General features: G+C 35.1%; 1 long non-coding RNA gene across 1 annotated transcript; it reads left to right on the top strand.

Annotated features, from left to right (window-relative positions):
• Positions 1 to 28,572: 28,572 nt before the first annotated feature.
• On the top strand, positions 28,573 to 29,316 carry LOC124371036. The gene is made up of 3 exons (XR_006923226.1): positions 28,573 to 28,811; positions 29,016 to 29,063; positions 29,269 to 29,316. It is a non-coding gene; the product is annotated as an uncharacterized LOC124371036 (long non-coding RNA).
• The last annotated feature ends 42,773 nt before the right edge of the window (positions 29,317 to 72,089 follow it).

Genomic DNA, 72,089 nt, shown 5'->3' with positions numbered 1-72,089 from the left:
GAAGGAAACTACAACCAGACATTTCCAGTATTTTAATAAACTTCCGCTCTCACGCTATAGTGTTTTCATGTGATATAAAACAAATGTATCGACAGATCTTAGTGCATCCTGAAGATCAAAACTTTGTGGCGAGATACTCCGGAACAGGAGATATCTACTTTTAAGCTAACAACAGTGACATATGGGATGAACAGTTCTCCATATTTAGCAATCAAGACACTCTCGCGGCTAGCAGAGGACGAAGGACACGCCTTCCCGGACGCAGCCTACGCATTGAAAGCATCACACCTACATAGATGACATTGTGACAGGAAGTGCTTCACTAGAATCAGCTATCCAACTACAAGACCAACTCATCCAGCTACTGGCGAAGGGAGGATTCGAGTTGAGAAAATGGGCTTCGAACGAACCCCGACTTCTGGACAGAATACCAGCTACTCATCGTGAGACGCCTCGCTTTCTGCAGGACTCACAATCTACGCAGTTCTCTATTTTAGGACTCCATTGGGATCCAGTTGAAGATTGCTTTCGCTACAATTTCAAACATCAGAGAGGTAGCTTAACTAAGAGACATGTGTTAAGTTTAATAGCCAGATTGTATGACCCGTGCGGCTTCTTATCACCACTGATAATGGTAGCGAAAAGTTTTATACAGCTCCTTTGGACACGAGGGCTCCAATGGGACGAACAATTGCCACCTGAACTAGCTGAAAAATGGCTATTGTTTGTGAACGACACACGGGATCATCTGGGTGACATCAAAATCGATCGCGTATTTCCCCTCCACGCCGCCAGCAGCGTAGAACTTCATGGGTTTTGTGACGCGTCTGAAAAAGGCGTCGCAGCCGTCATTTCTATCAAGTGTAACCAAATGAATGAGGCCCCAGTGATAAGACAAGTCATGTCGAAAACTAGAGTATCTCCATTAAAGAAGATCACAATACCACGCCTTGAACTCTGCGCAGCACATCTGCTGTCAAAATTAGCTACTTATTGCATTCAACAATTCAGCAATATTACTTTCAATCATGTCATGTTATGGAGTGACTCAACCGTAGCTCTACACTGGATAAAAAACACCACCGTATCAGTTGAAAACATATGTAGCAAATAGAGTGGCAGAAATTCAGAACACATTTCCGTCACGGTTTTTGGAATTATGTTACATCAAGCGACAATCCGAGTGACGTCGGATCACGTGGCCTATTAGCATCACAATTGAAAAACCATACACTATAGTTCGAAGGTCCCCAGTGGCTAAAACTGGACCGACAAACTTGGCCTCATTTCACCTTCTTTGAAGATAAAAGGGAAATCGAGAGAGAAACTAAAGAGACTCCTCTGAGCGTATTACAAAGCTCTATTGTTGAACATTGGGAAATATTCACCAAATTTTCCTCTTGGAATAAATTGGTCAGAATTATGGCCTATATTTTAAGATTCATCAACAATTGTAAAAATGGATCTTCAACTGACAAATCAAAACTATTGTCTGTTATTAAATTGAAAACAGCTAAACAAAAAATCTTTAAGCTTGTACAGCAAACAGCTTTTTCTTCAGAATATTTGTTGTTAAAAAAGAATGAGCAGTGTAACAACGCAATCCGGAAATTGCAGCCTTTCATCGATGAGGCGGATGTTATTCGCGTAGGCGGCCGGCTAAAAAATAGCCATCTAAACTATGAGTCGCGACACCCCGTGCTACTACCAAAACAACACCCAGTAGTAAACTTGATTATCGATTACTACCACCGGATACACCTGCATTCCGGACCACAGCTGACTCAGGCTCTTCTCTCACAAGAGATATGGATCATCTCTGCTCGCAAGTGCCATACGTTCACGTATTTTCAAATGTACTACGTGCTTTCGTCACAAGCCTAGAAATAGAACACCACTGATGGGTGACCTACCTGCCTCTCGGGTTACACCCTCAAGGCCACTTCAGTCTACAGGAGTAGACTACGCCGGATCCTTTTGTGCGCGAGTGCATCATCTTAAAGCTCTTAGACAAATAAAAGTCTATTTGTGTACTTTTATATGCATGGTAACCAAGGCTGTGCACATTGAGTTAGTGACAGATTTAACCACCGAAGGTTTTTTAGCAGCATTAACCCGTTTTGTATCACGACGCGGTCTGTGCTCAACAATCTATTCAGACTGCGGAACTAACTTCATTGGTGCAGAATCATCTTTGAAAAAAAATATTAAGTGAAACCGTGAAAAGCCTCAACGGCTATGGACAAAATTTCACATTTTGCTAGTTTAAAGGGCATAGACTTTCGTTTTTTATCCTCCAGCTGCCCCTCATCAAGGCGGACTCTGGGAAAGTGCCGTAAAAAGTGCTAAACACCATCTCCGAAGAGTAATGGGAGAAACAATCTTAACTCTTCCTGAATTCATGATGTTAACGGTTCAGGTTGAAGCCATGCTTAACTCAAAGCCGTTAAACTCCACTCAGCGCTGATCCATCAGACCTATCAGCCTTGACTCCAGGTCATTTTTTGATTGGGACTCCGCTTGCCGCTCTACCGGAAGCTGACCACCACAACACTCCGACCAACAGACTACGCCATTGGCACTTGGTACAGGCCTTCCATCAGAGGATTTGGAAGCGATGGCATCTAGAATATCTTCATTCGCTGCAGCAGCGCTCCAAGTAGACATCACCACAGCCTAACATACAAGTGGGCGACCTAGTGCTCATCCAAGCTCCGTCACCACCTTTAACCTGGCCAATGGGACGTGTCATCAAAAACGCATCCTGGTGCAGATGGAATAGTAAGAGTGATCACCTTAAAAACAATTAATGGTGTTCTCACTAGACCAGTTGTCTTTCCACTTCCTATGGAATGACAAATGTAAATAAACAGTTTTGTTTTCAAGAGTTTTGTTTGTAACTTTGTGTTAACTATGTTTTATATATTTGGTTTTATCAACTTTAGACTAAGTGTGTTATTACCATATGTATCTTATTCCATAGCCAAGATTATATTTTTATTTTTTTTCTCATGAAACCTTATAATGTTTCAAGGAGGCGGGAAATGTTAGGTTTTTCATATTTAGTCATATCGATTAATCAAATTTTATGCTTTAATATACTTTTTACTAATAATTAGAATTGTATGTTATTTAGAACTGCTCTTTGCCCACCATCGTCCGATACCATTTTTATTATAAGCCATCTATTTCCACTTATCTTTGTACACACACACACACACACACACACACACACACACACACACACACACACACACACACACCTGCTTTCCAAATCTATAGTGGTCCGATCGTCACGTGGTATGAGGTGACTTCTGCCGACCAATCAGGCGTCCTGGACGCGGACAAGAAAAGCTCCCCAAGGCATCTCTCCAGTTCTTCCAAAGACTCCGTTTCGCTAGGTTGTACGTCAACACCAGCTCTAACCAAGTTCGGGGCCGTGTCCCTTTGTCTTGTCTCTTGTGAACCGCAAGCCGTTCTATGGCAGTTAACAGTCCCTTCGAGCCGGACATTATTTGGTTAACGAGCCAAAAGTAACTTTGTCGCAACGTTCGTGAGTGAACCGAAAACAGTGTCAAGTGAAGGTGGAATCTTCATGGTGGAATCTTCATCCCTCAGCAAGGACTCCACCAGCGCAACGTTCCTTGGAATCAACCCAGGTCGAACTACAATCAACCCAACTTCATGTGTGTCGAGGTATCAGACAATGGACGGTGCAAGGTAACAGTGTTTCATCATTCTTATTATGGTCCTTCGCAACTAAAGACAATCTTCTTTTCAACCAAGACTTAAAAATCCTCAACTAATTCGGACATTTTTGGACAATTTAACAGAAGAAGAAAATCATTTTAACACTTGTATTTTGCTCTAATTGTGTGCCCTTTTTTCTAATATTATGTTTTGTGATCTCATTCGTATTTTTATTTTTCTCAAACGACTAAGAGTTATTCCTTAGAAAATCAATGTACAGTATGGGCTCCACCTGCTCAGCTATCGAAGTATGAGTTTTAAATATTAGACATTTTATTGGTCCTTCGAATAATTGCGGTCCGCCAAGCCGGATCTAACATATCTTTGGGTCTTTCTGACCGGATATTATACAAAGATACATTAAAGAAACTTAGTGATGATAAAGTAATTCACTTTAAAAAGCATATTGTTTGTACAAACTAAAAAGACTTTCTGAAAAACAAGCTTAATATACTAGTATTGGGGCAGTATCTCTTACGATAAAAAACGATGTTTACTTCAGCTGGCGAAAAGTTGTACATGGTTGTACAGCTGTTCCTTTCTTAAATGTGGAATACGAATACTATTAAACAAATGTATCCTAATACTTGTTGGTTAAGTTAAATATGTTAAATGTAAGAATGTGAAGAAGATTATAAGCACTCTCAGGGATGTACACGTGCATGTATTTCTTCCAAACGAGGTTAATACTTGCCTCATTATAATGATATTTACATGATTTTCAGTAACGGTAAGTGATGTTTAACCTATTATCAAAAGTAATAACATGAGTTATACTGTTGTCTAACATGTGTCGTACACAATCAATGAAATCCAAGTAACAATCCAATAACAGAATCCTATAACTACAAAAATGCCCAATCCCTATTTTCATTACATAAAGCTGAGGACGTTAGAAACATTAAGTGTAAAAACAAACCACTAATACTGTCTTGCTTTTCCAAAATTACACTTTCACATTTTAAACTATGTGTTGTTACAAATATTCGAAATAAATATTCTCAGTACTGTATTTGAAGCAAAGAACCATTGTGGTCAAAAAAATGCTGGCACATCTTGGTTTAAAAAACAACATAACCTGTCTATAATTGAAATATGTGCCCTCCACAGTGCTTAATTACATTTTGATACGAAGAAGAACCATACGATTGCTTGTAGTGAAATTAAATATATAAAAGTGATAATATAATCTAATAAGGTGTTCCTATAAGTATATCATTTTAATTATTCATTCGTTTTATCTTTTAAGGTGAAAGACAGCTCTGGTGATAATCTCATTAACTAATTTAATGACGTAAAACTTACAGACCATATTTCTTCTTAAACGTATACTATTCCGTTTTCAGACATTATTGGGTTTCAACAATTAATCGTCATTAAGTTTTCAGAATTGTAATCCTGTTAAGTAGCATTCACTAATTTCAAATTATTGCCAATATTTACCCTGCTATAAAATGCCAGAACAATATCTGTTAGACCTCTATAAAACAATAATTATCTTAGGAATCTTAACGCTTGTTATCAAACATGTATGGACTAGTGAAAAAGATTTGAGCAAGTATTTTAAAAAAAGAAATTTTTAACTGATTCTTTTTGTAAACTTGTGGTACAAAAGGATTAATAAAGTCCAAAATCACACGTATTTCTGTTGAAAAAAAACAAACATGCGTTATTTGACATCTGATTATTTTCATGAAATGAGAACTAAACTTGTTACGGAATTCTCTAAAGGATTCAAATTTATTTAATTTTAAACGCAATATCATTCATTCCATATGAACTGTTCTACTGATTTGTGCTGTTTTAATGTCAAGAAAATGTAACTGACTAAAACTATAGATAGCAGAAACTAAAATTACTTCTAAATAATAAAATAACTCATTTAGAAATCCTAGTCCTGGGACTGGTTATGGTAATCCTGGTGGAGATTCTCGGACCTCCTGGGTGTTGAATATAAAACTGAAATATGAAAAAAAACCCTGATCCATGTCAAACTTCAGGCCACTACTTATTGTCTTTCGTGATGCTTCACTGATATTTTGAGAGTTAGCAACTTTCATGAACAAAATTTTGGAAATTATAAAAAACTTAATAAATGTCCTTTGTTGTTTTCCTGGATAATCAATATCGTTAATCTATACACTGCTGTGTATTTTTCAACATTTTTTATTTCGGTTTTGACCTTCCATTGATTACGTTATGACCACCACTGACATTAAACCAAGTCTTATTGTCTGATTACCTCTTCATACATACTAGAGGGAAATTGAATGTTGCCCGACTTTGATTTTGGTGTATTTGATAAAGTATTATTGTTTGGAGACAATACCCCGGACAACTATTCCATATGAGATGTAATTGCTAACTAGTATACTATCTGCAACAAAAGGACCTTCGTAGATTTTGGTTTCAATTTGATCACTCTAATTGAAGAACATTACATCACAATAAGATTCCACAGAAATTTTATAGTGGTTTAATGAAAACAAGCTTATGTAATAATAAGCCATTAAAATTTTTTATTTTTAATTGACTAGAGCTTGAGGTTAAAATTTCAGTGTAACTAATTTTCAAATAGTTTGCGGTTATTTGACTGTACATAATATATAAAATCCATTGGACTAGAACATTTACTCACATCTTTACTACGGTGTGATTTTGTGGGGAGCTTGTTCAAACAATCAAATTTTGAGAGTTTTCAGGCTTCTAAAGAAAGCGATCAGAACAATCGCCAACATGAACTTCAGAGAGTCGTGCAGACCAGCTTTCAAAAGATTGCAGCTGTTGACTCTGCCATGTCTCTATATCTTGGAGGCAGTTTTATTCTGTAAGTCAAAATGTGCCCTGATTAGGGGCCGTGACGTGCATGAATATGAAACGAGAGGCAGAGACAACTACCGTACTGGGCGACGCAGAACGGTGGTTTATGAACACCTGACCTCGCAGGCAGGTGTCCGTTTCATCAAAAGTTTTGCCTGATTCCATGAAAAACGTACAAACGTTTAAGGCGTTAAAAAACTCGTCTGAAGCGCTTTTTAGCATAGAGATAACAGGCTTCATTGAGGTAACAAGTTTAATATAGATAACAGGCTTCATTAAGGAAAACAGGCCTCATTGAGGTAACAAGCTTAATAGAGATAAACAGGCCTTATTAAGGAAACAGGTTTCATTTAGGTAACAAGCTTCATAGATATAACAGGCTTCATTAAGGAAACAGGCTTAATTTAGGTAACTAGCTTCATAGAGATAACAGGCTTCATTGAGGTAACAAGCTTAATAGAGATAACATGCTTCAATTAGGTAACAGGTTTAATAGAGAATACAGGCTTCATTAAGGGAAACAGGCTTCATTGAGGTCACAAGCTTCATAGAGATGACAGGCTTCATTAAGGAAACAGGCTTCACTTAGGTAAATAGCTTCATAGAGATAACAGGCTTCATTGAGGGTAACAAGCTTACTAGAAATAACAGGCTTCATTATGGAAACAGGCTTCATTGAGGTAACAACCTTTTTAGAGATAACAAGCTTCATTGATGTAACAAGTTTAATAGAGATAACAGGCTTCATTAAGGAAACAGGTTTAATTTAGGTAACTAGCTTCATAGAGATAACAGGCTTCATTGAGGTAACAAGCTTAATAGAGATAACATGCTTCAATTAGGTAACAAGTTTAATAGAGAATACAGGCTTCATTAGGGAAACAGGCTTCATTGAGGTAACAAGCTTCATAGAGATGACAGGCTTCATTAAGGAAACAGGCTTCACTTAGGTAACAACCTTTTTAGAGATAACAAGCTTCATTGATGTAACAAGTTTAATAGAGATAACAGGCTTCATTAAGGAAACCAGGGCTTCATTGAGGTAACAAGCTTAATAGAGATAACAGGCTTCATTAAAGAAAACAGGCTTCATTAAGGTATCAATCTTAATAGAGATAAGAGGCTTTATTAAGGAAACACATCATTAAGGGAACAGGCTTCATTATTTAAACAGGCTTCACTTAGGTAACTAGCTTCATAGAGATAACAAGCTTCTTTGAGGTAACAGGCTTCATTAAGGAAACAGACTTCATTGAGGTAACAAGCTTAATAGAGATAACAGACTTCATTAAGGAAACAGGCTTCATTGAGGTAACAACCTCCATAGAGATGACAAGCCTCATTGAGGTAACAAGCTTAATAGAGATAACAGGCTTCATTAAGGAAACAGGCTTCATTGAGGTAACAAGCTTAATAGAGATAACAGGCTTCATTGAGGTAACAAGCTTACTAGAAATAACAGGCTTCATTTAGGAAACAAGCTTCATTGAAGTAACAAGCTTCATAGAGATAATAAGCTTCATTGAGGTGACAAGCTTATTAGTGATAAACCGGCTTCATTAAGGAAACAGGCTTCATTGAGGTAATAAGCTTCATAGAGATAACAGGCTTCATTAAGGAAACATACTTCATTGAGGTAACAAGCTTAATAGAGATAACAAGCTTCATTGAAGAAACAGGCTTCATTGAGATAACAAACTTCATAGAGATAGGCTTCATTGAGGTAACAAGCTTAATAGAGATAACAGGCTTCATTAAGGAAACAGGCTTCATTTAGGTAACAAGCTTCATAGAGATAACAGGCTTCATTGAGTTATCAATCTTATTAGAGATAACAGGCTTCATTAATTACACAGGCTTCATTGAGGTAACAGCCTTAAATAGACAGACGGACAATTAATACCTATAATTAACTCTTACATCCTTCCCGAAGATAAAGAAAGTAGGACAGTCTACTGAATGAGCCCCAACATAATCCACCCGATACCCATAGTTTCCCAACAAACTATGGGTATCTGCATTCTTGTCTATGCAGATATTAAGTTTTATTCTCATTATATAGTCTGCAATGAAACCTTTTTCCAAATATCTTGCGAATAGTTTGCACATATTTACATTTTAACCTATCTTATTTGTGTGCTCAGCACTCTACAAATTTATTTATTTCTGTGATTACGTCGTTGTTATTATAGTTACCTACAAATAAAATGGGGCAAAACTTGTTCGCTGACGCTAAACCAAATCCCATTGAGTGAAATGAACAATCACAAACTCCATGTGCCTATATAGAAATTAAACTTCATGAAGTATATGAAGTGTACGTGTCTTTACGTGCGGACAGACAGACAGTCAGAAATACATTTTTTGTCTATTCCCCCGAGTTATAGGCTTTACTAACTCTAATCCGAATGTAATGAATTTATTTATACGGATCACAAACAATTCAATAGGTGTATATTTCTAAACCTGTAGATGTTTGTGACTCTGCGATTAATTATTGATGCATTGTGTAATATTGATCAGAACACTAATACTGTAACTAACGAGCAATATTGATAATAACCCATTTTTTTCTTTGTTTAAAGTTTGTTACTGACGATGGAAGGTTTCACAGAATAACACGATTTCGGACATTTGCCATCATTATAGATTATATAAGGTATAACACGCAAAGTTTCAAGTAATGGAATCTATACTTTTCATCTGGTGGGGGAGGTATTAATGCGTAAAAACATAGATTTAACAGAAAGACGTACAGAAGGGAAGGAAAAGTGATGAAACATAGCCAAAAGGCCCTTAGAGTCCAGTCCAGGCGTTGTCACTGCACAGGATGCAAGTCCCTACCACAAAACACAAGTACAAGGATTACAATGACACATCACAAAATCAGAGGCTTCAGTGGGATATAAAAAAACTAATACTGTAACTAACGAAGTGAAGTTCTAATATTATAAGGTTTACTTAATATTCAATGATTTGTTTATGTGATATACACCTTGATTATCTTCTACAAATAATCAATACCTCCTAGTTTAATCTATACCAAAATAGTTGCACAATAATATCAGGTATTTTGAATATAGTACTATTCATAATAACACAATATAATAAATATTATGATAACAAAATAATAAGATAGGCTTTGTAATTAGGCGGAGTTAAATCACTGCAAACTAACATATTTTTATTTAAGATCAGAACTAAGAGTGTGTACGCAGTACAACTATCTGAGGGGATTAGCTGTTGTCTATAATTTATTTATGGCCACTATAAGCTTCCCACACAGTGGGCATCGTTTGTTCAAATTGGATTGCTTTTCCATGAGGCAAAAAATGTTTACATTACAGTGTGACATCGAAGTTTGGGTTATATGTATGCAAGTTGAAAAACACATTTGTAAAATTTAAAAGCATTAATTATGTAACGACGACGTCCCGAAATTTTTTGTTGAAAATAAAAATCTTTATACATAAAGTTTACATTTTACTCCCATTTATTTCAAGAATAATCTAACATGGTTGACATAGACTAAATTTGATATTATTATTGTTTCACAATAGTATCATTGCGTAAATATGTTTCTTTTTGTATATATCCTAGTTTCAGATTTGGTACAAACCAACTTTGGCTACACGCTTTGCTGTCACGTAGTGTTTCCATATCATAGAATTTTATAATATTTAGATTCTTTTTTAAATTAGGGCTTTTTAAAGTTTAAAACATTCGATTTTGGAGTTAAACGTTCTCAAACCGTCATACTTTATCTTTTTGTAACTCAAGTGTTGGTTTCACAAAGAGGTTTCATGTAATAATTTTGTAAATAAACAATAATTAATTCCTACAATATTTAAAATTTCCAAAAGGAATATTGTACAAATTCAATCTTATTGCTCGAAAGTCTACAGTGTAAAGTGTTTCTCGTGCGACCTAAGATGAAGTTTTGGATGTCAATTGGATACATGCAATGTTATACGCACACCAAAAAAATATTACGTTCTTTAAGGCACTCACGAATAATATTGGTTATTAAATGAATAGCAATTCCTCCACTTCAAAATAAAAGAACGATTTGTTACAACTTTCATAAGTCTTTTTAATAATACAAGTTAAATATTTCTGTAAATAATCGAATTATTTTCAAATATTATTCAAGTACCCCAACGATGTTGAGAATCAACGCTACTAGTAACAATGTCTGACGGCCAATCTTTAATAGTTTAAGTACCTCATGATATCAATAATAGTGCATAAGTAATACAATTTGGTTAATGTTATTTCTTCCAATATCCGCTAAATATTAATTATCCTCATATACTCTACATATGACCTATCCTCATGTCTGCTAAATATTATTTATCCTCATATCCGCTACAACTTTGTAAGAGCTTCCTGTTTACTTAAAAAACCCCAATGATGATGAGTTTTATAAAGACATTATTTATAAACCAGGCAACCAATGAAGAATTTTTTTAAGATTTTCTAATCTCATAATTATGCGGAGCAAGTACTTTATATAATTCAATATAAACAAAGTTAAATAAGGCTAATGCAGTTTAAAAAAATTAATAGAGCAAAACCTAAGACAGGAGTCCATTACAGTGGCCATAAATATACATTTCTTGACAAATTTTATTGATCGTTTAAACCATTTAAACAAAACACAGAGTTGGCGTCGGAAATATAATTCCCTCAAACCTGCGCTCATACCCGTTAAAAACCCAAGTCAATTGTGTGCGAAGCCTCGGGTAACGGCTAGTTTATTTATCATAATTTTGGGTTATATTATTTCTAGTTGTTGTGGACTTGACTACAGTTGTTAACCTGACAGCAGTTACTCTAAGTTACTTTACAATAGCAGTTTGAGGTTCTGTTATGGTATGTTGTTTAGTCAACGATGGATAGGAAGGTAAGTACAGTACAGCTTGTATTTGTGTTAAAATCATGGTGGAAATATGATCGTAATTACATTGGTGTGTGTGATTCGTTTGTGGATCGTTTTCAAAACGTTAGATCTCCATATCGACAAAGTATTCGGAAATTAAATGTAAGGTTCGCAGAAACTGGGTCAGTGGCGGAGCTTTTCTCGTTCAGGTAGGCCAGTGTCTGTAACTAAAGAAGAGAATCTTAATGTTTTTGCGCAATTGTTTGTGCAATCGCCTACTAAATCTCAAAGGAAAGCGTCCAAGGAATATGGATTACCAAGAAAAAGTCTACAAAGTATCCAGAAAACTTTGAAATTGAGAGCATGTAGGCCTACTTTACTTCAAGGCCTAAATGAAGATGATCCCGACAGGCGTTTGGAATTCAGCGAATGGTACACAATCCGAGCTGAAGCTGATCCAATGTTTTCAAAATGCATTCTTTGGAGCGATTAAGCTACTTTTAAAGTGAATGGCAGAGTGAATCCACATTGCTGTGTTTATTGGGATTCTACTAATCCACATGTGGTGATGGAGACAAAACTGAACGCTCCTGGCGTGAGTGTATGGGCAGGGATATTCAGCGGTGGGCTAATCGGGTCGTATTTTTTAATGGGACTGTCAATGCTCAAAATTACCGAGAAATTCTTTATGAAGTGCTTATTGAACTAGAAAACAATCCACTATTTGAAAATGTCCACCCGGTTAAGTAAAGTTTCATATGGCAACAAGATGAAGTTATTGTGAGACTTTCTGGATGAAAACTTCAATGAATCGATTGGCAGACGGGGCAATATTGAATGGCCTCCAAGATCCCAGATTTTACGCCCATGGATTTTTAAGTCTAGGGTATTCTCAAAAATGATGTTTATTCCGTCAAGAATTGTGACGTTGATCATTTGAAGGAACGTATAGAATCAGAATTTGAAAACCTACAGTCCCTGAACATTAGTGAACGGATTGGTAATTCAGTGTTGAAAAGATGTTTATATAGAACAACGTGGAAGCCACTTTGAGCACCTATTGTAGGTTAGATACTCTTTAAAATAATAATTAAAAATAACTAATAATAATTAAATTATTAATACTGTACTTTGTACAAATAAAGTATTTTTACTTTTCTGGCAACTTTGTATTTTCATTTCTGACAACTGACTTATGGGCCACCCTAAATATAATAGAGTGGTAACAGATAGAACAAGTAGTCATTGCGAATCAGTCTTTATACAGGCTAGTGGCATGTAAATCTTAATTAATACTTAATCATTTATAAGGACATAAAATATATTAAATCTAAAAAATAAGATATGTCGGTTTGCAAGAAAAAATTTTGGATAAGCGATTAATTTTTGTTGGAGAATGTAAGAATATAAAAATAGGTTTAAACAGGTCCCTATTCTAGCCCGCCATAAAACTATACCAATATATGGGGGTTTGGATGAATAGGGTAACTTATATATTTGGTTCATTTAGCTATCGACTACTCGATTTAGTGTGGAATTTAGTGAAATTTTCTCTTGTATTTTTACTAGGGAGAATAATACAGGCTCTGTTATCCTTACGAAAGTACGTTGAATAGATACTATAAAACTTATTCAATTTCAAAGTATTACATTTTAAATTTAATGTAACCTTGACTATTAAAAATATATGTGGACCTGTTTCAGTAATAAATGTTTACACGTATGATTAATTTAATCCTCACATTAAGCGTTCTGCCTACATGAACATCGTTATAATTTTAATATTATAAATATCGACAAGGCGCAATGTAATTTATCACAAAACTATTAATCACATGATCGCAATTGAAAAACAAAAAACTTAACGATCTGGAACAACTTTTAGTAGTAATTATTCTTTCAATAGCTTTTTAGTAGTAAGATATTTAAATAGAGAATAAATGATGATAAACTGAAAAAAATGGGACATAGATAATTATGAACTAAACAAACAGGTGCAATCTGTGTATATAAAGCAGAGAAAAATCGTTCTATCGTTCATTATCAAATACAGTTCCAGACTTTGGGTAAGTTAATATTTATATATAATATTTATAAATTTACCACTTTACTTTTATTACTTGTTACTGTAAACAGGGTTTAAATTAATTAGAACTACCAGTTTACCAGAAAACTTTGGAGGGCTTATATTAAAAAAAGACATCCTTTCAGAATTAGAGATTCCTGTACATGCTTATAAAGGGTAGTAGATGGTTTTAGTGTTGAGGCGTAAGCCTAAAGTGCCTTAAACTATATGATTAATTATATTTGTTAGCTTGATGCCTAAATTTGCAACTAATCACATTATTAAGTTGTTAAAAATATTGTTTGAATAAATACAAGACTCCATTAAAAAAAGTATATATATATATATATATATATATATATATATATATATATATATATATATATATATATGTGTGTGTGTGTGTGTGTGTGTGTGTGTGTTTCAAACATCACTTAATAAGAAAAAGCTAAACACATCATTTTTTTCGATATATCTCGAAGTGAGTGAATGCAAAAGTTAAAGTGAAATGTTAGATATGTTACACACATAAAAATATTTTCATGATTATCCAACACCATGCCTATTTTCAATTTTGTATTGGTAATTTCTAGAGTAAACAATATTTCTGGTCTGGCATTTGTAGCATGGTACAGGTCATCTGATGCCATTCAACTTTTAAATTGGCACACCAGAGCTTCTGATAGTTCTGAAGGGTACATAAATACAGCTTTTGAAATTGAACCAGAATGATTGGTGTTAGAAAAATATAAATTATACACTATTGATTCCTTGTATATTTTTTCAGTTTATAGTAAGAATGTTAGAAGATATTTACAAAAACGGCCCACTTATTGCACCATTATTATTGCAAAAGAAAGATTTTTCATAATTTTAAATTAAAGTTATTTTTATGGAGTGATATGAGAGCGTTAACAAGCTGAGAGCATTTTCCAGCTCCAACTTCTCCCATTTTCCCATTTTGAAATTATTGACGTATATCTCTGTGTCGCAATGAAACCATGATGTGGTATACTGTGTTAGTAATAAGCCTCATCAACCGCAGACCTGTTTCCTCTGTTTCTACTCCCGTTATGTTACTTACGACATACATCTGTATGTTGCAGTGAAACAAAAATGTGGTCTATATTGCCATTCGTGAGTCTCGGCATGGTCCTGATAGAGGTTATCCCATCCTCTCAAACTACCAGCTGAGGATAATGAAATGTTCGCCTTCCAAGATGGGCAATCAGGAGACGGGCCGCCTGGTAAAAGAGATGTGAGGTTTGGTAGGTATTCAAATTAGTTATATTACTACAGACTAAGTACTTTATAATATGATATCATAATTCCAACTATCATATACACAGGGTAGAGCTAAATATCTCTTTAAAAATGTCTAGTTAAAAGAACTGAACAAAATTTTACGAAAAGGAGCTGTTAGAGTGTTACATTTTCAGTTTCTGAGGATAATGATATTTTCGCTTTTCCAGATGGGCAATCAGGAGACGGGCCGCCTGCTAAAAGAGATGTAAGTTTTGGTAGGTATTCAAGTTAGTAATATTACTAGAGACTAAGAACTTTATAATATGATAGCATAATTTCAACAATAACATACACAGTGCAGAGCTAAATATCTCTTTAAAAAATGTCTTGTTAAAAGAACTGAACAAAAATTTACGAAAGGGCGCTGTAAGGATATTAAATTTACAGTTTCTGAGGATAATGAAACGTTCGCTGTTCCAGATGTACAATCAGGAGACGGCCCGTCTGGTAAACGAGATGTGAGTATTTTTAGATATTCAAATTAGTAATATTAATACAGAATAAGTACTTTATAATATAATAGCATAACTTAAACAATAATATACACAGTGCTGAGCTAAATATATCCTTAAAAATTGACTTGTTAACAGAAATGTACTAATTTTACGAAAAGGCGCTGTATGAATATTAAATTTAAAGTTTCTGAGGATAATGAAATTTTCGCTTTTTCAGATGGGCAATCAGGAGACGGGCCGCCTGGTAAACGAGATGTGAGTTTTGGTAGGTATTGAAATTAGTAGTATTAATACAGAATAAGTACTTTATAATATGATAGCATAACTTAAACAATAATATACACAGTGCTGAGCTAAATATCTCGTTGTAAATTGACTCGGTAACAGAACTGTACTAATTTTACGAAAAGGCACTGTAAGTATATTAAATTTACAGTTTCTGAAGATAATGAAACGTTCGCTGTTCCAGATGTACAATCAGGAGACGGCCCGCCTGGTAAACGAGATGTGAGTATTTTTAGATATTCAAATTAGTAATATTAATACAGAATAAGTACTTTATAATATGATAGCATAACTTAGACAATAATATACACAGTGCTGAGCTAAACATCTCGTTATAAATTGACTCGGTAAACAGAACTGAACATAATTTTGCGAAAAGGCACTGTAAGAAAATTATATTTTCAGTTTCTGAGGATAATGAAATGTTTGCTTTTCCAGATAGGCAATCAGGAGACGGCCCGCCTGGTAAACGAGATGTGAGTATTTTTAGATATTCAAATTAGTAATATTAATACAGAATAAGTACTTTATAATATGATAGCATAACTTAGACAATAATATACACAGTGCTGAGCTAAACATCTCGTTATAAATTGACTCGGTAACAGAACTGAACATAATTTTGCGAAAAGGCACTGTAAGAAAATTATATTTTCAGTTTCTGAGGATAATGAAATGTTTGCTTTTCCAGATAGGCAATCAGGAGACGGGCCGCATGGTAAACGAGATGTGAGTTTTGGTAGGTATTCAAATTATTAATATTAATACAGAACAAGTACTTTATAATATATGATAGCATATCCTAAAACCATAATATACTCAGAGCAGATCGTAATATGTCCTTAAAAATTGACTAGTTAAAAGAACTGAACAAAATTTTACGAAAAGGAGCTGTTAGAGTGTTACATTTTCAGTTTCTGAGGATAATGATATTTTCGCTTTTCCAGATGGGCAATCAGGAGACGGCCCGCCTGGTAAACGAGATGTGAGTATTTTTAGATATTCAAATTAGTAAAGTTAATACAGAATAAGTACTTTATAATATAATAGCATAACTTAAACAATAATATACACAGTGCAGAGCTAAATATCTCGTTATAAATTGACTTGTTAAAAAAACTCTACTAATTTAACGAAAAGGCACTGTAGGAATATTAAATTGTCAGTTTCTGAGGATAATGAAACGTTCGCGGTTCCAGATGTACAATCAGGAGACGGGCCACCTGGTAAACGAGATGTGAGTTTTCGTAGGTATTCAAATTAGTAATATTACTACAGGTTATGTACTTGTAATATGATAGCATAATTTCAACAATAACATATACAGTGCAGAGCTAAATATCTCGTTGTAAATTGACTCGGTAACAGAAATGTACTAATTTTACGAAAAGGCGCTGTATGAATATTAAATTTAAAGTTTCTGAGGATAATGAAATTTTCGCTTTTTCAGATGGGCAATCAGGAGACGGGCCGCCTGGTAAACGAGATGTGAGTTTTTGGTAGGTATTGAAATTAGTAGTATTAATACAGAATAAGTACTTTATAATATGATAGCATAACTTAAACAATAATATACACAGTGCTGAGCTAAATATCTCGTTGTAAATTGACTCGGTAACAGAACTGTACTAATTTTACGAAAAGGCACTGTAAGTATATTAAATTTACAGTTTCTGAAGATAATGAAACGTTCGCTGTTCCAGATGTACAATCAGGAGACGGCCCGCCTGGTAAACGAGATGTGAGTATTTTTAGATATTCAAATTAGTAATATTAATACAGAATAAGTACTTTATAATATGATAGCATAACTTAGACAATAATATACACAGTGCTGAGCTAAACATCTCGTTATAAATTGACTCGGTAACAGAACTGAACATAATTTTGCGAAAAGGCACTGTAAGAAAATTATATTTTCAGTTTCTGAGGATAATGAAATGTTTGCTTTTCCAGATAGGCAATCAGGAGACGGGCCGCATGGTAAACGAGATGTGAGTTTTGGTAGGTATTCAAATTATTAATATTAATACAGAACAAGTACTTTATAATATATGATAGCATATCCTAAACCATAATATACTCAGAGCAGATCGTAATATGTCCTTAAAAATTGACTAGTTAAAAGAACTGAACAAAATTTTACGAAAAGGAGCTGTTAGAGTGTTACATTTTCAGTTTCTGAGGATAATGATATTTTCGCTTTTCCAGATGGGCAATCAGGAGACGGCCCGCCTGGTAAACGAGATGTGAGTATTTTTAGATATTCAAATTAGTAAAGTTAATACAGAATAAGTACTTTATAATATAATAGCATAACTTAAACAATAATATACACAGTGCAGAGCTAAATATCTCGTTATAAATTGACTTGTTAAAAAAAACTCTACTAATTTAACGAAAAGGCACTGTAGGAATATTAAATTGTCAGTTTCTGAGGATAATGAAACGTTCGCGGTTCCAGATGTACAATCAGGAGACGGGCCACCTGGTAAACGAGATGTGAGTTTTCGTAGGTATTCAAATTAGTAATATTACTACAGGTTATGTACTTGTAATATGATAGCATAATTTCAACAATAACATATACAGTGCAGAGCTAAATATCTCGTTGTAAATTGACTCGGTAACAGAACTGTACTAATTTTAACGAAAAGGCACTGTATGAATATTTAATTTTCAGTTTCTGAGGATAATGAAATTTTCGCTTTTTCAGATGGGCAATCAGGAGACGGGCCGCCTGGTAAACGAGATGTGAGTTTTGGTAGGTATTGATATTAGTAATATTAATACAGAATAAGTACTTTATAATATGATAGCATAACTTAAACAATAATATACACAGTGCTGAGCTAAATATCTCGTTATAAATTGACTCGGTAACAGAACTGTACTAATTTTACGAAAAGGCACTGTAAGAATATTAAATTTTCAGTTTCTAAGGATAATGAAACGTTCGCTGTTCCAGATGTAAAATCAGGAGACGGGCCGCCTGGTAAACGAGATCTGAGTATTGTGGCGTTTGCCACTTTATTTTGTTGGCCGTTGGACGGACCGGGAGCTGTTTCCCTACAGCTGGTCGAGTCGTCTGTTTTTCCTGATGGTTTATCTCTTCCTAGATGTTTCTGTGGAATTCTGCCTGTTTGATTGGTTCTAGTTTTTCAGGTTTTCTGGATATCTGGAATTAGGTTTCTTGCTCTCTTCTCTTCTGGCGTCCGTAGGGCGAGGACATCTTGGAGTTTCTGTGGTCGGAGTTTATGATCAAAGCTGGCTGCCCGTTCCCTCGACGAACCGGCTCGGTGTTTTGGTGTTAATATCGTGGGCCCTACCTTCCAATCAACGTTTCACGACCTCGTTTAATATTTAGGACCCAGTCGTTCCAAATTCGGTGTACGAATTACGTCGCAAATTGGTAGCAGATCGTGGTTTGAAATGGAAGGCTAGGCTTGCCGGTGGGAGCGGAAGAATTCTACACAACTATGAGAGCTAAGTCCTAGTTTTAAGTTTTTTTTTAAGGGGGTAGACGTTATCTAAATTTTTTTAGTTTTCTAAATTTTCCTTAATCTGTCTCTTTTACTCAAATGTAAAACTTTTTCGAAGTAGCATGTTTCTAATGTGCAGGTCTGAGCCAAGCAGTCCTTGCAACCAACTGCTACCTAAGCCTATTTCTATAATATTTGAAAATGTGAGTTGCAGTATTTCTTAAAATTTAGTAACTTATTCTCACTAGTTATTTAGGCATAGGTAAATGGTTGATATATTTCAAGCTTAATTTTTACTTTAAACCAAATTAATAAATTTTTTTTTCTGACCAATCTTAACTTTAACTTAACCAACCTATCTTTTAATACCACCTACAGTGTAGCCTCTTGCTTTTAAACAAACCTTGTACTTAATTACTTGTACTTTTTAAACTTAGCTAGCACCTTTTGGTATATTAATTTTAGCTTTGGCTCAGATGGGTGGAAGTGAAGTCGAAGAGAAGGACAGATACAGTTGGTGGCCGCTTATTGTACTGTTGCCTATGAATAGCCTACCTTTTGTTTTTTAAAGTTTTTAGCTTTCTGGTTACTGTTTAAAACCCCCAATCAGTTTCACCAGTTTATTTACTATGGGTTGTCTTATAATAAAAAGTGTTCTTGTTTTTATATAAATTGCTTTCCTTTCCGATATTTAACCTCTTCATCTGAATATTTAAAATGTTAACCTCTCCACACCAACCCTTAGTTCCAAATGCAATTTATTTATCTTATTCATACCAGATTTATTTAATTATTTATTTATTCTTCCAGCGGAATTACGCCACTTGTACATGTTATAAGTTAATAAGAGTTTAAATTATTAATAGCACTAATATGATGATTTTTTGTCTACTGTGTTGAATTTGTTCAAGTCTTACAAAGTTTTGTTAGTTAATGTTAGCCTACACACAAGGTAAGTGAAGTGTTACTCTTAAATTTATCGGATAAGTTTTCTACCTAGAACTATGTCAAACTTTTATGTAGGCCTATGCTATTTGTTTGTTCAGGGCAGTTCAAACTTAAAGGGTTGATTTATTCTAACAGTTTGCAATTTTTTTTCTAAACCTTCGTCAAAACTTTAATGTTATTGTAAAAATAATTCTTTGATAGTCTATAATTAAAAGCCTTTTGCTTCTTTTGGCTAGCGCCTGTTTAATTTAAACAGTTAAACTTAATATGGAGTACACCTTTAGTTTGAACAATTAATAAAAATAACATAGGCCTAGGTTTGTTTTGTAATTTTTATGAAGTTGCAGCTTGGGGTTGGATTTGACTTGCTGACATACTTATAAGTGGTTAAATTATTTTTTCCTTTGGTATTTGCTTTCTAAATTTTAAATTTCTCTGGGTTTTTTTTGGATTCGTTGTCTGAAAAGAGATTTTTTTTGGGGGGGTTCTATTTTTCTACCAGTTTAAAGGGATAGTTTACCTTATAAACCTTGTCGAGTTTTATGTAGTTACCTGTAGCGCTGCTATACGCCTTGAACCAAATATTTTCTTTTGCACTTCTACGGTACAGTTACTCTTGCTTTTAATTAATTTTTTTATTTACTTTGTCTCCCTCTCTTAATCTTTAAGGATGGGAAAGGTGTTTATTAGGTTTTTGAATACTTTGAACTTTCACTACCTGCTTGAGAGGAAACAAATTTGAGTCTACCCCCCACTGATGGCAACCGACTTTTTTTTGTTCTGATAGCCAAACTTGTTGATTTTATTTTTCTGCCAACACCTGTTAGTGATACTGGAAGTTGGTTTCATGGTGATAATAAGGCAATGTACTATATGCATTTATTTATTGTAATACTTTAAATTGTAATAGTTTTTTAAACTTGTACTTGTTGCACACACCACAGTAAAATTGCCCTAATGTTATTCTGAATATTTTTTACTGCTCTCTAGTTTGTGTGGAATCTCTGTCCACGCTCTCATGTGTTTTTGATTCATCTATTGTTTAACTTGATTGTTGTGAATTGTGTTTATTTATTATTGATTATTGAACCTTTTACGAGATGAAGTTCTTCGACTTAAATAATATTCCAAAGACTGTGTCTTTGATTAAAAAGTTGACTATTGAGGAAGCCCGCGAACAATGCAAACTATGGGGAATTAAACCCAAGGATAAGCTTTATGCCATGCGTGTGCAGCTAAATGAATTTGTGGCTCGGTCTAGCGGAGGGGTCGTGAGTGACTTGGAGGAAACTGCGGATGAACCTAGTATACCCGTAACCGATGATTTAGTGGATAATTCCAGTTTAAAACAGGACGAAGTAGAGACTTGCACTGCGCTGCCCCCGGTAGCGCCGGTGGATCTTAGTGGTTTAGTGAAGAGTCTGCATACAATGACCTTACATGCTATTGAAGCGACTGCTAAGACGGTAGCTCAGGAATTTGCAACCCAAAATAGGCCAAATAACAGGGACGATGTCTCATTCCATAACAATTTGCGAGATATGCTTAGAGAGGTACCTATTACTTCAGGTACAGATTTATTTCAGTTAACAGAATGTCTCGTAAAAATCCAAAAGATAGTCGAATTAAATTTAGGTTCAGATAAAACTATACTATTAAACGCCGTGGCACGCACTGAAGGCAGACTTCATGATGTGTGGATGGGTCTCGTTAATGCAGACTATACCTGGCCGAATGCTCTACAGACAATTAGGCTTACTTTTTTTCTCATCTAGGACCATTAGAGACATTCAGTCTAAACTCATGTATAGACAAACAACGACCGTCAGAACCTTATGCTGACTATCTTGCTGACATTGTAAGCATTTTCCAAATTCTTGGACCAGAAATAAGTGATGCTGAGATTTTTTTCAACTATTTTTACCGGTCTAAATCCTCATACTAGGGCAGCTTTTGCAGGTCTCCAAGCCCCTACCACAGTACAAACAACTGAAAAATATGGTATCCATGATTGAGAGTTTGACGGTCAACACTGGTCAAGCACAGTTAGGGTACGGCAAGTCTGAATCTCAGGAAGCTGCAATAGATTCTAATAAAAGTGTTACTTATGACAATACTAATTTACAATACGCTGGGCACCTTTTCCAAAATAATTTTTATAATAACAGAACATTTTACCGTGGTTCGGGTAGAAACTTCGACCGAGACACCGCTAAGAGAACCCCCTATAGCACATTTCATCCAAACCATTCATATGGAGGTAACCAAAGGCAAGGAAGCTGGCCTTACAATAATAGTAGACCTTACCAAAACTTTCATTCTCAACCCAATAATTCTAGGCAGGGCCAAGTAAGGGCAAATGGCTATGATAATGCTCTAAATCAGCGGCCGAACCCCCAAGTTTGTAATCATAATCAATTGCAAGATAATATGCTACCAGGGAACAATAGTAGGCCAAACCTGGAACGGAGGTTTTCCTATAATATGAATAATCAAAACCATAATTATAGTTTCGCTAATCCTGCGGTTCATTTAAACTCCAAAAGGGGAATTCGCTGAAAGGGCCGGCATTCCCCAAGAAAACTAGGCCCATTAATCCTCTAGCTCCGGCTTTGCCTAAGGTCAAACCCCTAGAAATTCCAATTACTTTTTCTAACATTAAGTCATCCCCTGTGATTGATACTGGTTCTACCAGGTCTATAGTGGCTGAAAGCGTATTTGATGCTCTCTCTAAACTCAAGGGTGTCGTGAAGAAATTTGAAGAAACTTCGTTGACGGCTACAGCTGCAAATGGTTCAGATGTCTCTTTTAAATTTTTAGCCCATATTCATTTCAAATTGGCTTGTTTCTCTTGGAATTTCCCATTTCTTGATGCTAACAACTTACCAGTTCCTGTTTTGAATTGGACTTGATTTCATTCAGGCCTCTGAAATGAGCATTAATGCGGCTCAACGCCAGGTGTCTTTTCTCTTTGACACTTCACTAGTTATAGCCGAAAATCAAGAGGACGAACAGGCAGAGGAAGTTAGTTTAGGACCTATCTTTGGAGAGAGGCTTGATAATTCCCAAGTTCAGGCATTTAAAAATATTCTGCCGTGTTTTCCCGAAACTGTGACCAAACAGCTGGGTAAAACTAACCTATTGACTTATTCTATCAATGTCAAGTCAGACAAGCCGTTCAGGTGCCGTCCGTATCATTATGCTCCCCCCAAAATGGCTTTGATTCGTGAGCATATCAAAGGCCTTCTGGAGAAAGGCGTTATTAGACGTTCAACTTCCCCTTACTCAAGTCCAGCATTTTTAGTACCAAAAAAGGGAGGTTCTTCACGCCTGGTTGTTGACTTCCGCGCCTTAAACAATGTCTTGGAGCTCTATTCAACCCCGATGCCTACGGTAGAGTCTTCTTTCCAATTTCTAGGCTAGGCTAAGGTCTTTTCTATGTTGGACTTGGTGTCCGCTTACAACCAGATACCACTTGACGAGGCTTCCAAGAAGTACACTTCATTTGTCACAAGCACTGGCCAATGGGAATACAATTACCTCCCTTTTGGTCTAGCTAGTGGTAGCATGATACTGACTCAGTTGATAAATAAAATCTTTGGTGATGTGAAATTTGATTTTTTGTTTTGCTATTTCGACGATCTTGTAATTTTTTCTGAAAATCTGGAAGAACACCAAAGACATCTCAATTTAGTCCTTGACCGACTTAGTAGGGCAGGGTTAACAGTTAACCCAGAAAAGATGGTCATTGCCTCTCATAAGATAGAATTTCTGGGCCATGTCTTCGAAGATGGGAAAGTTACCATCAACCCAAATAGAACTCGCCCTATCGACAACTACCCTCAACCCAAAAATACTAAGCAGGTTAGCAGGTTTCTCGGAATGTGTGCCTTTTATTCTAAATTTATTCCCAATTTCGCGTCAATCTGTGAGCCGTTGAATAGGTTAAAGAGAAAGGATGTAAATTTCATATGGGGTGAGGAGCAACAGAATGCCTTTCACAAACTTAAACGGTCATTAGTCTCTGCGCCGGTCCTACGCTTACCAAATTTTGATGCCCCGTTTATTCTTTTAACTGATGCTTCAAGTACTGCTGTAGGTGCCGTGCTGTCCCAGGAAATCTAGGGCCAAATATACCCTATAGCTTTTGCGAGCCGTCCTTTAAATGTACAGGAGAGGAACTATTCCACTTTCCATTTAGAAGCTTTGGCAGTAGTCTATGCCTTAAAAAAATTTAGATAATATTTAGAGCATCGTTCCTTTACGCTTGAGACTGACAATTCCTCACTCTCGTGGTTACTTAACAATCCTCGCCAAGTAGGAAAAATAGCACGTTGGACAACACTCATCGATGCCTTTCAATTTACTGTCAAGCATGTTAGGGGCAAAGACAATGTTGTGGCTGACTGCCTCTCGCGTTTATTTGAGCCCCAAACCGAAGTACCACAGAGTTCTTCTATTCAAAATAAAACCGACAACATACAGGCTTTTATTCTTTTTTCTGTACCCGAAGCTTTCAAAGACATCAAAGGCCACCAAGAGCAAGATGCTCAAATTCGCAATATTGTTAAATCTTTGAAAGGTGCTAATCCCAATCAAAATTATTCTGTGATTCAAGGCACTTTAGTTCACCAATTGCCTAATCAATCCAAACCTAAAGTTGTGGTACCTGGCAAACTCTACGACCTTTTGTTTAAAGTTTACCATGAGTCACCTCTCGGAGCTCATCTGGGATTCAAGAAAACTTGGGATCGGATTAGTGAAATTTTCTTTTCTACTGACCTGAAGCAAGCTATCCAAGAGAGGGTAAAGGCTTGTCCTTTCTGTTAGAGATGCAAACAGGCTCAAAATACTAAGATAGGCCCTTTAGCTTCTCAATTAGCGACGAGGCCTTTCCAACGGGTGTTTGTTGATTACGTGGGACCACTTCCTAGAACAAGAAAAGGCCACAAATGGCTTTTAACAATCGTTGACGCCTTTTCAAAGTATACGGTGATTTTGCCAGCTAAAAATGCTACCGCTCCAACTACGGTGACTCTTTTGCATAAGGGCTTGTTCGCTTATTTTGGCTTCCCCTCACAACTTGTCACCGACCGTGGTGGTTGCTTCAAATCCAGACAATTCGATAACATGTGTCTGGAACTTGGTATCAAACACGTTATGACCTCACCCTATTATCCTAAGCCATCTGTTGCTGAAATGGTTAATAAAAACATCGGCGTTGCCTTGAGAATTTTCCATTCTCAAAATCATACCGACTAGGACACTAATCTCAATTTGTTCCAAGTCGCTTTTAATTCGGCTAAGCATGAGTCAATTGGCACCTCTCCAGCTGAAATTTTCCTTGGCTACAAAATCACTTCTCCCCTGGAAAAACAATTGGAATTTGGATGATCTCCTCCAAACACAAGACTCCAGAAACATGCAGAGGAGATGGTCTCAGGCCTTGGATCGGTTGGAAGTAGCACACCGAAAAGTTGCTCGGCAGTACAACCAAGGTCGTTTACCAGTTAATTTTCGTATCGGTGATTTAGCGATGTTTCGACAAGTAAATTTGAGTAATGCGGCTAATCAAATTTCAGCCAAACTGCAACCTCTGTGATCACGCCCACTGGTTATTCATGATTTTACCTCTCCAGTCACCGTGACATTTAGGTGTCCCAAGTCAGGGAAACTTATTAGGTCGGCCCATGTTTCCCACCTGAAGAAATATTTTGGGCCTATCTAAGACCAAAGCGCCGCTGCCGGGACGTTTATAAGGATATTTTAGGGCATAGTGATGTTAGTTTAGTTTTTCTGTCTCCTTCTTCTTCTTCTTCTTCTCTGCCTTACACCACATTAACACTCTGATACTTTTACTCCTCTTCTTTTACAGTACACGGGGGGATCGGGGTTAGCATTGGCTGTTTAGAGAATTCTTTTTTTGCTTCGGCAATTTTTCTAGGCTGTACATTGGGATTGAACTTTATGTTTATTTATTTTTAACATTCCCTAATGCAGTCGCGCAGCCTGCTATCCTTGGTTCGGGCAACCCATTACATTTTACAAGCCTTCATTTTCTTTCCCTTTTCCTTTTCTACTTTTTTCTCTTGTTTAGTAGGGTCAGTCCGTTGGCAGTAGGTGGAATTCTTCTTTGTTATTCAGCTAAGTTAAGCAGCGATGGATAGGTGTAGTTTTTATTGTTGAAAATATTGTTGAAGATTGTAGTTGTCTATATATTTTTTTTAGTTAGTTTTTGTTGTGGTCTCTTTGTGTTTTTAAGACTTTATAATTTTGTCTCTGAAGCTGCTAGATGTTCTAGCGGCTATATTTATTGTCTGCTGTTTAGTGTTTATACTGGAAGTATTTTTTTTTACTGTTGTTACTGTTATCCTTTGAAGGCTTTATTATTGTTATTGTTTTAGAGGTTTATTGATAGTTAAACTAAGTTTGGTGGGTTTTGGTCCAGTTAGTTTTTTGGGTCTCTTTTCCTTAAGATTCAGGATATTTTTTGCTTTTCCTGGCCAACACTTAAGAAACTAGTTGTCTTTTTTTAATTCCTAATTAAACCACTTTACCACGACCAAATGATTTCCTTACTCCGTTAAGCTCTTGCCGTAGCTCTACAAACTTTTTCTTTCACGCCTTTTAAGAGCCTGAATTAATTTGCTCCAATTCTTTAATTTAAAAACTAGTATGGAAAAATTAAACTTTATTTTGCCTTTTCCCACTGGCCACCAAATTTTTTTTTCTCAGCCGTCCCGTAGGGGAGGAGAGTACTGGCCCACTTTAACTAAATTTTGCCAGTACCAGGTTATTATCTAATTAGCCTTTACAACACAAACTTAGGTCTGTTGATATTATGATAGGTGTAATTTTCTCATATTTTTAATTTTTGCTTTGGGATGGTCTCTTCATCCTTTCTGATCCTCCCATCTTTGAACAAAAATACATACTTTATGTCTGGAGTAATACTCTCCTGGTGGTTCAAGGAGTTCCACCAACCGTTCGGGGTTTCCATTCGGGTGCTGAAGTGGCCCTTGGATTCCGGGGTGGAGATACCCGAATAGTGGAGACTTAGGGAGTGCTTTGGCTAATAAGTGTACACTTATTTAATTTCCTTCCCAACCTTACTGGAACACCCTATTGTAGCCTTTTGACCACCGAGCGTATTAGTGATTTGGAAAGAAACGAATAAACCCATCCTTGTGTCAACACTTCAGACCTATATTTATTGGTAGCTACCACAAAAAAGTAATTAAAATTGTTCAGGTTTTTTTTTACTACCACAAGGCTTTTCCTCAAGCCTCTTTAAATTAAAAAGATTTATTCTTGAGTAGTGTGGTCAGTCGGAATGGATTCTAGCCGTTACGCTTTTGGAGCGCCTCGCGAGCGTGCAGGATATCCATACTAGAGCAATATCTAGCAGATTGCTAACTACAGCGATACCAGTTATAGTCTCTACTCTTTCCGTCCTTGACTTCCTACCTTATCCTTTTGAGTTTTTTTCTTATCACTCCCGGGGTAGAGGGGGAGGATGTGGCGTTTGCCACTTTATTTTGTTGGCCGTTGGACGGGCCGGGAGCTGTTTCCCTACAGCTGGTCGAGTCGTCTGTTTTTCCTGATGGTTTATCTCTTTCTAGATGTTTCTGTGGAATTCTGCCTGTTTGATTGGTTCCAGTTTTTCAGGTTTTCTGGATATCTGGAATTAGGTTTCTTGCTCTCTTCTCTTCTGGCGTCAGTAGGGCGAGGACATCTTGGAGTTTCTGTGGTCGGAGTTTATGATCAAAGCTGGCTGCCCGTTCCCTCGACGAACCGGCTCGGTGTTTTCGTGTTAATATCGTGGGCCCTACCTTCCAATCAACGTTTCACGACCTCGTTTAATATTTAGGACCCTGTCGTTCCAAATTCGGTTGTACGAATTACGTCGCAGTATTGGTAGGTATTCAAATTAGTAATATTAATACAAAATAAGTACTTTATAATATGATAGCATATATTAAACAAGAATATACTCAGAGCAGATCGTGATATGTCCTTAAAAATTGACTGGTTAAAATAACTGTACTAATTTTACTAAAAGGCACTGTAAGAACATTATATTTTCAGTTTCTGAGGATAATGAAATGTTTGCTTTTCCAGATAGGCAATCAGGAGACGAGCTGCCTGGTAAACGAGATGTGAGTTTTGGTTAGTATTCAAATTAGTAAAGTTAATACAGAATAAGTACTTTATAATATGATAGCATAACTTAAACAATAATATACACAGTGCTGAGCTAAATATCTCGTTATAAATTGACTCGGTAACAGAACTGAACAAAATTTTACGAAAAGGCACTGCAAGAATATTTAATATACAGTTTCTGAGGATTATGAAACGTTCGCTGTTCCAGATGTACAATCAGGAGACGGGCCGCCTGGTAAACGAGATCTGAGTATTGTGGCGTTTGCCACTTTATTTTGTTGGCCGTTGGACGGGCCGGGAGCTGTTTCCCTACAGCTGGTCGAGTCGTCTGTTTTTCCTGATGGTTTATCTCTTTCTAGATGTTTCTGTGGAATTCTGCCTGTTTGATTGGTTCTAGTTTTTCAGGTTTTCTGGATATCTGGAATTAGGTTTCTTGCTCACTTCTCTTCTGGCGTCAGTAGGGCGAGGACATCTTGGAGTTTCTGTGGTCGGAGTTTATGATCAAAGCTGGCTGCCCGTTCCCTCGACGAACCGGCTCGGTGTTTTGGTGTTAATATCGTGGGCCCTACCTTCCAATCAACGTTTCACGACCTCGTTTAATATTTAGGACCCTGTCGTTCCAAATTCGGTGTACGAATTACGTCGCAGTATTGGTAGGTATTCAAATTAGTAATATTAATACAAAATAAGTACTTTATAATATTATAGCATATATTAAACAATAATATACTCAGAGCAGATCGTGATATGTCCTTAAAAATTGACTGGTTAAAATAACTGTACTAATTTTACTAAAAGGCACTGTAAGAACATTATATTTTCAGTTTCTGAGGATAATGAAATGTTTGCTTTTCCAGATAGGCAATCAGGAGACGAGCTGCCTGGTAAACGAGATGTGAGTTTTGGTTAGTATTCAAATTAGTAAAGTTAATACAGAATAAGTACTTTATAATATGATAGCATAACTTAAACAATAATATACACAGTGCTGAGCTAAATATCTCGTTATAAATTGACTCGGTAACAGAACTGAACAAAATTTTACGAAAAGGCACTGCAAGAATATTTAATATACAGTTTCTGAGGATTATGAAACGTTCGCTGTTCCAGATGTACAATCAGGAGACGGGCCGCCTGGTAAACGAGATGTGAGTTTTGGTAGGTATTCAAATTAGTAAAATTAATACAGAATAAGTACTTTATAATATGATAGCATAACTTAAACAATAATATACACAGTGCTGAGCTAAATATCTCGTTATAAATTGACTCGGTAACAGAACTGAACAAAATTTTACGAAAAGGCACTGCAAGAATATTTAATATACAGTTTCTGAGGATTATGAAACGTTCGCTGTTCCAGATGGACAATCAGGAGACGGCCCGCCTGGTAAACGAGATGTGAGTATTTTTAGATATTCAAATTAGTAATATTAATACAGAATAAGTACTTTATAATATGATAGCATAACTTAGACAATAATATACACAGTGCTGAGCTAAACATCTCGTTATAAATTGACTCGGTAACAGAACTGAACATAATTTTGCGAAAAGGCACTGTAAGAAAATTATATTTTCAGTTTCTGAGGATAATGAAATGTTTGCTTTTCCAGATAGGCAATCAGGAGACGGGCCGCATGGTAAACGAGATGTGAGTTTTGGTAGGTATTCAAATTATTAATATTAATACAGAACAAGTACTTTATAATATATGATAGCATATCCTAAACCATAATATACTCAGAGCAGATCGTAATATGTCCTTAAAAATTGACTGGTTAAAATAACTGAACTAAATTTTACGTAAAGGCGCTGTAAGAATATTATATTTTCAGTTCCTGAGATATATGAAACGTTCGCTTTTCCAGATGTACAATCAGGAGACGGGCCGTCTGGTAAACGAGATGTGAGTTTTGGTAGGTATTCAAATTAGTAATATTACTACAGGCTAAGTAATTTATAATATAATAGCATAACTTCAACAATGACATATACAGTGCAGAGCTAAATATCTCCTTCAAATTTACTTGTTAACAGAACTGTACTAATTTTACGAAAAGGCACTGTAAGAACATTATATTTTCAGTTTCTGAGGATAATGAAATGTTTGCTTTTCCAGATAGGCAATCAGGAGATGAGCTGCCTGGTAAACGAGATGTGAGTTTTGGTAGGTATTCAAATTAGTAATATTAATACAGAATAAGTACTTTATAACATGATAGCATAACTTAAACAATAATATACACAGTGCTGAGCTAAATATCTCGTTATTAATTGACTAGGTAACAGAACTGAACTAAATTTTACGAGAAGGCGCTGTAAGTATATTATATTTTCAGTTCCTGAGATAAATGAAACGTTCGCTTTTCCAAATGGGCAATCAGGAGACGGGCCACCTGGTAAACGAGAAGTGAGTTTTGGTAGGTATTCAAATATTAGTAATACTAATACAGATTAAGTACTTTATAATACGATAGCATAATTTAAACAATAATATAAACGGTGCAGAGCTTAATATCTCCTCAACAATTGACTTGTTCACGGAACTGAACTAAATGGAACGAAAAGGCGCTATAAGATTGTTATATTTCCAAGAGAAGAGTTCTTAGGTATTTTGTCATTATAGCATTATTAACGTGCACATTTAGTCCTAATCAGATACTAAATTGAAGTATATTTTTTAGCACTTATAAGTAAATAATTCTTAAGAGGGAATGGGAACCTAGTTTACGATTACGTGATTGTTGGATAAACCTTATTCCTCAAGGAAAACGCATCACGCCTATTCAGCTATGGTTAGTGTATGTTACGTTAAGTTGTAGGTAATGATAGATTGGTTTTTGTTAGCTTACGTGTTATAACGTAATTTACACGTAGGAGATATTTACTGCTGATTTACCAGCGCTGGTAAATCCTTATCTTGTGACGTTGGCTTTATATTTTTGGAAAAAACGTGAAATAATTAGCGTTTACTTTTTACTAATAGTCGAAGTCCTTGATTTTATCTAAACCTAACAATACTGGTATATCAGATCATACTTGCGTGATAAGAATTCTACACTTTTAATATATTTTTTGTTCTTTTCCACTAACTTCTTCCATGCTTTTTGATTCTTTCCTTCAAATAACACATTATTTTTACAGACAAAATCCTCATCCAAAATTTCTAAATATCCACAACAGGAGCATGTTTTAATCTGATCTAAGATAAATGGACTCTGCATCATCTTGACGAGTTGTAAGAGACGGCTGATATAATTAATTAAAACAGTTTTTAAACTCTTGGAAATGTCTGTAACTGAAATTGTATAGGAGTTACTTATTGTACTAGGAGGATACTTCCAAAGTTCGTTGATGGTCCACTAATAGTAATAATAATTTTGAGTTGCTTCGGCCTAAAAGGAATTTATCATTTACGGGAATACTCCAACCAAAATACGAATCTGATAAAAAAAAATTTAATCGCACTTATTTTAAAATCAAGACAATCAAATGGGTTTATCTAAGTGATTCTTTTGCCCTATTTATATACATTTTTATTTCTATGTAAGTATTTAAAAATATTCTACATTTAATATTCTGATCGGAATCTTGTTGATTACGGTAATTATTAAATTTATTAAAATACCTTTGTAGTTATGTTTTCTATTCTTGGTTTGGCTCCTGTTTCTACGTTTAATTAAATCAGTGTGTTAATGATAAAGAGTTCCGGTATCTCATTAATGAAAACATGAACACTGGGTTTCCTGTTTTATTTAAACATAAAACTACTTGGAAGAGTATTGAGGCTGATTAATATTATTACAATATATTATATAAATTATATTGAGAATTGCATGGTATCGGCATTGAAAAATAAATTCATTCAGTAGGCAGTTGAAAAGTATGTTTTATCTAAAATCATATAATTGCTGCGTAAATAGCGGAGATTCATACAGTAAATAGGCCGTTGACAAGTATGTTTAATCTACAAATATAGAAAACATGACATATTTCACTTAATTATTTATTTTAATTGTATTGTCAATTTTTCAAATCTTATCTAAGTAACTCATACTTAAAATTTCTTTATTTATATTTTGCTGGTAACACTAGTCAAGTTGTCAAGTTTCATGTACTTTGTTAATAATAACGTATAATCAAGATAAAACCTTATAAAATTAGAACTATGTATCACCAAACGCGTCAGGCGCCAATACGCCCTCCAGAGTCTCGCCTAGTAGCTAAAGACTGGCCTTATTGTATTGCAGCTCTAATCCAACTTATGCTTGTTTGTTCTTAGCCTTTATACTCGTACTTTATGAATAATACTGTATAATCGCGATGAAATTTTATAGAAATAGTTAACGAAAAGGTCAGACTGGTGCATGGAGAGGATTTTTGGCCTCCGTCATTGTGCAGAAGACGTTAGTACTGTAGCAGTTCAAGATTGGCCTTGGATCGCAGCTCTAAGCCCACCTTCTGCTTGTTTGTACTTTGCCTTGTTTCATGAAATTTGTGAATAATTCTGTTTATGAATGTTTTTTCTTTATTTTCCTACATTGAACACAGATGTAATATTTTAAGTGTAACATAATAATGGAGACACCAACCTTTAGTCACCTCGCAAACCCTGAATGTTTTTTCAATGATTTTTTTATCTCTGTACAATGTATACGGAGGAGACCAGTAACTAAGCCTGGCTATACTGTGGGGGTTTAAGCTAATTGTCAACGCCTCAAAGGTACTATCGCACGAAACACTGCCCACTCCTGGCACAATGTCAATTAACCATGATCGATCACACAGGTAGAAAACACAGTTAGGGCGTTTTCACACATTCAGTCCGATTTTCTGAAGTGAGGATATAACCAAGATTTAACCTGCGGTATCTCGCCTCGCCGCTTTGTTTGAGGAGAAGGTACCAGACACTGAATACAGAGTGCTGGTTTCATCTCCTTTAAAATGTTCATTACATAGAGGATAATTTATACACCCTTTTTACAGTTTTATATTTAAAGTTAGCCATGACTATCCACTGTGGAGACACTATTAGTAGAGAAAAAAACAAGCCTATCCACCATCGGCATTGACGGTGGAACGGTGCCTATGTGAACAAGCATACAAGAAAGTATTAGCCCGGCTTCCAGATAAATCAGGACTGCATTTCCGGTCGCTAGTTTCCGGACCGGTAAATTTTCCGGACCGAACTATTCAATTTCATAACATTGCTTCCGGTAACGGAACAGGGTCCTGTTCCGGTGTTCTGTTCTGTATAAAACTCCCTTAGAGTTAATATAAAATAAAATTTTTGTACTATTGAAAAATGTATTATGGCAATTGAATTGATTTCTAACAAGAATGGAAACGTAATTATAAATGTAGACAAATAAATAAAACAAGATAAATACGTTTATTTAAAGACATTAGACATAACAAGGTTAATGTAGTAGTGATTTTTTAATTTTTAATCAAGAGAGATCGTCCTCAAAAATCTTGAACCAATACACCATATATTTTGAACACGGTTCTTAAAATATACCGTTTGTTCGGAATCTAGTTGAGAGTAAAATTACATTTACATTGCGTGCGGTTCATTACACGCGGCGCTGATTCACACTGATCACAGACGAAAAATTAGATTGGCCATTCTCATATAAAGGCTTTTACTGAAACAGTACTGACAGTATTGAAAATTGGATCTCCAGAATGTTTATTATAGTGGATGTTCTCAATATCATTGTATTACGTCTATTAGTACTGAAACAATTTAAATTCATTTAAAAATATTAAAATTTAAAAAAATCAGTAGCCAGAAATTATTATTGATTGATTATTCAGTGCTATTCTAGAGTGTGTATAATAAGTAATCGTAAATCGATAAAATATTTCAATGAAGAAATTTTATATGACTTTAATAGCCCAAAATATTTGAAACATATAAGCATAGATCACTTCAAGACATGCCTAGACCAGCATGTAAATTTCACACTACCTACTTCTGCTGATATAGAAAGAACAAAAACATGCCTGCTCAAGACAGAAAGTTCTCTTCTTGGCCTAAATTACACCGTTCTAATGAGCAGTGAAATGCAAAACTGGTGATACTTTCCAGCCTATGCCATTGTCCTCCTGAACTCCGTTTTCAGCCAACATACAACAACCTGGAATTTAGAGTACGACGATGTGCTTAGCCTGTAGTAGTCCTTACTCCTAGAATAGTTGGTGGTAACAATCGTATAAAGAGTAGTACGCTAGGAATAATAATTATTATACTTTTCCTCGATGTAATTGAAATAGTTCAATAAAGCTATGATATTTTACTTTATTTCAGCAACCAACATATATTTTATGTTGGAAAATGGCGAATCTGAGTATATATAAGTATATATAAGTATATATATATATCTGACTATACTAAAGTCAGTATGACAATTAACAACCTTTTAGAAAAAATTAACATCACCTACTTGGAAAACAATAAAGGTTCTTTGTTTGGAGGTTCTCCCATAATATTCCAAGATTCTCATAAATATTTTTATCTGTAAATAATTTTTATAAGATAAATCTTTTACGTTAGAGTTGTAAAGTATAGATTTAATATTCATTTGAGTAACCTTTATTGCCTGGAACACAAAAAACTAGCGGTTCGTTTTCAGTAACGATAAACGTGGAGAAAGGATGAAAAAATTAAGTAAAATATTAATTACATGAAAATGAAAACATGAAATCGTTGTCTAAAAATGAATTGCTACTAATGTCATTGACCATAATGTGTTATTTCTATGTCACAGAAGAGTCCTCTGGTGTGAATTTCCGGTATTGTTTAAATGTATTACAAATTAAAGACCATATTCCTTTAGTTAAAACTTCATCTTCCTTTTTTGAATACGAAATAATTTATAAAAATAAACTAAAGTTAGTTAGGTAATCATAACCTTTTCTGGTTTGCTTACAATAATTCCAACTAACTATGAAGATTTATGTAATAAAATACCAGAGAGATAGCTATAAGAAATTAGTGAGAAAATTATTTTCTCAAACATATATATGCTTTTATTAAGGATAAATAAACAGATAATACAACTGTGGGTGTGGTTCAATACTAAATTGAAGTATATTTTTTAGCACTTATAAGTAAATAATTCTTAAGAGGGAATGGGAACCTAGTTTACGATTACGTGATTGTTGGATAAACCTTATTCCTCAAGGAAAACGCATCACGCCTATTCAGCTATGGTTAGTGTATGTTACGTTAAGTTGTAGGTAATGATAGATTGGTTTTTGTTAGCTTACGTGTTATAACGTAATTTACACGTAGGAGATATTTACTGCTGATTTACCAGCGCTGGTAAATCCTTATCTTGTGACGTTGGCTTTATATTTTTGGAAAAAACGTGAAATAATTAGCGTTTACTTTTTACTAATAGTCGAAGTCCTTGATTTTATCTAAACCTAACAATACTGGTATATCAGATCATACTTGCGTGATAAGAATTCTACACTTTTAATATATTTTTTGTTCTTTTCCACTAACTTCTTCCATGCTTTTTGATTCTTTCCTTCAAATAACACATTATTTTTACAGACAAAATCCTCATCCAAAATTTCTAAATATCCACAACAGGAGCATGTTTTAATCTGATCTAAGATAAATGGACTCTGCATCATCTTGACGAGTTGTAAGAGACGGCTGATATAATTAATTAAAACAGTTTTTAAACTCTTGGAAATGTCTGTAACTGAAATTGTATAGGAGTTACTTATTGTACTAGGAGGATACTTCCAAAGTTCGTTGATGGTCCACTAATAGTAATAATAATTTTGAGTTGCTTCGGCCTAAAAGGAATTTATCATTTACGGGAATACTCCAACCAAAATACGAATCTGATAAAAAAAAATTTAATCGCACTTATTTTAAAATCAAGACAATCAAATGGGTTTATCTAAGTGATTCTTTTGTCCTATTTATATACATTTTTATTTCTATGTAAGTATTTAAAAATATTCTACATTTAATATTCTGATCGGAATCTTGTTGATTACGGTAATTATTAAATTTATTAAAATACCTTTGTAGTTATGTTTTCTATTCTTGGTTTGGCTCCTGTTTCTACGTTTAATTAAATCAGTGTGTTAATGATAAAGAGTTCCGGTATCTCATTAATGAAAACATGAACACTGGGTTTCCTGTTTTATTTAAACATAAAACTACTTGGAAGAGTATTGAGGCTGATTAATATTATTACAATATATTATATAAATTATATTGAGAATTGCATGGTATCGGCATTGAAAAATAAATTCATTCAGTAGGCAGTTGAAAAGTATGTTTTATCTAAAATCATATAATTGCTGCGTAAATAGCGGAGATTCATACAGTAAATAGGCCGTTGACAAGTATGTTTAATCTACAAATATAGAAAACATGACATATTTCACTTAATTATTTATTTTAATTGTATTGTCAATTTTTCAAATCTTATCTAAGTAACTCATACTTAAAATTTCTTTATTTATATTTTGCTGGTAACACTAGTCAAGTTGTCAAGTTTCATGTACTTTGTTAATAATAACGTATAATCAAGATAAAACCTTATAAAATTAGAACTATGTATCACCAAACGCGTCAGGCGCCAATACGCCCTCCAGAGTCTCGCCTAGTAGCTAAAGACTGGCCTTATTGTATTGCAGCTCTAATCCAACTTATGCTTGTTTGTTCTTAGCCTTTATACTCGTACTTTATGAATAATACTGTATAATCGCGATGAAATTTTATAGAAATAGTTAACGAAAAGGTCAGACTGGTGCATGGAGAGGATTTTTGGCCTCCGTCATTGTGCAGAAGACGTTAGTACTGTAGCAGTTCAAGATTGGCCTTGGATCGCAGCTCTAAGCCCACCTTCTGCTTGTTTGTACTTTGCCTTGTTTCATGAAATTTGTGAATAATTCTGTTTATGAATGTTTTTTCTTTATTTTCCTACATTGAACACAGATGTAATATTTTAAGTGTAACATAATAATGGAGACACCAACCTTTAGTCACCTCGCAAACCCTGAATGTTTTTTCAATGATTTTTTTATCTCTGTACAATGTATACGGAGGAGACCAGTAACTAAGCCTGGCTATACTGTGGGGGTTTAAGCTAATTGTCAACGCCTCAAAGGTACTATCGCACGAAACACTGCCCACTCCTGGCACAATGTCAATTAACCATGATCGATCACACAGGTAGAAAACACAGTTAGGGCGTTTTCACACATTCAGTCCGATTTTCTGAAGTGAGGATATAACCAAGATTTAACCTGCGGTATCTCGCCTCGCCGCTTTGTTTGAGGAGAAGGTACCCGACACTGAATACAGAGTGCTGGTTTCATCTCCTTTAAAATGTTCATTACATAGAGGATAATTTATACACCCTTTTTACAGTTTTATATTTAAAGTTAGCCATGACTATCCACTGTGGAGACACTATTAGTAGAGAAAAAAACAAGCCTATCCACCATCGGCATTGACGGTGGAACGGTGCCTATGTGAACAAGCATACAAGAAAGTATTAGCCCGGCTTCCAGATAAATCAGGACTGCATTTCCGGTCGCTAGTTTCCGGACCGGTAAATTTTCCGGACCGAACTATTCAATTTCATAACATTGCTTCCGGTAACGGAACAGGGTCCTGTTCCGGTGTTCTGTTCTGTATAAAACTCCCTTAGAGTTAATATAAAATAAAATTTTTGTACTATTGAAAAATGTATTATGGCAATTGAATTGATTTCTAACAAGAATGGAAACGTAATTATAAATGTAGACAAATAAATAAAACAAGATAAATACGTTTATTTAAAGACATTAGACATAACAAGGTTAATGTAGTAGTGATTTTTTAATTTTTAATCAAGAGAGATCGTCCTCAAAAATCTTGAACCAATACACCATATATTTTGAACACGGTTCTTAAAATATACCGTTTGTTCGGAATCTAGTTGAGAGTAAAATTACATTTACATTGCGTGCGGTTCATTACACGCGGCGCTGATTCACACTGATCACAGACGAAAAATTAGATTGGCCATTCTCATATAAAGGCTTTTACTGAAACAGTACTGACAGTATTGAAAATTGGATCTCCAGAATGTTTATTATAGTGGATGTTCTCAATATCATTGTATTACGTCTATTAGTACTGAAACAATTTAAATTCATTTAAAAATATTAAAATTTAAAAAAATCAGTAGCCAGAAATTATTATTGATTGATTATTCAGTGCTATTCTAGAGTGTGTATAATAAGTAATCGTAAATCGATAAAATATTTCAATGAAGAAATTTTATATGACTTTAATAGCCCAAAATATTTGAAACATATAAGCATAGATCACTTCAAGACATGCCTAGACCAGCATGTAAATTTCACACTACCTACTTCTGCTGATATAGAAAGAACAAAAACATGCCTGCTCAAGACAGAAAGTTCTCTTCTTGGCCTAAATTACACCGTTCTAATGAGCAGTGAAATGCAAAACTGGTGATACTTTCCAGCCTATGCCATTGTCCTCCTGAACTCCGTTTTCAGCCAACATACAACAACCTGGAATTTAGAGTACGACGATGTGCTTAGCCTGTAGTAGTCCTTACTCCTAGAATAGTTGGTGGTAACAATCGTATAAAGAGTAGTACGCTAGGAATAATAATTATTATACTTTTCCTCGATGTAATTGAAATAGTTCAATAAAGCTATGATATTTTACTTTATTTCAGCAACCAACATATATTTTATGTTGGAAAATGGCGAATCTGAGTATATATAAGTATATATAAGTATATATATATATCTGACTATACTAAAGTCAGTATGACAATTAACAACCTTTTAGAAAAAATTAACATCACCTACTTGGAAAACAATAAAGGTTCTTTGTTTGGAGGTTCTCCCATAATATTCCAAGATTCTCATAAATATTTTTATCTGTAAATAATTTTTTATAAGATAAATCTTTTACGTTAGAGTTGTAAAGTATAGATTTAATATTCATTTGAGTAACCTTTATTGCCTGGAACACAAAAAACTAGCGGTTCGTTTTCAGTAACGATAAACGTGGAGAAAGGATGAAAAAATTAAGTAAAATATTAATTACATGAAAATGAAAACATGAAATCGTTGTCTAAAAATGAATTGCTACTAATGTCATTGACCATAATATGTTATTTCTATGTCACAGAAGAGTCCTCTGGTGTGAATTTCCGGTATTGTTTAAATGTATTACAAATTAAAGACCATATTCCTTTAGTTAAAACTTCATCTTCCTTTTTTGAATACGAAATAATTTATAAAAATAAACTAAAGTTAGTTAGGTAATCATAACCTTTTCTGGTTTGCTTACAATAATTCCAACTAACTATGAAGATTTATGTAATAAAATACCAGAGAGATAGCTATAAGAAATTAGTGAGAAAATTATTTTCTCAAACATATATATGCTTTTATTAAGGATAAATAAACAGATAATACAACTGTGGGTGTGGTGTTTAGACAAGAAATGTTACACATATTCTCCCTGTACTCTTTAGGTACGGAGAGGATTAACACCTGTAACTGATGCTCGTATTTCCTATCGTGCTAGGTATGGTTTTAACCCTTAAAAGTTCCATAGTTATAATTGAGTAATAAATGCTTTAAAGGTATTCATAGTACAAATCGATTATTTTTTTTGGTAACTGGTAAGGTATAAAACGCAAAACGGGAGTTTTGTGTTAGGTAACCTATAGAGGAATACTGTTCCTTCAACTCTTACCCAAGTCAACCACTGTTGTTTTAAGGCGGACCAATACGCTAGCTTTACCACAGACCAGTGAACATCATAATTGCACACCAGAGCGCAAAAACTCCTAAAGTCAAGTGGAGAAACGAACCCGCGACTCCAAGACCGACACCCTCGTCCGAGAGTAGTGCCATAGACCACACAGCCGTCCTCACCTAAAGTCTTTTGTGTACAAAAAACTTGTAGCCATTGTAGCCTGAACCCCCCTGATAACCCATTCTTAAGTTATTAGCACCAACATGGATATAAATAACAGACAAACTTACACCTACATAACTTAGAAGTCTAGCCTTAATGTCTAATATTTTCCCTCCAGGGCAACATTCGAGGTAGGCACATCGATTTACACATTTCCTGCTCGAGTGTTGTAGATGAGAATCGCCTATCATCAACACATGTCCAAAGTTTGTGCTTCCATCTGAGGGTGGGGTGGCAGAAAGTGTTGGGGTGTCAGGGGGCTGCAATGGGCAACAGTCGGAGGGGAGTTTCTCGGCATAGGGATCTTGACTTCAGCATCTTGGCTCGCATCTGACAAGGTCAGTTCCGCCAAGAGGCTTTCATTTACTGAAGTCCGCCGTTGCTTCACCTGTGACTCTGCTTGTCTCAACTCGACCCGGAGACACTTGAATTACGCCTCCTGCACCTCTAATGAAGTCAGAAGGCCCTGGCGTTCCGCTGTCAGCGTAACGATCTTCTCCCGACTCTCCAGGATCAGCCTGTCGGTGTCCACCATCTCACTGTTGACGACTCTCTGCTGCAACCTCGCATTCTCCTCCCTGCAATGAGCCAGCTGTGTACTGAGTTTGTAGATCTCTGCGTCACTCTGATCCTCCGTCTCGCAGCACTCAACAGCCTTCCCCTTGTCTGTCATTGAGGGAAATGCAGCGGCGCTCAGCAGTGGACAGGCCATCACGCAGTGTCTCCACTTCGTCCCTCATGTCACAATTTAACTTTGCTAAGTTTTTCATCATCGTCATCACTGCAGCAATATGAGGCACCAGTCTCTCAATCGCCTCTTTCCCATAGGTCGCCTTTGTGGAACGCATTTACCTGTACAAATGTGATACAAGGTCCACAGCTTCCTGGTCCATAAACTGCAAGTTATCAATGGCACTAAGGTAATCGCTTGATCTTGTAATGGGAGGCATTTTAGTCAAAAACTAACTTTAAAATAAATATAACACAAGTACACAAAGAATAATAAAAAATAAAATTATCAACTATCAAAAAACTAACTAACAATAACAAGCCATTACAACAAGATAACAAGAATTTAAAAAAGCAACAAGGAATAAAAACAATAACCAAATTAAAATTATTTATAACTAAAACTTCAATAAATTATTAAAGGGCATAACAGAACAGTAACAATAACAGAGGCTTTCTTCTTCGCCGTCTTGGAGTTGGATTCTGCTGCAGGACAGTGAGGTACCAGCGTTGCGTCACAGGAATTGAAGGCGCCGATGTCACCGGCCGTATGGAAGTCTGACACCAGTCGACGGCAGCGGGGACGGGCAGTGTTAGTGGGACAACAATCCCTGCAACGCTGGAAGCACTGGCCAAGCCTGCTCAAGTCTGTCGGGCGCTCCGCCTGCTTGTTGACAGCACAACACGCTTCCAATTCTGCTTGTCACTGTCGTTAGTTACTGTCTCAACATTCACTACTTACAGTTCGTTTTCCGTAATGGCTGTATATTGTCTCGTCAATATTCCATTAAATATATTGTGTAACAGTAAAAATTACTTACAATTCATTAAATTGCACTTATATTTCAATATTACGACGAGCGTATAAACTTTCGTGGCAACCACGCCAGATCAGACCTGCCAACCTCAACTACTTTTCTACATACTTCTTTTCAAACGCTGAATTTATAACTAATAAATTCATAAATTAAATTTTCACACAGGACATAAATGGAATCCTGTGACATACCTTAGTTTATTGTAAGAAGATAAGGTAGATCATTTTAATTATAATAAGACATGTTTATGCATACTTAACTTCACTGATTGCTAACAAAATTATTTACAACCCTCGAGGTTTTACACCACTCAAGAAGGTTTACTTCTACGTACTTCTGCTCTACTAAGATATTTCTGATGGTACACTCAAGTATTGTCACAACCCATATAACTACCTAATACGGGACACTGGATCTTCTTTCTCACAAGATTGAGATAGATTTCCTTTGAAGTTAAAAAGACGCCTTCATTAAAAAACTTACTTCACTATACTTCCTTGTTTCTTCAAATCTTCAAGAATTTGCATTAAACTAACTCTTAGCCTAACTAATGTAAACACTTGGAATTTGAGTGCTTCGGGTCCCTGTCAGCTTCCAATTTTAGGGGAGTTTCTAGACTCTAAGAGCTTCCAGCTTTTTCCTCCCTCTAAGAGATATGCAGCAACTGGGAGCACTACAACTATTGTATTTACTGGTCTTTAAAAGATCTCAGTCTCATACCCTCAATCCATTTATTTTCATGCATTACATTGGAAGTATTTTACATTGAGAACTTTGGAACAGGAAGACTGTTACATTAGTCTTTTTCTGATTCCTAAAATGTTTGGAAGATAAATTATTGTAAATAAAAAAATGACGGCAATGATCGTATTTTGGAATTATTTTCCCCCCTTACGTCATATTTAAAACAGTCCCAGGAAGTAACAATGCATCCTGTCGTTCACTTAATGCAGTTACCTAAAATATACAGATATTTACCCCACGTCATAATCCACTCGAAACTCGCTAATATTTGCATTCCTCACATTGAAATAAAATAAACTATTTTGACGTTAATGTGTTTTCCAAGCTTATTCTCTTAGAATTAGTGTATTTTACAGTATAAAAGCTAATTGAAGCAAGAATAATAAGAATAAAGGCACTTAAGATTGGAGAGCCTCAGTACCTAATCGAGAGGCCCTTGTACCGTGGGGAGTTTTCTGAACCAAACCCAGCCACGGCGTAAATCTTTACTTCCCGAGGTTGAGGGTGGAAGTTGGGAGGAGGGGCTTCGCGTATTCCAGCCCCCATTAGTTTTAATGGTCTTCCTGGACACGTCAGAAATGTTTTATATTGTGCTATATTTAAAGTAGAAATTGTAAGAAATTATTAAGTACAGCATTTTATAGATAGACCTAGACTAGTACATGTATTTTTGTAATTTGTATATATTACACATGTGCTTTGTATTGATAATTCAGTGCTAGATCTTGATTTGACAGGAGTATATTTAAAAACAACGATGTTTCACTATAACATGGTCGCTAAATAAAATGCATTTTTATGTATTTTGTATATTTAATAGTTTTATGTGAAGCGGCTAAAAAACTCTTATTGAATGTATTGACGCAAAAACTTTCTTACGTTTCTCAATCAGTCCATCTTAGAGTACGGTCTGTCTCCATTTTTTCAACTTTTTCATATTAAGGTAGTACAGTTCCATCTTCAGTAACGTTACGATTAGATGTAAAATTGATCAAAGATCGGTAATGAGGTATCACAATCGCTTTAGTTTCTACATGGTTTAGTTGAAGTCCATGTTTACTAGTCCAGTCCCGAACATTTTTGATTAGTCCGAGACCCAATAACCATAGCCATTGACTTAGAATATGTTTAAAATAGAAATAATCAAAAACTCTCTAGTGAGTTTTACTTCATTTACAGTGCTAAATATTAAGTACTAACCTTTCTGGTCATGGTTTAGATCAGCAGGTCGCGCAGTCGATTTAGAAATTGTAAGCAGAGAGATGCATTATTCTGGACAAACCCTCATTCTATTTATTCATGAAACAGAAGTTTAATTATTATTTTGTTATAACTTATTTAATTATAAATATGACAATGAAATATAGTTTTGCATCTATCTCACTATAACTTCAGTTTGAAATATTCTTTATCTATTCTACAAAGAGAGAGAGAGAGAGAGAGAGAGAGAGAGAGAGAGAGAGAGAGAGAGAGAGAGAGAGAGAGAGGAGAGAGAGAGAGAGAGAGAGAGAGAGCTCTAGTGTAGGTTTTAGTAACCAACCGAATGAATAAATATGTATAGACTACGTTTCCTTACAAAACGTTATAACACTGTATTAAAAGTTGAGTTTTACAGTTTAACGTGAATTAGTAAGGCAATACTAATTTGCCAGCTAGCACATATTAATTTTAATTTTTTAGCCTTCTAAAAATTTTAATAAATTGATATAAACAATAAGTGAGGAAATACATCACACAAACAGGTGTACATTGTTTATCAAGTACGTAAAAGTGTTAAAAAATCAGCACCGATTTGAGAACGAAGACTATTATTGATCACTTATTCTCCCTGGGCTCTTTTGTCACAGAGAGGATTAATAACATCTAATAATAAGGTTCTTCCTATATAACGTCCCTATATAAAAAATGAAGGGACATTCGTTAAAAATTACAATCCCTATATAATAAGAAAGGAATTGAATGTAATAAGAAACCAATATAAATATTTCAATACAAGTAGGATGTAAAATGATTTGGGTAGTAAGATATATATAAGAGGAGAAATAGTGACGCCTAAGAGTAAAAGATTACTCAGCCATGTGAGTCCTGGTCCTGGTCCTGCCTCAAGCCATTGCATCTTGTTACTTGTAGTGCTTCTCTGAGTGATGAGTTAAATGACCAATAAAGTAGTTGCGATTGATCAAATTAATATTTTACTTTGATGCAATTGCCCCTATACGTGTTTTGGTGTGATGAAAACAAAGTTTCAGCCACTGAGGACAAAGAAAACCTGCCTACGCACTTAACAAATTATGAAATATCAAATTGTGAAGACACACTAAGGAAACTTAGTGATAAAAAAGGAATTCACTCCTAAGAATTTTATAGTTTTACAGACCAAAAGACGTGCTAATAAGGTCGCAAAAATTTTACAAGTGTTGAGACAGTAACTATTAATGTTGAAAACCGAGAAGTTTACTTTAGCAGGCAATATGTTTGTATGATCCCTGTTTGAATGTACAGTTTTTCCTAACTCAAAAGACAAATACGCATACTATTAAACAAATGTATTCTAATACCTGTTAGTTAAGCTAGATTAAGTTGGATGTAACAATGTGCAGAAGATATAGAAGCACTCTAAGCATATTTGAATTAAGTTAATGCTTGCCTCATTATAATGATATTTACGTGATTTTCAGTATTGGTATCAGATGTTTAGCCTATTATATAAAGCAATAACAAGAATTATACTATTGTTTACATGTGTCGTACACAATCAATTAAAGACAATTTTTAATAATTCTAGTGATCAAACAGAACCACATAACTGCCCCTAAATTCCCAATCCCTATCTTAATTACAATAGGCTGAGGATTTTTAAAGCATACAATTAAAAAAATAAAATCTATAACTATTTTCTTATGTTTTCCAAATTACACACTCACATTTAAAACTATGTTTGGACTCAACTATACTAAAGTTGTTAAATTCACTGACTCATTAAATGATAATTAATTCTTGCTATTTCATTAAAAAAATACAACAAAGTTCAGGGAAAATATTCAGAAAATGGAAATATTCTCTAGTAATGTAAAACAAAGATCCACTGCTCCTAGTCACAAAAATGCGACAAAAAAAATAAGAAACAACATAACCTATCATTATTTAAAATATGCTCACCAAGATTCCACACACAATTTATTATATTTTGGCATGAAACAAATTATACTACTGTTTATAGTAAGATTACATATATGAAGGTGACAATATAAACTAATAAAACATTCCTATAACTGTATCACTTCAATTAGCTATTTTATTTCTCTTTTAAGGGGGAAGAGAGATCTTGTGGCAATCACAGTAACTAATGTAATAAAGTAAAACTTTGAGACCATATTTCTTCTCAAACCTATACTATTCCGTTTTCAGGAATTATTGTGTTCAAACAATTAAACACAGTTAAGTTATGAATTGTAATCCTGTAATCTAGTATTCACTTTTTTCAACTTGTTACAAATATTTACCCTCCTATAAAATGTCAGAAAAATATATTTTAACATCTATAAGACGATAAATCTCTTAGTAATATTATCGCTTGTTATCAAATATGTATGGATGAGTTAAAACATATTTGAGCATAGATTTGGAGAAAACACATTGTTGAGCGATTCTTTCTGTACATTTATGGTACAAGAGGAATGACAGCCAAAAACATAAATTACTTATGCCCAAAACACAAGAGTAATTAGCCAATTATGATTTATTTTATGAAACATGAAATAAACTCTTTAAAAATCCCTTACAGATTCAAGTTAACTTAATTATAAATAATTTATCATTACATTTGATCTGGTCTACTGATTTTTGCTGTTTTGAGTATCAATAAGTTTTAGCAGAAACTATAACTACAGTATTAGTCATAATAAACAGTACTGAAACTGAACCAGCTGTAGTTGCCTTCTCGATCAGCTAATTCAATTGACGATTGTTGCCACGGCTTCGTTCATTACTTCTTTCTTATTTGAGGGTATTTTTTGCTAACATGGTGTTAACAACGGTAGAGAAAGTTTTTATCGAAGAGCATTATTTTCGCTCATACGGAATTGGACGTGCGGGTGGGCCAAGCTTGTCATACACTGCATTACGTTTTCTGAAAGATTTCCACAAAATCTCGCCTAGTAATAATGTGATTCTTAGTGTTGTTGAAAAATTTCTAAGAACAGGTAGAGGACCTGGCTTTTCATGTCGCCAACTACTGTATGTACAAAGGAAAACCACGGAAGAGTGTGTGTTGCAGCAAGTGTTACAGTCACTGAAAGAAGCCTAATGCGAGCTTCTCTTAAAATTAATAGCCAGTATTAAAATTTTCCATAGATAAGATCGAGTTCAATGTGGGTGCGACGTGAGGTTTATCGTACTCAAACTTGTTTTATTACAGACGAAATAATCCTTGCGCCGAGTGTGGCTAACGTATAAAATAGTTTATGATAATTACTTTGCGATAGTATGTATATATTTATTGTACCTGTACTAATATTTTGTGTAGTGCTACGTTTAAAACGAGTTATTGTGTTTTTCTCATTGCAGGTTTAGAAGTTGGGTTTCTTCTGTAGTATCATTCTAAATGCGTAATATGATAGAATTTTTACAGTATTTAATGGTTATCGTTAAAGATAAATTCCATGTTATTAGTTACAAGTGCCTGTAGTTATATTTTATACGCAATTTAATAATTTGTTCCTAAAAGGAGGATATATCAAAAGGTAGGACATATTCTTTTTCAGTATTTGATTCATGTTTTGTAATGTTTTTCTATTTTAATATTAAATAATGGAGCTGTGTAACAGCCTAAGTCTTAATAGAATATATAATAAACGCTTGATTACTTTATAAAATGTTTCAGTTATCACCAGCAGTAGTGACAAGTAGAGGAATGTGTTATTCACCTTTTACTTTTAAAGGGTGAAATTGAAATCAGATATTAGATCTCAAAACAACTATTTCTTCGGCATTTTTACACACTCAAATACTTAAAAAAAACTCGAGTAAATAAATTATCATCAGTAATCTAATATATTGAAAAAACTCTATTCAAATTCTCAGAGATTTATTGATACTGTTATTTAATTTACATTACTAACGAATATCTAATCACGCATGGTATTCATAAGTAGGTATTCACCTGAAACAAAACTAAAGCTAACGCATACCCTTCACAACTACTTTTATTTCGTCATAACACCGAAAATAATTTTTACTTACAAGCAACAAATGAGTCCATTAAAGATTTGACCTTAGTTCCGATTAAACATTGTATATTTAATGTTGCGTGGAAGAGTGCTCTGGTGTAAACTCTCGTAACTAATATAATGGATTACAAATTATATACAGTATTTTATACAATAAGTTCCACTCAATTTTTTAAATTCTGAATGTGTAACATTTCACTTACTACAATTAATCGTTCTTAATCTTTACTGTTTTTCATACACTAGGTTGAACTATTTGTAAATATTTAACTTCCTACAAAATGCCGTAGGGATATCTGTGTGACATACGTAAGAATATACTTCTCTTGAACAACTATACACTTTTAATTAAGTATGCAAAACACGTAAATACCACTATAGATGCTCACCCCAACGGCAGAAGTCTCCACCGTCTCCTGGATAACCGACTCCACATCCAACTACTGACACCTGAGGAGCCCACGCACTACAATCACAATGGACGGCACCTCCCGGACATACTGGACATCGGTCTAGCTGGCTCGCTGGACGGACACATCGAGGTGTTTGCAGTGTCTGATCTCTCGTCAGACCACGTGCCAGTTGCCTTCGACCTCTCGGACGACGGAGCGCCATCATATCCTCCTGCTCGTCCCACCAAGATCAACTGGCACCGCTTTGCAAACCACCTCGCTGACAGACATCGGCCACCACCAACTCCTGCCGAGTCACCGGACCAGCTAGACCGACAAGTACACGACTTGACTTCCATCCTCCAAAAAGCTATGACGGCCTCGTCATCTCCTTTCTCCCGGACTGACATCACTCCACCTCTACCCGAGGAGTTGATAGAGGAGATTCGCCCTTGTCGCAGACTGCGATGGGAGTACCAGCAGTCCCGATGTCCCCACGCCACGCCAAGCAGACCTTCAACCGCCAGGCCAGGAAGTGCTCTCGTCTCCTGGCTGAACACAGAGCAGCTGCGTGGGATGACTTTGTGGAACATCAAGCTAACAATGGTGTCGGCGGCATCTGGAAAATCTGCAGGGGGCACTTCGAGGGGAGAAGAAGACCAACCGACCACTTCATGGACAGCGTGGTATTGTCTACTCCGCTGGAGATCGAGCAGAGGCCTTCGCCGACACCATGGAAGGCCAATTCTCTCCACACACGCGGATGTCTACGACGAGGACACGTGCGAAATGATTGAAAACTTCCTGGAGGAATACCAACCTGACGAAAACGACCTACTGCCCACTGTGACTACACTTGAAGTGCAAGACCAAATTCGCCGCCTTCGCCCGAAGAAGGCCCCTGGCCCGGAGTCCTTAGGAACTCCAGCATTGAAGAACCTGCCGGCTTCAGTGATCGTCACTATCACCTGCATCTTCAAACTCATGTCTACGCGTGGCTCACTTCCCGACCACCTGGAAGGATGCCAAGGTGATCATGATACCCAAGCCCGGCAAGGACCCTCTCTTCCCGGAGAACCACTGGCCGATCTCCCTCCTGCCTCTGCTCTCCAAGATTCTGGAGAAGATCGTCTTGGCGAGATTCCCTGAGGAGTTCTTCACGTCTATCAGGACAGAACAATTCGGCTTCCGCACTGGCCACTCCACCACCCTTCAGCTTCGCAGTCCTGAACAACATCACCGGAGCTGTAGGAAGGAAGCACCACTCCACTTCTGTCCTGATAGACGTGAGCAAAGCCTTCGACAAGGTGTGGCACGAGGGACTGCTCTTCAAGCTGTCATCGTCTCCATTGCCTGGCAGGATTTTCCGGCTGCTCCGCAGCTATCTCCACCTCCGGACCTTCTCCGTTAGCGTTTTGCCCGATCCACCCCCACGACCCGCCCAGAGACATCTGGTGGCCACAGGGATCAGTCCTCGGCCCGATCCTGTACCTGTGGTACACAAACGACTTTCCGGTCGCTCCGAGAGTGCAGCTCTCCATGTACGCGGACGATGCGCTACTCACGGCCACTTCTGCCAACCTGAGGATGGCTGGGTTCTACATCCAGCGGCAGCTGCACCTACTGGAGCCCTGGTTGACCAAGTGTAGGATCAAGGTCAACGTTGACAAATGTGGAGCCATAAATTTCACGAGGACAAGGAGACAAGCGGACGGCCGTCACCTGTCACTCAACGGCGACGACATACCGTGGAAGACTTCAGTCAAGTACCTGGGGGTACTCCTGGACTCCAACCTGACCTTCACACCCCACGTCAAGAGGATCTGTAGCCAAGCGAGGAAGGGCTTCGGCAGCATCGGCCCCCTGCTCAACTCCACGAAGTTACCGACCAGGACTAAGGTCCTGCTCTACACGGCTCTGATACGACCAGTGCTCACATATGCGGTCCCAGCACGGTACCACACCTCACCTGCAAGACTGTAAGGAGGCAGTTGCTCGCTGTCCAGAGCGTGTGTCTCCGGCGGGCCACTGGGTCGCCCTGGGTTGTGAGGAAGACCGTAGTCAGGGCTTCGTCCAACGTCCTTACCATCAGGAGCTTCGTAGAAGGCCTGACATCGAGCCTTGAGGAAGCTGCAGAGTCCTCACCGTGGGATCAGATCCGTGAGCTTCGCGCCCAGGAGGTCCCCCAACTGCGTCTTCCTATGGATGACTGATGACATCGACTGCACCACGACACTTCACCCCATTGACAGGTAGCGAAAGCTACTAGGGCTATGACCCTCGAGACACAAGGCAAAAGCCTAACCGGCAGAGGCCTTGAAAGATGTGGGGGATCCACCCCCCCCCCAAAGACACAGCGACCTGACTTGACCTGACACTATAGATGCTGATGCTTTTCATGAAATAGTAAGAGATTCTCCCTACACACTTTGTGTACAGAGAGGATTAAGATCAGAGCGAAACACAAACTAGGCAGGTTATCAAATAGATTAATTAATATGAAGGCAATATCGAGTTCGATTATAGTGCATATCACTGTATAAGATTTAGCTGATCATTATCGAACCTTTACACATTGATCAAAGAGAAAATTGGCTATAGTCGAATATATACACCTTCCGTATTGGAAGGGTGTGGAGGGCCAGTGAGCAGGGGGGAGACTGATACCGCGGTGTTGCCGCGTTGGTGCGGGCACTGCCGTGAGCGGTCACTTTCACACCGAACACTGAGAAGAGAACATCAGACGGTGCGCGCCAACGTACTTACCAACAAACAACGCGTCAGTGTGTGTTGTATTTCGATTGTTTACACTAGTAATCAGAAACGAAATTTCTCTAATTTAACACACATATGTGCGGTATTAATATGTTGCCATTATACTATATAATAATCTACAACCACTAAATAATTCGGATATCGTGAAGGACAAATAATTTGGGTACTCTGAAAACCTAATATTGTATTCACAGCGTTGGGGCCTTATCTAAAATCTTAGAGTGGTATGGGGCATTGTCCATAACAATTACCGATGGAGCAGAAAGGTTAGGTAGAAGTGAAACTCTGAACCATTTTTAAAAAGTGTCATGGTTCATTTCTTCATGGTAGTCTGTAGTTTGCTTTAACCCTCCAACTGTTGTTCATCAAAATTTTGATAAACCTAACCCTTTGTGAATTGTTGTTCGTCAAAAATTTTTGCCGATGAACAAACATTCCCTTGCATAATCACTCATTACAGTATATTCCAGCAACGTATCGATTCGATTCATGCACCATTGGATTCGGGAAAAAAGCCTAAGGAATACTATAGTTTTATTCCTCTTTGTATTGTAGTTGCAACGTACCAAGTTCGTAGTTTGGAACGTAAAAGATGATGCAATTCATTGTGACCGCCATGTTGTCGATGCCGTCTGAGTTGTTGATGTGACGAGTCGTGTTTATTAGTAAGTTTTAGTAGGTTTATTTGAGTTTTAGTGTTTTGTTTAGTGTGTGGTGAATTGTTAAATATTGCAGTAGTGCAAATAAATATATTTTAGAATAAATAAATTTCTCGAAATTTTTTTGCAAAAGTTTTGAGTAATGACAAAGTGAAACTTTTTCGACTCTTCAAAAAAAAAATTATGGAATTTATTTTACTACTGCTGTATAGTTTACTTAATTCTGAGTAATAAAATATGCAATATAACATGTATTGAAGTAAAACTGTATTAGTAAAACTTTTATTAGCAAACTCTTACATATACACCCTATTTTCACAATTTATGCGCATCGCTGCTTTTTGTTATATAGTGTTATTATAGTTTCATAAAATTCTATAATGCTTATGTGTTTCTAAAACTAGAATAAATTTGACACAAAATGGTAATCTCACTTTTATAGTTTTCTTACTATAACTTGGTTTGCTAGGTATGGTCCCCCCAAATTAAAAAAAAGAAAATGTAAATTCTGAATTTCGTGGAAAAAAAAATTTAGTAAACATTTTTTTTAAGGCCAAATTTAAATACAAATATTATTATATGTTTAATTCTGAACACAAAAATATATACTTCTATATATATTACTTTTCATATATATTTTTAATAATTTTTTTTTTAAAACCCTTGCACGAGGCTCGAAAACATGCCGCCACTACAGGAAAAAATAACCGCCAGTTGGAGAGTTAAAGCAAATAACAAGTAACAATTAGGAACAAACCCTCCAGATGTACCAGCGTGCAGTAAAATCAGCCTAACACCTTTGCCAATAGGAGCAGCTAATGTTCCTTCACTCGTGTCATCAGTCCATCCTCGAGAGACAGTGTGGCCGGTATTTATCTATTTTTCGTCTAACCACACTATGTTATCAAAATTTAATTCTCCTCCTATTCAACTTTTTGTATTAAAACCCCAAAGTAACTAAAACACTCTTGAGAGACAAAATGCTGCCTCTAAACAAGTTTGCGTCCCTTAATGAAACTAACAGTTTTCTTTTTTTACAGAAGGATGTTCTTTTCTCATAATATAACCATATACATGAAGGCGAATTGCGTCCTCTTGGAAACCATCTAAGGCAGTAACGGTTTTCTGTTTCTTCCTCTTTTTTTTCAAGGAGTCTGTAAGGTCGTATTACCAACCCTATGTAAACGTTCTCTCTCCTTGAAAATTGCAACTACGGTGCTTTTCTTTATGCCTAACGCAGCTGCGGATCTTTCTAACATTTTCCCAAATGGTATTATAATAGCCCCGTTATCCTTATCTTGCTGAGGATATTTCCGGACTTTAACCACAAGTTCTCGTGACTGACTGCTCAAAGCAGAGCCCTGGCCGATTTTGGAGTATGGTGATAGTCTCACTGGGCGAACGCAAGGGCGGCCTCTTTTATTAGCACTGGTTTCTCCTCTTCTTTACATTACGGTAATAGTTAATGTACAACGTACAGTATATAAAACACACACACACTCACACCCTGATATTCGCAACGAACAACAAAAACACCGAACACAGATAACAAATTAACAGTAAACTCGAAGTAGTCACTCTAGTAGCACTTGAGAACTGCGCAGAGAACCGGTCGCCGCGGTGCGATGTGGCAATAGTGCCTGTTGCTATGGCAACCGCGTCAGACGCTCCTCGCTCCTTTTGGTCACATAGCCAACCAGGCAGTTCTCCCTCTCACTCCAACGTCAGATGCCCCAACACGCCGATACGGAAGTTGTATCTATTCGACTATAGAAGATACATTTTTGAGCAAACTGAGTAGAACATGTTTTATATAAATGTTTATAAATGCAGACTTTCACAAACAACTAGAGGATATGTTTATTTTAGAAACTTATGTATAGGCTAAGAAGCATTTAAAACTATTTTAACAGTCGTCTCGTTAATCCTAAAAATTACCAGAATAAAAAATTCTTAACAATCTGTAAATTTTAGATGTATGTGTTCTCATGGATATGTACATAAGATTACACAGTATCATATAATCCTGTGTTACAGCAACTCATAAATGCAATGAGTATGACAGAATAAACATATATCGTAATATTTTTAATATACTAATGAAGAAAAGTAAACTCAAAATCAGATTAACATTGAAAGTTAATCAATTTGTAGGTTAAGGCTTCAACAATGAAAAGAAATCGTAGTTCATCGTTTCAGTATGCGTATATTTTTTCTTTTTGTATTAAAGGGATAAGCCAATCTGCCACTGGCCTGTGTGAGGATCATATCAAACAGAATAAGAGGAAGAGTCGATACAGTACAAGGTATTTGGTACTGATAAGAAGTGCAACGGTCACAGGCAGGATTCGAACCTGCGCTATCTCTAACGTAGACTGAAAGTTCAACGTCTATGTGTAACCTTAAATGAAAGATTATACTACTCTATTTAAAAAAACTCCGTTTAAAAGTTATGTTATAATTTTCAGCCTATAATTAGTGTACGATTTAATTTGCAAGACCATCATAAAAATATTATATTTCACCTATATTTTATACAGAATGCATTGATTAGTTTACATTACTATTTGTAAATAGTGTGAGTTGTTTAAATGATTATATTTTTTTAATTGATTTATGACAACAACTTTACTTTTCACGGAAATTTAGCTAGGTAATGATCTACTGTAGTCACAAAAACCAAAACGTAATCGATGTTACTTTACTTATGATTTAAAACATGCTCCGCAATATTCTCCAGAACTTTTTATTATATTTTACCATAAACCGGTTATTCGACCAAAAATTATTATTCAAAGTAAAAATATAAAATTTCAACATGAATATGTAATATAATAAGTTGTTTCTATCACTTATTAACTTCCTTTTCGTTTCTATTGTGAAATGGATGGGTGCTCTAGTTGTAATCTCAGCAACTAATTGAATAAATTAAAACATATAGACCATATTTATCTTCAAATCTGCACAATACAGTTTTCATAATTGTTGACTTTAAAGAACTAAACGTAATTAAGTGTCGAACTTTAATCCTAAGTGAAACAGCATTAAATAATTTAAAATTTTTTACATATTAACTCTATTATAAAATCCAAGAAAGATGACTATTAGACACCTTTAATAAAATAATTCTCTAATTCATTTTTATAATTTTTATCTCATATTTATGAAGAGATCTTAAATGTTTTAATGTTTTAGAAAAAATCCTAAAACTAATTATTTCTGTACATTTAAAGTACTAAAGGATTAACAACCCAAAGTTAAAAGTATTTTTTTTTCTTTTTGTACACAAAGCATACTAACGTTATTATTTGATTATGATACTCTTAACGAAATAAATAAATTAATTCTAAAATCCTTAAAAGAATTAAATTCTGTTAAAATTTTAAATGCGTATACTTTAAACTGTTTTACTGTTGTTTACTGTGATTCATAATCTCTAAAACTTGCATGTAAACTGCTTTAGATAAGAAGAAAACTAGAGCCAAAACTATTTAAAAGTAATCAAAGTAACTCATCTATAAGTCCTTGTCTTGATCCTGGTCTTCGGCTTCGTACTCCTGGTGAAGATTTCCTGACGTCCTGTGTGTTCAACGACTCTGAACGTTAAACTGAACTATAAAAAATGTCCTTGCCCTTATCAAGCTTTGTCATTGCACCTGTCTCTGGACTTAGTATGAGGTAACCCAACGTAGTATGAGGTAAAATAATTACGTAAACAACACTTTTGAAATTGTCGAACACTTTCAAATAATTGTATTTTGCTGTTTCCATGGTTATTAATATATAATCTGGTGTCTATGTTTCACCTGTTTCTTACTTCCTGGATACCTTCACTTGCATTACGAATACTACTATGATTACTGTGAAAGTATTCTGTGCTATGGTATAGCGTTTTGGGGTAATCCATCTTCTTTAGACAGGCTTTTAAGATCCCAGAAGTCTGTTCTGAGAATAATTTTTAACCTCCGCAAATCCGACTCTTGCAAAGAATATTTTAAAAATTTCAATATGTTTACAGCGCATTCATTACGAAGTTCTCATTCTTATTTATAACAATCTTGATGAAATTCCTAAAACAACAGACTTCTATGATTTCAATACAAGAAATAAAACTAAACTATGCTTTTCACAGCACAGAACGGCCAAGTTTGGGAAGAGTCCGTTTTACTTTGGTATTCGGCTGTTCAATAGGTTACCGGAACAAATAAGAGCAGAAACCTCCCTTTCTGGGTTTAAGAGATCGCCAAGAAACCTCCTAAAGATTTCAGTGTTTTATTCTCTTAAGTAGTTCCTTGAGTTTAATTTTTTACTTCCTTTAAATTTTTTATTAGAAAGTTAAGGTATCTCGTTCTTGTTTGTTTTTAATTGATTATACATTACTCCATTATATTACTTGACAAAACACAAATATTTGTATACTTTTTGTAAAATTGTACAAATCAATTGTGTGAATACAAAATTGAATTGAATTGATTACACCGATTATTGTTATCAGATTACCGTTACACATAATATACTACAGACGCAAACATCTGCCATTGCCTGCCTTACAGTACCGTGATAAATTACCATAATTTAGATCCAAACTCCAGGCACACTATTCGATATGTCATGGTATTGCTTAATAGTATATCTGTTTTTGCTATGTTTTCTAATCCCAGTAGTCTAAATTTCAGTGCATTTAAAATTATTTAAATTCTAAAGTTATTTTATGCACACAAGTTACTAAATTGAAAAGTTTATAAATAAACAATCAATTATTTGAAAACGAGTTAGTGGTTAATGATTGAATATTATTTCATTTAGTTTTCAAACAGTTTGTTTGTAATTAATTTTTACTCATGTACAACACTGATAAAATGTTGTCTGTAACTGTTATCATAACAAGTCTGAAATGTTCTAAACCTTTACAGGAACATTTGTTTGCAATTGTTACTTTTTCAGTGAAATGTGGTAAGGGAGATATATTTAAAAAATATGAAATATTTATAAATGAATGACAGTTGCATCTTACTTGCTGATGCTTTCAATTGCTTGCATGCAATTGTTACTTTTTCAGAGAAATGTGGTAAGGGAGATATATTTCAAAAATATGAAATATTTATAAATGAACGACAAGTGCATCTTACTTGCTGATGCTTTCGTTTTACAATTTGACGCGAAAATTTGACTAATGTAGGTTTCAGTAAGAGTATTGGTGTAATAGTCTTGAATATACACACTAATTTTGCTACAGAATATATTGACAAATGAGAATATGACTGCTGTAAGAAAAGAATCTTATTTCAGAAAAATGTCCCTGTAGTGAACTTCAATAAACTTACATTAAAATAAATTCGCTGATGTTATTTCCCAATAACAATTGATTATTAAATGCTTAAAAAATATGCCGTACACTTCATATTTTTTATGTTTAATTACATAAATATTTATAAAGGCACTCGACACTATCATAAATTATAGGATTGTGTATGGATGCAGCTTGTTATTATTTCTCATACTTGATTTTAAACCATGAACGTAACACAAGTAACATGCCTACTCAGAGTGAGGAACCCCACTGAGTCTATTACCTTCCCACTGAGTATCCATCTCACTCTCTCTAACTCTCTCTGTCTGAAACAGTTTTTCTGATCACAAAGTTTTATTCTAAATTTTTACACATCTTTAAGAGAGTTCATTGTCAAAACGAACTGTTTATCTTACTTAAATTTAACGCTATAAACATTTATAACATCTGGTAGGCTAACAGTAAGAAAATATTATTATAACATTAAATGTATTATAAAATTTTGATTATGTAAATGTAATGAAACCAAAAATTACTGCCAATGTGTATATACGAGATATTTATTTATTTAATTTATTTTTAACTATATGTAAAGCTACAAATGTTTTACGAAACTTTATTTTCCTAATTTTACTCCTACTTTATGTCACACTTATTTATATATTAAATATTGTGATAAATATTGTTGGCATATGTATAACGCTGATTGTGGTGCAGTAGTAGTTTTTTTAAAGTAGAGTAGACAAAATTAAAGAGACGCTGCCTTCGCATTTAAGTATTATACCTTTTATATGGCAATTTATTGTGTATTTACTAACAGAAAATTATAGTCTTCATATAATGATAGTGTAGGATTACGCAGATTATAGCGTAATATAAACACAAATTAAAACTACCGCATTGGATGATTTTAAATGAACATCACAGTAATGTAAACCGGACACTCGATAAAATTTACTCTTTGTCGACTCAACTGCATTGTAAGAGAGCAGTTGAGTCGTTTCAATGTTTTCTAAAACGTTATCCTCTATCTTTCTTTATCAGCCTTATAAACTGATGTCCTAAAAATAAAGTTTACAAAATACAACCAGTAAAATTTAGTTCCTAAAATTTAATTTAGCTTTGGGTATTGCAATTGCCTGGACTAAAAATACTAGGTGTGATGATAATAAACATATTATATTTTCCGAGGACGTGCTTACAACAATATTTTGTTTACTCTGGCTAAGAAATAAGAAGAATACAATCATTCGAGGGCTAGACAAATCTCATTTCTGACTGTCTAAGTTTTCAAAAAATAAATTTTTTTTGAAAATTTGATTTACAATCTGTTCAGTCATTCTTAGAACAATAAGTAAATTAGATAAAATAATAAATTAACACGATTTAGTCTCTATCCAGCGATAGAGCTAACACAAATAAACAAGAAAGTTTGAAATTAGAACCTAAGAGGTAAGTCCAGGATTGAGTGTCTCTTCAGAAGTGTAACTGACGCACTATTATCCAACAGGTTCATCGCAAGATAGTTCGGATGAGAAAACAGCTTGCCTTGGTACTTCTTGCTGTAGCGAGTTATTTCCTCTTTTAGTGTGGGAACTTTGATGTCTTGATGTATTAATTGATTAGTTATATACCACGGAGCTTCCAGGATGTTCCGAAGGACTTTAGACTGAAAACGTTGGAGAATTTCGATGTTGGAGTTACTGGCTGTACCCCAAAGCTGTACACCATAAGTCCAAACAGGTTTTCAGAATCACCTTGTATACTAACAACTTATTTCTTAATGATAATTTCGACCTCTTGTTTAAAAGCCAGGATATTTTTTTGAATTTTGAGTTTAAAAATAATTTTTGTGCCAGATATGAGAACGCCAAGTTAGTCTTCGGTCTAGATGCATACCCAGATATTTCACTTCTTCAGATTGGGGGAGGAGGACATTATTAAGACAGACAGTTGGGCAGTTAGCAGGCCTTGTTGTGAAAGTTACATGAGTGGACTTGGTTTCATTAACTTTCACCCTCCATCTCACAAGCCACACCGACAAGTCATCCAGCTCAGATTGTAGTCGTTGGGATGCAGTTCCTGGGACTTCATGAGAGGCTAGTATAGCGGTATCATCAGCAAAGGTGGCCATGGTGGCATCGGCTCGTACAGGTATGTCAGATGTGAAGAGGGTGTAGAATATGGGACCCAATACACTGCCTTGTGGAACGCCCGCCTCAATTTTGTGGAGGTCGGAGTATTCGTCTTGAAATTTGACTCGAAAAAACCTGTTTGACAAATAGGACATGATGACATTAAAGAAAGAATGAGGAACTAGTAGTTTTAATTTATAGAGGAGACCCTCATGCCAAACTTTATCAAAAGCCTGACCGATATCAAGAAAAACAGCCGAGCAGTATCTTTTTGCTTCCAGATCTTCTTTCACTACATTGACCACACGATGAATCTGCTAAATGGTAGAGTGCTTCTGGCGGAAAACCAAACTGATGGTTGGGGATAAGGTTGCCGCTGTCAATAACTAGCTGAAATAGTTTTAGAAAAAGCTTCTCAAAAACTTTTGAAGTCACAGGCAATAGACTTATGGGCCTATAAGAACTAACCTGATGTGGAGGCTTCCCAGGTTTAGCTACCATGACAATTTACGATAATTTCCACTGTGCTGGGAAATGCTCAATTCTCAATATTGCGTTGAAGACAAAAGTCAAAAACACAATAGGTTTCCTCGGCAGTTCTTTTTAAAATCCTTCCTGTAATGAGGTCTTACCCAGGAGCTTTGTACGGCTTCAATTGTTTCACAATTATTTCAGTTACTTCAGAGGGAGTAAAGGGCTGAACAGGAAGTGATAGTTGGGTAGGTGATTCTAATAAGTATTCAATTTCTGGGTCAGGAGCTTGAGCTGAGTCACTGGGCTTGAACACATCGCGTAAGTGCGTAGTGAATACTTCAGCTTTCTCCTTGTTGTTCTTGGCCCAGCCACCACCTGGCAAGATAACCGGAGGAATCGGCACTCTTGGACTAGTCATGTGTTTAGTAGTTTTCCACATTGAATATTTCGTGTCTTCTGTAGGAGTTAGACTTGCAGTAAAAACTTGAAACCTTTCATTATTGAAGTTAGATAACAAACGTTTCAAATCCCGCGCCGCTCTATTAAAGTTGTTTTTATCACGAGGATTCCTGGAATTTTGCCAAATCCTACGAAGTCTTCTTTTTTGAGCAATCTTTTTCTTGATGCTAAGAGGGTAGTTCAGGCCATTAGTGGTTCCATTTTGTTGATACGGCGTTGATTGCCAAGCACACTTATGGACTGTCCTGTTAAACAATTCAACAGTTTTCATCTATTTCACCATTTGTCTTCAAGGAAACGTGTAAATGCAAGTTTTCGTCAAGAAGAGATCGAAATTGGTCCCAATCAGTATATTTAGAACTTAATAACCGCAGTGGACCCTCTGTAGTAATGGCAGATGAACTTAAAGTGAAGATCAATGGAGAATGGTCTGAGGATAAATCAAGACAAGATTCTACACGTGTGTACGTTTGGGAAATACCTTCAGTCACGAAGAAATCAAGCAAATCAGGAATTTTTAAGGGATCAGTAGGCCAATAAGTCGGTTTCTCCTGTAGAAAAATATTGATAGTTATTGTCGTTGATAGTCTTAAGGAGATTACGGCCTCTGGGATTGCACAGCCGAGAGCCCCACATGGTGTGTTTCGCATTAAAGTCACCCCCCGCAATAAATCTACAAACCCAAGGTATTGAAGAAGTCGCTGTATTGCTGGTATGAAACGTTATGACGAGGAGGGGTATACACAGAAGATACCGTGAGTGGACCTGACCAGTCTTCAATCACAACACTGGAAGCTTGAATATAATTATACTTATAGGCAGGTATGGCATGGTGTTTTATACTATTTTTAACTAATACCGCACTATCACTATGAGCAGTATTATCTGGATGATTACAGTGATACAGAGAGTAAAAAGGAATTTTGAAATGTGTCATATCTGTGAATTGAGTTTCGGAGATAAGCATAATATCAACTTTATGAAGACCAAGAAATATTTTAACCTCTCGAGTATGGTTACTCAAACCATTGGCGTTCCAAAGTGCTATTCTATGAAAATACTCATTTTAGCTTCGAAATGACGGAAGATAATAGGTTCATTAAAGTACCTATCTGTTCAGCCTGTTGTATCATTATTTTTTTCAAATTAGCTTGTACCATAGTTCAAATTCATTTATGCTGAATCGCGGTAGGAAGTAGGCTCTTATTAACTAGACGCGGTGCGTGGACATTTTTTTTTGTTCAGTTGGACCGGCAATCAGCTGATCGGTCAGTGACGTATCGGGTGATGCGTTCCTCCCGGCTCGCTGGAGGATTCAGTTCGAGTCTTGAAGCCACGACGACAAGGTCCTGTTGAGAATCGCAGCTCTTCCTCTAACCCTATAGTGTGGGATTTAGAGTAATTCCCATTTTTTTATCGCGTGTAAATTTAATTCAAGTTTTTTAATTTTTCTTCAGTGCGTATTAAATCCCTATCAGCCTCCATAATCTTCAAAGTAGTAAGTCCCGTACCAGCGTTTAGTTAATATCTTTGATTTTTTATACTGTTGTAATTAAAATCTCTAAAGTTTCCCATCTTTCAGAGTCTGAGAATTAATTACATTTTTTGAAGTATTGTGAATTAAATTTTGGTCATAAAGTTAATAATATCAAGTTTTGTGTTATATTGATTTTGAGTATTTTGAGAAGAGAACTTTTTATTTTATTTTGTTAATTTAAACCATTTTTTGAGAAGTATAAATTTTTAGTTTCATTTTAATTTTAATTCATTTTTAATCAGACTCTTAATTAGATTTGTTCGATTGTGTGAAGTTTTGAAGAAAATCGAATGAAAAGTTTGTAAACTTTGTTAATTTTTTTGGTAAACTTGAAATTCGGAATAAACCAAGTACTTCCGAAAAGTTGTTTAATTTATAAAGTATTAGCTCCATATAAATTTAAAATATGTGCTATAAAAACGGTACATAATTTGCGCCAATCTGCTTTTTCTTTTTGAGCATAAACTTGTACAACAGGTTATTTACAGGAAAGAACTTGTAAACTTGCATAAACTTGCCTGATACCTGTAAGTGTGTGTAACTTGTATAAGACTTGTATAAGACTTGTATGAACTTGAACATTGTGTATAAACCTGCATAATTTTGTGTAGTGTGTAAGACTGAGGACTTAGAATAATATTGTGAGTTTGGAATATTTGATTTATTTTAAGAAAATTATTTTAAAATAAAAATGGAGCTAGCGCATGTAGATCTGTTGCTCAAAAAGGAATTAATATTTGAAATAAATTTTAGGGGCGGAAATGCTTCTGAAAGCGACACCGTCCAGAATCTTAGAAAAATGTTGAGGTCCCTTTTGAAATTAAATATCAGGGCCAACGCTGGTAATCTGAAAGGGGGTAAACAATAAATAAAATAATTATAGTTATTGTAGAAAGGGTCAAGAACAATGAGGGCAGGAGATAGGAGTATTGTGAGCGCTTCCTGTGTAAACATAAAAAGGTCCGGATGTGCCCAAGCCCCTGCCCGTTGTAAAAGTATTTAGTTTGTAAGAGTCCGTATCATAAAGTTTTATTACAACTGAAGCTGATAAGTGAAAGCGAAGTGAACCCTGATAAGTGAAAACAAAGTGAGCCTGATAAGTGAAAGTATTTATGACTCGATAGTAAAGAAAGGACTAGGCAATATGATTGAATATTTTCATGTGAAAATGCTTATCGGAAATAACAAGGAAATATTGATCCTGGTAAAAATGTGTTTTTTTTTGTTTTAAAATAAAGATAGGTTGTTTTTTCTTTAAAGGTGCATATTTCAAAATTAAAATTAAAATTTAAATACAAAATGTGAAATTTTAGAACTCAATAAACATTAACTCCCCCGCGCAAAGGTCAGTATGTTTTATTTTCAGGAAAATTATATTGTCGAAAAGGAATTGAAGATGGGTCTAAAAACAATAAATTGGCAATATAATTTATTTCTAAATTAACTTCAAGAATTGATTATATAATTATGTATTAATTTGGCCCAAAACACAAAACAAGTTAAGTATGAGAGTCCAGTAGCTTATTATAATAGTAAAAAATAAATTAATGGAATATAAAAGGGTGATGTGACGACGTTTTTATTTCAGCACATTGTATGGCTAAGATGAGAAGTCATAATATAAAATGCCAGTGTAAGTGTGTAATAGAAGTGTTGTTGTAAACCATGTAATTTTCAGGGACAATGAATGGCATTAATGGTGTATAAAGTAAATACACAGATGTATTCTGATGTATTGTGATATATCATGAGATATATTTCTTCCCTGTTCCTTCAAATGTAGAAGGACAGGGTAATTTTGGTAATGTTGTGGTGTTGTTGTTCCCTGTTCCTTCCAATAGAGAAGGACAGGGTAATATTTTTTGGTATACAATGAGTTGTATTAATAGTGATAGTGATATGTAATATTGTTTTTTTTTATCACTATATGAGGTTTATTGTGTGTAAACAATTGATTATTGTGCCATTGTAATCCCTGTAAATTGATTGTATTGTAATTAACAACATCTGGTAATGGTTTACATTCGTGACACTGGCGCAGGCGTACAATAAGAACACCGTGAAAGACTGACAGCCATACAATTATACGGAGGGAATATTTTGTAAAAGGAATGTCCTCCAAGAGTTTCAATGCCTCGCTGGCTGAAATTGTTATTTAGATTGGAGGAGCAGGTAGCAGTGCTATTAGAGAACCAGAGCCAGCCAACCACGAGATCAACGAGGCCGCCGCACTGCACCGGCCGTACAATCATTGGAGAAGCTACCTGCCTCTACTCCTCACCTACCACATCCCTCTGCGATGGCTACCTGGGGACCCACACTGGACGTCGGACACCTTCTACCACATCACCCCTCGGACTACACATCACAGCCTCCACGTAGTGATAAGTACAAAAGAATTGTTATTTAAAAGTGTGCATGTGGAGGGATATTATTGTACTTAGTCCGGGATGAGTGTTTAAAGGTTTAGGTTCCTACCGTGATTGCAGCTTCGGGCTAGGGAAAATATGTACCATAGTTCAAATTCATTTATGCTGAATCGCGGTAGGATGTAGGCTCTTATTAACTAGACGCGGTGCGTGGACATTTTTTTTTGTTCAGTTGGACCGGCAATCAGCTGATCGGTCAGTGACGTATCGGGTGATGCGTTCCTCCCGGCTCGCTGGAGGATTCAGTTCGAGTCTTGAAGCCACGACGACAAGGTCCTGTTGAGAATCGCAGCTCTTCCTCTAACCCTATAGTGTGGGATTTTAGAGTAATTCCATTTTTTATCGCGTGTAAATTTAATTCAAGTTTTTTAATTTTTCTTCAGTGCGTATTAAATCCCTATCAGCCTCCGTAATCTTCAAAGTAGTAAGTCCCGTACCAGCGTTTAGTTAATATCTTTGATTTTTTATACTGTTGTAATTAAAATCTCTAAAGTTTCCCATCTTTCAGAGTCTGAGAATTAATTACATTTTTTGAAGTATTGTGAATTAAATTTTGGTCATAAAGTTAATATCAAGTTTTGTGTTATATTGATTTTGAGTATTTTGAGAAGAGAACTTTTATTTTATTTTGTTAATTTAAACCATTTTTTGAGAAGTATAAATTTTTAGTTTCATTTTAATTTTAATTCATTTTTAATCAGACTCTTAATTAGATTTGTTCGATTGTGTGAAGTTTTGAAGAAAATCGAATGAAAAGTTTGTAAACTTTGTTAATTTTTTTGGTAAACTTGAAATTCGGAATAAACCAAGTACTTCCGAAAAGTTGTTTAATTTATAAAGTATTAGCTCCATATAAATTTAAAATATGTGCTATAAAAACGGTACAAGCTGAAAAAGTCGTTAAGTGTTTTACTTAAAGCGTTTTGAGTACTGTTATCTTCAGACATCGAGTTGGATGCCACCTGTGCATATGATCGTCCCGGCAGGACTCGAACAGTGGATGGACTGGGAGGGTATTACCACTTCTTGGGCTCCCCGAGGTGATTGATCATGACTTTTACTTTCAGGTACTTTGGGTCTGATCGAGGGAAACGATTTTTGTTTAAGTTCGCGGTACACAGAACAACCTTTATAGTTCGCCGGGTGGTTAAAACAACATATATTGTTATAGTTCGATTAGTCTAATTTTGATAAAATAGATAAATGTAACATGTTGAATAACCCTGACCCCAAGAATCTTCACATGTGTGGTTAGGGATGTGCCGCTTCTGGACATCCATAAGGTTGGCGAGATTTAAGTGACACATCGATTTTTGTTGTGCCTAGTGGTAAGTTCAGCTGGAAGGTATAAAACAGCCAGAAGTAATCCCTGCTGGGTTGTAAATATAATATAACTTATATAAAGGAATATCGTTTTTGATACAGAAATATTAAATGTCTCTACCATGATACGTATAATAATGTAGAATAATAATTAGTTAAAGTCCAGGAGAGTAACCAATGTCAACTATACGATGAGTATAGAAAGTTAATTAAACCAGTACGACAACCTTACTAGTGTTAGGACAGAGGTTTGAACATTGCAGACTGGTTATGAAAATATATGATTTTAGCAATGACGTGACATATCGAGTATTGTGCCTGGATATTGGATCTAAATTATGAAAATTTATCACGTTGACATTAATGTAAGACGAGTTACAAAACATGTTTGTCTCTATAGTATGTATGTGTTCAGGTAACCTGATAACAAAAAACTATTTCCTGTTAATAGTGTCATGACGTAAACAAGCAAGTGAAGGGGAAAAGTATAAAAATGAAACAGATGAAACACACAACAGTGGACATCTTATATCTTTTAAATATCCATAGATAAAAAAAGAACATGCATTACCAAGATTTTGATAAATTCAATACTGTTATTTAAAAACTTCGTTGAACTCATGCCACATTAGGTTGGAGAAGCACGACCAGGAAACAAGTGCAATGGCCAAGAGCTCGAAAAAAGCCAGGACCTTTTTAATTGTTCCATTTAACGTTCTAAATCGTTCAACACGCAGGACGTGGAAAATATACATCCGGAGTAAGCTGGCGAAGACAAGGATCGAGACAGGGACTTATAGATGAGTTACTTTTCTTCTTTAAAAGTTTTTTTTCTATGTTTATTCTTCTTAATGAAAGTAATTTACATCTTTCTAAAAAGCGCATTTAGCAAAAACAGTGAAACAGTTCAAATTTAATTATAACGGGTTTGCAGTTAAAAGGATTACAGTTTTAATTGAATTTTACAATAAGTTTATTTCCTAGTTACATCTTACTTTCGTATGTTTTGTGGACGAACTGAAAGAATTTGTGATCTATGGTTTTAAATCCCTTCAGCACTCGAAGTGTGCAGAAAGAATCAGTTTACAACTATCTTCTTCTGAACCTCCAATTGTGTTAAGATCCATTCTCTAATATTTTATAAAATGTGTAAAGATTACCAAAAGAATTATTTACTTAAATGTGTCTGAGAGAAATTTTTCAAAAGCATTGAAACAGTTTCAGTATAATTATAACGCATTTGCAGCTGAAAGGATTATAATGTTTAATGAATTTCACCATAAGTTTATTTTCTTGTTTTATCTTGACCAAGAAAACAACTTTCATATGTTTCGTGGATGAACTGAAATAACTTTTAATATATGGTTTTACATCCCTTCAGTACTCTTAACTGTACAGAAAGAATCAGTTTACAACTATGTTTTCTAAAACCTCCAAATGTTTTAAGATCCATTTTCACATATGTTATCAAAAGTGTAAAGATTGTCTAGAGAATTATCTACTTAAATGTGTGTGTGAGAAATCTTTTAGGCATTTTATAGTAGTGTAAATATTGAAAATAATTTTAAATTGGTAAATGTTAGCTCATTTAGGATTAAAATTCAGAACGTATTGCGTTAATTTGTTTAAACTCATTGATTTATATAGAGGGTGTTGTACAGATTTGAGGATAATTATGGTCTTTATATTTTAATTTATTCAACTAGTTGATGAGATTACCACCACAGCTTGGTTTATACACAGAACTGTAAAACTGCATTAGCTTTGAAAGAAAAGGGAGTAAATTGCAAACTAGATCTTTAAAGAGCTTTAAACTTTTTGTAATGGAAACTGAGGATGTGGATGCATTCTTTTGAATTCGTAGAAGGAACACACTATATTAAATATATACGTTTGTTTATCACTCGATATTAAGGTCATATCAGATTTGAATCCTAATTATTGAGAACGTTGTATTCATCAATGTTATTGCGAAACATATACTTCGACAACCATGGAGATAACGTAACTCGAATAAGTACTTCAAATGTATATTAGCTCTAAGTTTATTTTCAGTTTTGAATTGTTTTTTAAAACAGTTATTAGAGGAGATAGAAGTACGTGTTATTTAAAAAAATAAGGTTTACAGAAAATATTTGTTACATTTTATTATTTAAAATTATTTTCAGTTCCTAACTTGTTATTAGAGGTGATGTCAGTGTTACTTCAAATTAACAGTTATTACAAAACCACTTTTAAAAATACGCACTGTATTCCACTAACTAAAAGAATTTATAATGATAATAGTCACGAAAAACATAAATGTAAAGTTATAAACTTTGGCTACCATTAACTTGTACTGAGAAGTGCAATACTTTTGATATCAGAATCTGTTACGCATCATGTACAGCTCTGAGTCCTTATATTGTCACACTATATTCCACTTATGTTAATTCTGTAATATTGAAAAACGAAATAATTCGCTGAGCTTAGGCCAATCAGTATCACTCATGAGGCTTGAAAATATTTCAATGTTTTCTATCTTTTAGTTTTCAAGATATCCCGGAAAACGAACAGACCTAAAGAATTAAAAATTTGCATGAAGCTTAATTTATATTTGAGGAACGCTGTGGTTAATATTATTTCATTATAACCGATGATATTTGGATGAGCGTCAGGGAATATTTTTGCAAAGTTCCTTTAGGTAACCATGATGGAAACGATAAAATAGATACATGAATATATAAAGAACCTGAATACTACTATGTAAGATTGTTACAAGTAACACTTTTCTTCGTGGAGTAAAAATAAAATATAGTATATTGTAGTCAATGTTAAACGTTATTGTCAATAAATAACTTTATCGCAATCTTGCGTTTTGGTATCCTTGCTTGCTTACCAGAAAACTGGTATAAAACCTTGCATGCAATTTCTATGTAGACAAGAATGAGTTATATGATGGTTCATGTCCAACCATGGAATTGGGCTGAGCGCCATTTATATTATATATATTTCGGCAACGCTGTCACGGATTAGCATTAGTATAATCTGATGTTTTTGGAACTAAATTCTTGGCGGACTAATAACTTAATTCTCACGCGTAATAATCTTTTCTATTTTGAACTTTGTAGCTGAACATCTTGCTGCCAAGCAACACCTAGCGCTCCTTTTTTGTATTAAAAACTATCTCATTCATGCGAGAAAACTAATTAAAATTTAATATCAAGATAAAACGTAAATAATAAGGTAGTTCACCTTTGATGATGTTTTATTTGGAAATTTAATACAGATATAAGTTGTGGCGATGTACTTATGACGAGACCACGTTGTCATGATTATAAGTTAACTTGATAAATGGCTAATACTGTTGTGATTTTGTTTTAGGCAGTTTACGAGTGCTCTTAAATATGTGAGTACAACTTCAAGTACTTCGAGTATTCATATTTAGACTCCTAGTCTACTAATCTTTACTTTTCCGGCTACAGCTAAAGTATTGGGCCAAGATGCTGACGCAGCGCAGATAAGTCGACATCATTGTAAAAGATAGTCAATTTTACAGTGTTTAGTAAATTTTTTAAGTTCATAGGCTACATATCAAAGAACATTGTAAGCATTAGGCCCATCCTCCAAGATAAAATTTAAATTCATTGTTATACTATTTTTTGCAGCAACGTGGCAAGACATAATTTTATTTTAACATGTACAAGTAGTGCTGTTAGGTTTTCACTGCCACAGTTAAACTCATAAGTACATTCTGTGAATCAGTGTGACCTCAGGTATATCCAACCCCATGAGTTTTGTCTATTAATTACAAAGCCTATCACTTAGTAAGCAACTCAATTTCTCTTTTTTCTACCCGAGATGTAAAATTTTGTTTTCTGTATGATTTTTAAAATCTCTCCACAATATATTATAAAATATTTGTGTAGTTTCTGAATTCATTCATTTTAGGAGTCTGACTTGAACCTCCTCTCCTCAGGTTTCAAGCTACCAAGCATTACCTAATGAAGTCCAAAGTATAGCGCCAATTCACAAAGCACGATTTCAAGAACAGAACAAATATCTTAAAAGTAAATAAATTACATTTATAGCGTCGATGCCACTATACACCATCCACTGCGGTCTACATTCCGAGTTACTGTGAAATTAAAATGGTCATGTTGTGACATGGAGGTGTTATTCCCATTAATGCTACAGGGGTTAGAGTCGTGAGCCCTGGATTCTGTCTCGGCTTATAAGGAGCAGGGATAAGAACTCAAGAGCAGCGTTGATGAGTAATAGGGATAAGAGCAGGACAACATTAAGACCATACATTCAGGACTTTGAATGATACGTGCTGACAAACAGAGAGACGGGTAGCGAGAGACCTTTCTAAACACAACTCGTTTATTCGTGAAAATCCTCATTCATACCGTTATTCTAAGCTCTGGACTTTCCATCTTGTCTAAAATCAGACTACAAATCCAAGTGTGCACCGACCTAACATATAGAAAAGAAAAATAAGACGAGCTCCTAAATAATGTTGTAATAAAGTAAAATTTACGCAGAATTATGGTTTAGAACAGCAACGTGAAACTATTAGACCACTAATTTTTCAGAGTACGGTTAACGTATGTATTCTCTCCAGCAGATAGTTTGCCGTTTTCTCTTGTAAATCGAATCAGGAAATACCTCCGTCAATGCTTTTCTTCCTAAAGTGTATTTCATTTAAAGGTTGCTAACTAATAGTTGCAATAATGCCAAATGCCTTTGTTTTATATTATAATCTACTAATATCATGGCCAATAAGTTATATTAGATGTAATTATATATTCATAGCTGAGTTAACTAAGTGTCCAACCAACAGATGCAGGGTTGTGTAGTACAGAATATTTTATACAGACACATAGTACATCCTGACTGGGACTCACAGAAAACGTTTAATGAGTGAAATATAAAAATAAGTATACTAGTTTATTTTAAAAAGAATAATTTACAGGTTTAAAGTTTCGTAGGCCAAACTTCATTAAAAATATATAAACTGGAATGTTTGATATCAGTAACAAATACTTAACTTAAATTGGCTAATTTAGACTTTCCATATCGTTGGCTGACGGTAATATCACTATGATTTATGTGTATCAAGGTTGGATTTAAATGGATTAAATGAAACTATTATCTTTGATAAACATGATTTTGTTTACTTCTTTGTAGCTCATTTATTACGACCAGTAACTAAGCTGGTTTTGGCTGGCAATCACTTTAATTTTTTGTGAAAACATTTTATCAGTTTTAAGAAACCCATGGCTTTGTACTTATACTTGTAAATTTCTGATCACTAGACTTTAAAACAAACTGCAAGGAAATCTCGTGTTTGCGTTTTAAAATAATAAAAGTACGTCACATGCGTTGGAATACATATGGACAACTTCATTTAAATAATCCAGCTGGTATGTTCCCAACAGAGGCACACATCTTAAGTGACTTATATCCATAGAAACAAGGAAAGAAAAAGTTCGCGATATATAGTTTTTAGATGGTTCAGTATTACATTTAAAAGGCACTAATCGCAGCACCTCGGAGATACACCGAACAAAGGAACACCCCGTGAGGCTCATATAAAGGACCAGGCCCAGGACATACAGTGAGTTATTTTAATTGTTTATAGATCATAGTTTCTGCTTTCAGAGTACGTAGTTTACATCCTATTTTGTGTATTTTACATCTTTTCGGTATTCTGTAGTTGTAATAGTGAGTTCAAAGTGGTGTGTATTACCTGACTAATATTAAAAACTCCTAACTATTTTATGTTTAAATTCATACAATATAATAATTCATATAACTGAGAACAGTTTCGCAAAAAAATATCGTTTTGTTTGTTACTTTCCCGTAGAACGCGGAACAAAACCTGTCAATTCTAACATTACAGTTAGCAATGCCATACTGGACTCCATTTCCATTACTAATACTTAGACTTTTCACTTTAACCGAATTCAATTTTTTTTCATGACAAGAACTTTTCATTATATAGCAATATTAACTATAACATATTATTGCAAAAGGTGCACTTGCATGTGTAGTGGGCATGCGCTGAAGAATTACCAGAATGTGTCTAGTAGACACCTTCTGTCGTAGCTGAGTAATTCTGCCTCAGCTGATCAACTCCAGGGCCCTAGTTTGAGTGCTTGTATACATATAGTAACAATAATCTTAACCTAATCTGAAGTATAATCATTTATAAAAAAAACGTATTCTTTAGTATTTGAAATTAAATAATAGCACCATTAAAGTCTACAATTCTCTGCAGAATTTTACATTCATTTTTAATTTGATCAAATAAATGTATTTAATATGACTGATACAACATATGTTTCATACTAAAGGGATGTTAGTTCAAAAAGATCTGAGAGTGATAACAGTTTTAAGTATGTATATTATAGAGAGCCTAATAATAAGTTATTTTCTTATAATCTAGTTTTTTACAATCAATGCAATCCCCTACCTGCATTTATTAGAGAGGTTGGTTCAGAACTGGCATGACATGACTTAAGATTATTGGCCCAAATCTTTCCAAAAGAACCTCAACAGGAGACAACCCCTTCACTTAGCCTTATACACCCAGAATATTCTGTCAATCCGAAAGCAGGGCAAAGGTACCTATTGGACTACGTGCAATTTTCTAAGATTCTTATCCTAAGAGAACAAAATATTCATTTACTTACGTACATCTAAAATGTGTGTTTTACAGTAACAATTCGATTCTAAATGTTTTTATTTCCGTATCCAGCTACTTCAAAAACTCTGCATGGTCTACATTAGTCGTACTCAATTGATCCTATATTTGAAATAAAACAGAAAAGAAACAAAATGACCTTGTTTGATTTATGGTTTTAAATCCTTTCAGTACGCTCAGTGTACAAAGAGAATCTGTGTAAAATTCTATTCTATACAGAATCCAAATGAGTTTTTTATTCTTTAATGCA

This window comes from Homalodisca vitripennis, unplaced genomic scaffold (genome assembly GCF_021130785.1).
Source record: "Homalodisca vitripennis isolate AUS2020 unplaced genomic scaffold, UT_GWSS_2.1 ScUCBcl_822;HRSCAF=3617, whole genome shotgun sequence".
Taxonomy (NCBI): domain Eukaryota; kingdom Metazoa; phylum Arthropoda; class Insecta; order Hemiptera; family Cicadellidae; genus Homalodisca; species Homalodisca vitripennis.
Note: the sequence above shows the minus strand (reverse complement) of the source record. Positions and strands in the feature narration are given on the sequence as shown.